Source organism: Camellia sinensis, chromosome 2 (genome assembly GCF_055761805.1).
Source record: "Camellia sinensis isolate YWXY chromosome 2, ASM5576180v1, whole genome shotgun sequence".
Lineage (NCBI taxonomy): Eukaryota > Viridiplantae > Streptophyta > Magnoliopsida > Ericales > Theaceae > Camellia > Camellia sinensis.
In genome coordinates, this window is record NC_138962.1 from 28,434,771 (window position 1) to 28,506,859 (window position 72,089).

Below are 72,089 nucleotides of genomic sequence, written 5' to 3' on the forward strand. Positions count from 1 at the left end.
TGAAATGCCAACTCTATTCATGTAGCAGAGAAACAAATATTGTGGAAGCAAAAACATTCCAAAACGTGACAAGTTTAAGAGGGGGATTATGTAATAGTTGATTACAGGACCTCCAACTAATAACACCTTTGGACGTATATTATTATTACCCAGTACAAGGCCCAGCCCAAGTTTGGTCCCCCTTTACAGCTGAATCTTGCAACATTTTTGGACTGGACTACAAGCCCACATAGAGACTCTTTCTATTCCCTTTTTCTTTCACTTTCTCTTTTCTGTTTTGTTTTGTTATGTTTTTGTTTTTTTTTTTTTTTTTTTTTTGTCAATTGGTGGAAGATTAAGAAAGAGCTATATAATGGTAAAGAAATTAACAACATAAAAAAAAATCCAACAACAAAAAAGAAATTATTATTATTTGCGTTTAGGAATAATTGATCTCCTAAATAAAAATGTATAAGAGTAGTCACTTGAACTAATCCAATTGATTTTATTGTTTAAGATCTATTGCCACTGTATTTGAGTTCTTATAATTTTATTTTCTCTATCATTTTTTATTATTATTTTAAAATTTAAGCTGTTTTTTATTTGAGTTTTTACTTTTATTAATTACCTGAACTCAAAATCACTTGATAAAAAATAAATGAAAGACAATGATATTTGTACAAGTATTATTTATAAGGGATTTTTATTGATAAGTTCAATTTAGAAGTATTTTAATTTAAGAATTTAGTCCCATGTATGTATAGTTTTATTCCATAAAGTTCATTTTCTAGATTTACACTATTTTCTTGGACACTTATACCCTTATATTTAATTTTGATACCCTTATAAATATTTTTTCAACGATTAGCAATTTAATGATGTGAACATTCATATTTTTAAATTCACATTTGTAGGAATGTAAATTGGCCCGTGGGCGGTCCGAAACCCGCTCGCGAACCAGGACGGGCCCGGCCAGTTGACAATGTGAATATTCACATTGACATGTTAAAATTCACATTAACAGGAGTGTAAAATTAGCCCCCGTCTCGTGGCGGCGCGAAACCCGCCCGCGGCCCATGAGCGGCTCGGAGCAAGCCCGGTCCGGCCCGTTGACAATGTGAATATTCACATTGACATGTTAACATTCACATTGATAAGAGTATAAAATTGGGCCGCGGCCCATGAGCGGCCAAAAGCCCGCCCGCAGCCCGGGGCGGGCCCGACCCGGCCCGTTGACAATTTGAATATTCACGTTGACATGTTAACATTCACATTGATAGGAGTGTAAAATTAGTCCGCGCCTCGTAGCTGCCCGAAACCCGCCCACAGCCCGTGGGCGGGCCCGGCCCGGCCTGTTGACAATGTGAATGTTCACATTGACATGTTAACATTCACATTGATAAGAGTATAAAACTAGACAGCAGCCTAGGGCGGGCCCGACTCGGCCCAGCCCGGCCCGTTGACAATGTGAATATTCACATTGACGTGTTAACATTCACATTAATAGGAGTGTAAAATTGGCCCCTGTCCCGTGGCTGCGCGAAACCCGCCCGCGGCCCATGGGCAGCTCGGGGCGAGCCCAGTCCAGCCCGTTGACAATGTGAATATTCACATTGATATGTTAACATGCACATTGATAAGAGTATAAAATTGGCCCGCGGCCCATGGACGGCCAAAAGCCAGCCCGCGGCCCAGGGCAGGCCCGGCCCGGTCCGTTGACAATGTGAATATTCACATTGACATGTTAACGTTCACATTGATAAGAGTGTAAAATTGGTCCGCAGCCCGTGGGCGGCCCGAAGCCCGACCGCAGCCCGAGGCAGGCTTGGTCCGATCCGTGACAATGTGAATATTCACATTGACATGTTAACATGCACATTGATAGGAGTGTAAAATTAGCCTGCGCCCCGTGGCTGTCCAAAACCCGTCCACGGCCAGTGGGCGGCCCGGGGCGGGCCCGGCCCGGCCTGTTGACAATGTGAATATTCATATTAACATGTTAACATTCACATTGATAAGAGTGTACAATTGGCCCGTGACCCGTGGGCAGCCCGAAGCCCGACCTCGGGCCAGGGCAGGTCCGGCCCGTTGGCAATGTGAATATTCACGTTGACATGTTAATATTCACATTGATAGGAGTGTAAAATTGGCCTGCAGCCCGTGGGCGGCCCGAAGCCCGATCGCAGCCCGATGCGAGCTTGGCCCAACATGTGACAATGTGAATATTCATATTGACATGTTAACATTGACATGTTAACATTAACATTGATAGGAGTGTAAAACTTGTCCGCTGCCCGAAGCTTGTCCGCGGCCCGGGGTAGGCCCAAACCCAAACCCGGGCCACCCCGGGCCGCCCATGGGACGCGAGTCAATTTTACACTCTTATCAATGTGAATGTTAACATGTCAATGTGAATATTCACATTGTCAACAGGCCAGGCCGGGCCCGCCTCAGGCCGCCCACGGGCCATAGACGTGTTTCGGGCAACCACGGGGCACGGGCTAATGTTACACTCTTATCAATGTGAATGTTAACATGTCAATGTAAATATTCACGTTGTCAACGGGCCGGGCTCGTGTCGGCCCGGAGCCGGGCTTCGGGCTGCCCACGGGTCACGGGCTAATTTTACACTCTTATCAATGTTAATGTTAATATGTCAATGTGAATATTCACATTGTCAACGAGCCGGGCCGGGCCTGCCCTGGGCAACGAGTGGGCTTCGGGCCGCCCACGGGCCACGGGCCAATTTTGCACTCCTATCAATGTAAATGTTAATATGTCAATGTGAATATTCACATTGTCAACGGGCCGGACCGGGCTCGCCCCGGGCTGCCCATGAGACGCGAGTTAATTTTACACTCTGATCAATGTGAATGTTAATATGTCAATGTGAATATTCACATTGTCAACAGGCCGGGCCGGGCCCGCCCACGGGCCGTGGGCTAGTTTCGGGCAGCCACGGGACGTGGGCTAATTTTATACTCTTATCAATGTGAATGTTAACATGTCAATGTGAATATTTGCATTATCAATGGGTCAGGCCGGGCCCGCCCAGGGCAGCCCACGAGCCGCAGGCGGGTTTCAGGCCGGCCACAGGCCGCAGGCTAATTTTACACTCCTATCAATGTGAATGTTAACATGTCAATGTGAATATTCACATTGTCAACGGGCCGGGCCGGGTCGGGCCCGCCCGACCCGGGCCCGGGCTTCAGGCTGCCCACGGGTCATAGGCCGATTTTACACTCTTGTCAATGTTAATGTTAATGTAATATGTCAATGTGAATATTCATATTGTGAACGGGCCAGCCCGGGCCCGCCTCGGGCGATAGGCTGATTTCGGGCCACCCACGGGCCGCAGGCCAATTTTACACTCCTATCAATGTGAATGTTAACTTGGCAATGTAAATATTCATATTATTAACGGGCCGGGTCGGGCCTATTTTTTTGGCTTGTGGGCCAACCCGGCTCGACTTGAATTTTTTCGGGCACCCACGAGGATCGACATGAGCCAGGCCCCTACACATTGACGATATAAACATTTATATTGACGGTGTGAACATTCACATTAAGGGTATTTTGGTAATTATGTCACCCATAGGACTTATTGAAACATAAGAAAATAATGTGAACTAAATGGAACATAAGTAGATGAAAAGGGTATTTTGGTCTTCTTATCTCAAATTGGACCTAATGGAATAGTCAAAAAGAATATGGGTTGGATGGAATAAAGCTCTTAGAAAATGAATTTATCAAAAAAGCTCCATATTTATAATGACAGACTTTTTATTTTCAATAAATGAATATAAATAATCCACAATATTCTATATAAACTTTTACGTATAGTATCACTTAGTGGCGGAGGGAGCATGTGACCAGAAGGTCACGTGCCCCCCTGAATTTTTTGTTATTAGAGTGAAATGTCAATGATATTTTAAAAATTATAAAAACAATAACGATTGTTTTGATTGAAAATGAAGAGACTATTATAAATAAACCATATTAGTTATGAAATTTTTTTAATATAACGACGATGTCATTATTAGTGATATGCGAGTATAAAGATATGAAATTTATTAGATTGTTAGTTACATTTGACATGTGAGGTTCACTCTTTATGCGTTTATTTACCATTAGTGGGTGATGTTACATACCAATGATGACGTGGTATTACCATTATATAGAATTTTTAATCAAATTTTGTATCAAAAAATAATTTATCATTATATAATTTATTTTAAGGCTTATATCCATATTTTTTTTTGTATTATCCATGATACACTAGTTACAAATAATTTTTTTTTTTTTTATGTTTCCTGAAATCAATCGTAAAAATTTACGTGAAATATTTTTGTAAAAATTATTATAATTAGTAAGTGCCCCCTCTAAATTAATTTTCTGACTCCGCCACTGGTATCACCCCTAATTAATTTGTCACTCCATAGCCTGAGGGAAAAGAATAATGTTTAGTCATATGATTTTTTTGGATTTACAAATTATTCATATCAATCAACCGGTTAATTTGATGGTCAGAATTTTTACATCTTATTAAAAAGTCAACAATTAATTTATTTTCATATTTGCATGATTCTCGCTAACTTTAAAAATTTATTCTTGTTAATCATGCTTTGTAATTATTCATGTTAATCATGCTTTGTAATTCTCCATTATAATTGTTTATAATATCATACATTGATAAACATATTTATGCTTGCTCCATCTATGCCAATGCCAGGTCAAAATCAAACGATTCAAACGGGTTCTTCCTCGACCAGGCGTGTCAACCACGAGACCCTCATTTTTTTGAATTATATGTATGTAAGTGTGAACATAAAAATGAGATAGCTAGATTCCAAACTTCCACAATACATTTCACACGCCATCAAATCAGATGTAGCGAAAAGCCATAATATATTTTGGTCCTATTTGGTGCAGCTTAAAAGTTACTTATTTCAACTTTTAGCTTAATTTAAGTTATTTTGATGTGTTTGGTTTAGCTTATAGCTTATAGTTTATAGCTTTTTGGAAGTCAGAAATCAGCTTATTCTTTGAGTGGGGCAGGAGATGCTTAATTTATAAGTCAGAAATCAGCTTATGTTCCTAATTATAAGCTATAATTCTTTGAGTGGGGCAGGAGATGCTTAATTTATAAGTCAGAAATCAACTTATGTTCCTAGTTATAAGCTATAAGCTGTTTAAGCATAAGCTATAAGCACTTTCCCACAGCTCTACCAAACTGGGCCTTTATAATAATTCTAAAAAATTATCCATAATCTTATTATGAAAATGATGGGTAGGATGTAAATTTAAAATTAGTATTCTATGGATTGTAAATAAAATGAATCTTGTGCATATGTTTGAATTTTGATTAAAATTTTAAATATTTAACCCAACTGTATTTTTAATGCAAATTATCCATAATTTTACTATGAAAAATGATGTGTAGGATATAAATTTGAAATTAATATTTTATAATTATAAATAGAATGAATCTTGTTCATATGTTTGAATTTTGAGTAAAAATTTAAATATTTTTTCTAAGTATACGATGCACTCCCCAATACAAACAACCATCTAGTTTTGAACTAACTAAATTTAAAATTTTAATAATTGTAAGAGTCTCTCTTATAAATTTTAAATGGATTTACACTAATCTTCACTTGTGTTTGAACAAAAATACAATAAATCTTGTAAGTTTAACACAATTACATTAGTTTTAGGGGTTGTTTGACAACAACCTAAAAAGGTATATTTTTTTGTCTTTTTATCTTATTTTGATCACACTACTTCTTATTTGGGAGACATTACCTCTCTATCACATTCCACACTTCTTATTTGGGAGACATTACCTCTCTATCACATTCCACACTTCTTATTTGGGAGACATTACCTTTCTATCACATTCCACACTTCTTATTTAGGAGACATTACCACTCTATCACATTCCACGTAGGGTCGGCCTTACCATAAGGCTTGGCAAGCCCAAGCTTTAAGCCTCCAAATTTGAGAAGGCCCAATTTTTTGATATAATGTGATAGGCTCATGTGATTCATTATTTATTTTTGAGTGCTGCTATTAGCACCTACCAAAATTCTTTGGACCTCCCATTTCTTTGGACCCTAACCCTAAACCCTAAATTTTAATAATATTTTTTTGGACACCCCACTTATTACCAAATCTACCCATATTCACAATGAAATGCACACCCACCTGAATCCATTCTAATTCCCTCTCTTCTCTCTCTCTCTCTCCCCTCATCAGTGATGTCTCTTCTCTCTCTTTTCTCTCACTCTCTCAAAACCCCTTTTTTTCATATGAGAAAGTGAAGATTTTTCTCTCTCTTTTTTCTCTCTCTCTCTCTCAAAATCCCTTCAAAATCCTAGTTTTTTCTCTCTCTTCTCTCTCCAACATTAACCACATCTAAAAAGTGGTTCCTGAAAACACAATGCATTTACTTATGGGGTTGGTGTTCTTTGTCGATTAGGATTTTGACGATGTGGGTCTCTTTGGAATTTGCCATTGATTGGGAAATTCAGATGAGAAAGTGAAAATTGATGCGAATTGTAGGAATAGAAAACAATGTATATATATAGAAAACTAATCTCCATAATATTTTTCAGAATAGAAAACTAATCTCCATATTTTCACAATGAAAAGCATACTCCCCCAATTTGTTCACCATTGTGTAGCCGAAAAAATGTATTTTGTTCAGAACTATTTTGCCGAACAATAATGATCCTGTCAGCATTGTATGTCCGAACAAAATTTGTTCATCACTGTGTAACTTAAATCCATTCTAATTCACAACTTAAAATAACATGAATTAAATCCATTCAAAATACATAACTTAAATCCATTCCAATTCACTCTTTTCCATTCTAAGTTAGTTTAACAAAGAAAATTACATAACTGACTATCTGCATTAATGTTCGGAACTTATGTATTGAACGAAAGGATTATGTTCAGTACTGTGTTACCGAACATAATTGTAACAGTCAGCAAACCAGTACCGAATAGCTCGAACGAAACAAGAACGACCGAAAACGACCGAGAATGTTAATACAAGACAGATAAACGATCGAGAATGTTGTCTTCGCCCTCCATTGCTCTACACAGTGAAATAAGTGATGAAGTATACGTTATACTTGAAGCAAAACTTTCAAGTTCAATAGCGTTGATGATGGTGATGAAGATGACACATTCAGGATTTAAGATGATTATGAAAAATAATAGATTTAGGGTTTATGTTAATTGGTTATGAAAAGTAATAGGTTTAGGGTTTACAAACATGGAATACGTATAGTTGGAGTTGGAGGTGGAGGTGGAGGTGGGGGTGGGGTTGTGGGTGGGTGTCCAATATTATAGAATATTAGTTATTATTGATAGGTGGGTGTTCCATTTCATAATGTCTTTTAATGTAATTTTACTTTAAGGTATAATTGTAATAAAAAAATATATTATAAAATGGGAGGTCCAAAGAATTTTGGCAGATGCTAATAGTAGCACTCTTATTTTTTGAATAAAATGGCCCAAACCAAAAAAAAAAAAGGTCCAAAAAAAACAAAAGAACCCAAAATTTTCATAAACAAGGCTTGATTCATCATCAGGTTATATTGTTCTACCCTTTCAATATTTTTTTTTTTTGTGTTTTATTATTTAGTTTATTTATTATTTTTAAAGAAAACAAATATGTCTAATAAAAAAATGGACAAAACACCAATAAATCCCAAATGTTAATTTGTTAAACCACTTGGTCCTGCCTTTTATTTTGTAGACTAATAAGTCCTATTTGAATGTTAATTACATATATACCCATTTATTTAACACGTAAATTTTTTTTGATGAAGGACAAATGTAAGTTTTTACTGATGTTGTAATGACAAAAATACCCAAAAAGCTTACTATAGGCTCTTTTTAGATTTCCCTCCTTTTCCGAACATCAGCAACATTAACTACATCAACAACATCAACAAACATCATCAACATTGTGAACATCATCAACATCAACATCAACTACATCTTCAACATCATCAAACATCATCAACATTGTGAACATCATCAACATCAACTACATCTTCAACATCATCAAATATCAACAAACATCAAACATCATCAAACATTGAGAACATCATCAATATCAACAATATCATCAAATATCATTAACATTGTGAAACATCATCAACATCAACTACATCATCAAACATCAGCGACATCAAATACATCTTCAACATCATCAAAAACATCATCAAACATGATCAAACATCAAAAACATCATTAAAACATCGTCAAATATCATCAAACATCAACAACATCAACGGTTATTAAAATCAAGGGATTAATATGAAATCAAGGGAACCCTAGGTTTCGCCTGTGTCATTGAACCATTTTGCTGACCATCACTCACAAGTAGCGTCTGTGGCTACAAATTAAGCTTCGGCCTCCCAATCCCACTTCCCTTCTCCCTCTTTTTACCCCAAGCTTCTGCATCTGCACCGCCATTTGTTGCAGAATCAAAGCCCCCTCGCCTCTCTCGGAGACTATCAAAAGGACCACCACCATCATTAGTACCGAACTTCCTCTCCTCCTCTTTCTTCTTCTTCACCCAGTTCTCCGAATCTGCGCCGCCATTTGACTCGAAACCCACTCTTCTCTCCCTCTAATTCTCAAATCTCCTTGTCGACGCGACTCATCCGAAACCCTAGAAGACCCCCACTTAGAATTCGAACCCTCATCGCCTCTATTCCTATCGCAACTGTACAATCTGAATCCACTATCGAGCTTGGACCGGTTGGCAACGACATGAGATCTTCAGTGGTGAGGCCTCTGGTTTGGGTGGTCTGAGTCGGTTTGGCAAACTCGGAGAGAGGTATGGCTTGGGGCTCCTTCTTCTTGGTCTTGGTGGCGGCCGCCGCAGCGAGTCAAGGGTTCGGATGTTGATGTTGATGATGTTGTTCAATGGTGGGTAAAAATGTAAACTCTATATACAATATATCAAAAACATATATCATACCAAAAATAAAAAAGACTAAATGATTTAAGAAAAAACACTTACGACTAACTAGAGCAACATTTATTAAAATGGAATTTATGCGTAATTTTTCCAAAAAAAAAATATGAATCTGGATATGAAAAAGTTAAGAAAAATAGAAAATCTTATTCAAGTTTTGTTTGGTTTTATTTTTGGCTAAAAAAGTACAAAAAGACAAAATTGATTACATAAGCCAATAAGACAAAATATCACATTCAAATCATAATCATTACACTTTTTCTCTTACAAAAGTTAAAAAAACTAAACCAAACAAGACTAAAAAAATCAAACTAAAAAAGTCTCAATACAAAAAAATTAACTAAAAAAGTCAATACCAAACGAAGACTCGCAATCTAAAAAATGAGCTCTTGATAAATTCATTACAATTAATAATAATATAACAAAAAAATTAGATGAAAATTCTATAAATCAACAAGTAATTGACCGAAAAGAAATAGACATATTGAAACCATACAAAAAAGAGATGATAATACAAAACATTTATATTTGTTAGCAAAACTTGAATATAAAGATTTAATTAATATTTTTGCATCTCAAAAAGTTAGAAAAATAAATTTTAAATAAATATTTTATTAAAAAAATTTATCACATAAAAGGTCTCATTTTTAATTGTTGCTTTAGTTCACAAATTACATAGAATTCGTCCTGATTGTACATTTTTTCGTAAAAAGTAAACAGTAAAAATATAAAAATTATTGTAATTACTAAAATTATCATGGGTGTCAGTTGAAATTAATCTTAAATAAATTAGGTTATTTACATAAAGACTCCTTAGATTATTAAGAAATATCACTTTAACTCCTCAAATTATAAAAACATTCGAATAAACTCCTAAACTATTAAAAAGTATTATCTTATCTCAAAAACTACAAAAACGAGTAAATGAATATCCTAAAACTATTAAAAAATATTATTTTGACTCTTTTTCCGTTTTTATAATTTAAAAAATATATTTATAAATTTTTATAATTTAAGAAGATAAAACGATACTTATCAATAATTAGAGAGCTTATTTAAACCTTTTGTAAATTAAAGAGTCAATAATTTATAAATTTTCGTGCGAATAACCCACAAAAATTTAAAACTGGATACAACATTTCCTGCGGTCGTTCTATTCGCAAAGAACTGGTTTTGAGGCAGTGAAGCTCTGTTTCCATTTTCTATCTCTTTCCCATCACTTTCCTGGAAAATTTTCCACCCAAAAACGCGTTGATCAAGAAAAACTTTGAATTCTAGCATAGTCTTTGCTGTCTTATGTCAAGTCTCAGTCTTCGCTAGTAAGTCAATAGACCAAGTAACTATTCTTATTAAATAATTGTAACTTTCATGACATTTTTATATCATTCACCAATCCATTTCCATTTCATTGCTCTTTTATATCATTCACCAATCCATTTCCATTTCCATTTAATTAGGTTTAGAATTTGGGTATGAATTATTTGATGAAACCTCTCTTTTTGCTTTGTTTTGAGATAAGAAATTGATTTCTTCCTCATAGGTTTGTGAAACTAGGGTTTGTTTGGGTTTTTGGATTGAATTACTAGCAAGATGACTAGCCTATTGCTGAAAATTTTGCCTAGTTTTCCTTCGAAAAATCGCGACGGTGGAGATGATTATAGTGTTGAGTACTCTTTTGCTATGGAGTACAGTGGTCCTCCAGTTGGCTATGATATTCCACAGGCAGTTCCAATCGATATTGATCGAATCCCGACTGCTTCGGTGGTTTCCAAAGCTTCTATGGTGAGTAATTTGTCACTTCCAGTTATTCAACCATTTGCAAAGACTAATCCTTCAAGCAAGAAATTGTCAATGGGTTTCAAATTGGACTATAAAGCGGTTTTGCCCCCAAATTCAGCGTCCAATTCGAGTGAATTTGTTGGTTCGGGCACGGAGGGGCGTTGTAGTATTGCATGTAAATCAATGAATTTGATAGATAGCTCAGGTGCATTAGGTTCAATGGGTGTTGATGAAAGTATACCCAAGGTATCCGATGGAATTGAAAGTTCCGGATCACTAGGGTTTTCTGATAGCCGTGATGATTCACAAGAATTATCAGGAAGCTCAGAAGTTGAGGATTTAAAGGATGATGGCAATTCAAACGAAGGGGGATTAAGATCACCGGCTATTTGCCCTGAAATTTCCTCTAGTGGCGGTGAGGCTTTCATTGATGAATCATCCCACCATGTCAATGAGATGTCAACCATGACTTCTTGTGATCAGGAATCAAGTGATATAGTTCATGTAAGAACTTATCATGATGATCCACAGATTTTCCAAGGAAGGCTAAAGACTAAATCTAATGTCAAGAAAGGTTTATGTCATCGATGCCTCAAGAGAAATCGTTTCACTGATAAGGTGGTCTGCATTGCTTGCGGTGCTAGATATTGTGGTAATTGCGTGCTCAGGGCAATGGGATCAATGCCTGAAGGAAGAAAATGTATTACTTGTATTGGTTCTCCTATCGACGAGTCAAGGCGGGGGACCCTGGGAAAATGTTCCCGGGTGCTTAGGCAATTGCTCACTGATTTGGAAGTTAAACAGATTATGTGGTCTGAGATATCATGTGAAGCAAATCAGCTACCATCTGAGGTTGTATATGTGAATGGTAAGCCTCTTAGTCAAGAAGAGTTGGTTAAGTTGCAAACCTGTCCATACCCACCAAAAAAGCTAAAACCAGGAAAGTATTGGTATGATAAGGTATCTGGATTTTGGGGAAAGGTGACTCCTCTCTCTCTCTCTCTCTCTGTGTATAGTTATGTTATGCCATGATAAAATTAACGTTTTTTGGATCAATCAAACAGGAAGGCCAGAAGCCCTGCCAGATTATTAGCGATCAACTGGAAGTTGGAGATTCCATTAAGCGAAATGCTAGCAATGGAAACACAAATATATTGATAAACAATCGGGAAATTACAAAAGCAGAGCTCTGGATGCTGCAGGTTTGAGTGCTGAATGTGATTTACTTCTGTTGAATTACGGGTTTTGGAAAGTATGTAATGATGTAATCAAACTCGTATCTACTGAATCTTGCAGTGGGCTGGAATCTTGTGTGAAGGAAACCTTCACTTATGGTTAAGTAAAGATGGTTCCTACCAGGAAGAGGGACAGAATAATGTGACGGGGAGAACAAAATTATGGGACAAGGTGTGTATGAGTGTGGTTGTCCGTTCGTGTGTTTTTTTTTTGTAATTTATCTTAATTGTCGGATATTCAATTATCTTCTTTCCAGACTGGAACCAAGCTAGTTTGTGCCCTCTTGTCTTTGCCAATTCCTCCTGAGCATGCGAATTCTTCTGGGAAAGAAGTTGTCAATCTTGGCAATGGAGTTGTACTGAATTACCTTGCACAGAAAACACTAAACAAATTTCTTCTAGTTGGTTATGATAAATCGGGGACAAGTACTATATTCAAACAGGTATTGGAAGAATTTAGCTTTCATCTTCTACTTGTTTTTCATTCATTCACAGTAACTATAGCTATAGTCAATATCATAGAGCTCAACGGCTTTGTTTTGCACAATACTATAGGTATTTTCTATGCTTCCTCTGGTCTTTGCATCTGCATCTGCATCTGCAGGCGCACAAGATCTTACCAGAAACTTAACTCTAGAAAAGTGTAAATGTATGATAATTAAGCACCCGTAGAACCACATAAATGATTCTCTGTCATTTGGTTATTTCAATTTTTTACCTAGGGGAAAATGTCGCTTCATAATGTTCAAAACTTTATATGTCGTACATTTGTAAGATTTATTGGTAGATTTCAATTTCCTAACTTCCTAGCATTTCTATGGTGTTGACATGATTCATTTTGGTTTTATGCATGGAATATCTACATTGAAAGCTATTTTTCTATGTGCTATGATGGAAAATGTAGAGAAAATAAAAGGATATCTTCATATGATGTTTATTGACTTAAAAAAGGAAGCAGCATGTGATGGGGTGTTCAGGGAAATAAAGTGGAGGAGTTCATGAAACAAAGGAGAAACAATTAGACATTTTAATGTAGTTGAAGGCATGTACAATAAAGCCATGACTAGTGATGCAGGACGGTGCTGTTAGGGTGAAAATAGAGGTTATTTAACGGCTTAAACAGCGAGTAATTTAGGGTTTTAAGGGTTAAATTGAAGGCTAATAGGTAGGGGAAGGAATTAGGGTTGATTGGATGGGGTTTTGAGGTGGAAAAGCGCACTTTTAGAGGGCTATGAATAGTAATCCGAGAATAGTAAATTGAAACATAAAATAAATGGGAAGAAAAGAAGAAGATAGGTCTAGGCATCGCACCTAGATTCCATAGGCATAACACCTAGGTTTAGGGTTGCATCACACAAACCCAAAAGATGCTTCAAAGCTTTGAAAATTCTATAAAATATCAACTCTTTTGAATTAAAAGCATCACATTACTTATATAGACTTGAGACTTTCTAAACTAACCGTAAACTAAAAAAGAAACTACTAAAATATCTTTGACCTCTAAAACCAATTTAAAACTAAATAAGGAACGTAAAAAAAACCCAATTAAATAACTTGACCCACAACAAGATGACTCATGGGCGACCCTTACAATCCATATCAGTAAATATAAAATTTACCAAAATACCGTTGACCTAAAAATCTTAGAAAATATAAATTAATCATAAAATAAAACTCTAATAATACTAGAAACGTTGAAGAAATTTAATGTATAACGAGAAATAGAGAATTGTATTATTGATTGATGTATGTTATGTTTACAATGAGTCCTATATATAGAAGATTAGAGGAGGTAGGTATGTAGTAGGTGGAGTAGTAGGTGGAGTAGGTGAAGTGGGTGGAGTAGGTGTAGTGGTAGGTTTTGGTAGGTTTTAACAGTCCCCCGCAAACTCAAGGGGGATAGGAACTAACCAACTTGAGTTTGGAGAGAGTAACAAAACAAGAAAAAACGAATACATAACATAAAAGAAAAGATGATAGGAGACACTGTATGGTCGTGTCAGACCGTTGGTGAAGACACTGGATGGTTGTGTCATAACGTTGTAGAGGACACTGGATGGTTGTGTCATAACGTTGTAGAGGACACTGGATGGTTGTGTCATAACGTTGTAGAGGACACTGGATGGTTGTGTCATAACGTGGTAGAGGACACTGGATGGTTGTGTCATAACGTTGTAGAGGACACTGGATAGTTGTGGCAGACCGTTGTAGCAGATAAAGTCTGGACAGTTGACGAGGTCACACCGGACCGATGGAGAAGCTAACCGGAATCAAATGTCGGGACAGTTTATGGGGTCATGTCGGACCGTTGGAAAATACACTGTATGATGGTGTATATAGGCTGCCCAAATATATATATACATGGATATATATATCGAGCCCTCAAAAGTTGCTCCCTCAAAAGGCGCGCCCACTTCATCAAAAGGCGTGCCCGACAGAAAGCGTCGAGCCATCAAAAGGTGAGCCGGAGACGCGGCGAGGCACGTGAGCGACAGAGCGCCGTGTCGGCCGCGTCGTCAGTGTCGATATAAACCAATGCGGAGGCTGTGGAAACCAAACCAGGCTGAAACCTCTGAAAATACTTTGGATCCAACCCTTCTCTGAAAAACTCTGCGTTGTCGGAGAGAGAAACTTTGTAACACTCTGTAGCCCAGAAAATGGCCTCGTCTTCCCGTGGTCTGCTCACTCTCTTTCCTGACCTCAACGAGTCAACAAGAGAGATAACTGGTGCGGTGGCCCGTGAACCTCAACCAAACACCTCTGGTTTTGCTCCGTTGAACTTTCCGATGCGGTCGGTGGAGCAAAAAATGACAGGGCAAACGGATATTGAGGCCAATCAGTATACATTGAAGTCATGTGTGGAGACCATGACTGCGGTCACAAACTTGTCGCACCGGCTTCAGAGTAGGACAAACGAGGTGCAGCAGTTAAACGCCCAACTGGCTCTGCTCCAGCGCATGTATAAGGATGCGCGAGCAGAGATAAGTGTGCTAAAGGCGGAAAATAAGGAGCTGAAGCGGAAGGCCACCGTGATGTTCCAATTTGGAGGACCGCCATATGCTGCAGTGGAGGAGCAGGGAGTAGTGATCGTGCCCAGTGGAGTGGGAAACACGGAGGCAACACCGTCAAGGGCCGCCCAGGACGGAGGCAAGAAGAAGAGACCGGCGGCAGAGTAGAGAAGAAAAAAAAGGCCTGCTTGTGGATGTGGTTATTTTGTTTTGGTTTTTTTTTTTTTGTGTGTAAAATTGTGATCGGGGTTGATCCCTGAAATGAATAAAGCAAGTGTGTTTGGCAAACTCGAATGGTAGGTGTGGTAATGCAGGAAAATCAACTGGAATGAATTTTTTTTTTTTTTTTTTTTTTTTTTTTTGTGAAAATAATAATAATAATAATAATAATAATAATATTGGTATCATGGAGTGGGCGGTGGTACAAAAATATTGTGTAGAAAAAGAGAGAGATGGTGGAAAAGGGAGGCCACGCATGTTATTAAAATAAATTAAGGAATTAAAAAAAAAATTTATTATTATTATACATCAATTTTAACAGGTAAAAAAAAAAAAAAAAAGTGAAGGTATGTGTACAAATTCCAGCGGGCAGCGAAGGCAAGGTTGCCGGCCGGCTGCCCGCCGGTGAGAAAACAAAATATGGGCCTAAATCTTATGACTCTGATACCATGAAGAAATTTAATGTATAAAGAGAAATAGAGAATTGTATTATTGATTGATGTATGTTATGTTTACAATGAGTCATATATATAGAAGATTAGAGGAGGTAGGTATGTAGTAGGTGGAGTAGTAGGTGGAGTAGGTGAAGTGGGTGGAGTAGGTGTAGTGGTAGGTTTTGGTAGGTTTTAACAAACGTGATTATGGATGGTTCCTATCAATTTTTCTTTGAAATCATGCCAATTTCAAAATATAGCTACTTCTTTGAATTTATTGTTCCTTGAGCTTCTTATATTCTGCATCAACTAGTTAGAGAAAATGGGAGAAGAAACAAGTGAATTTTTAATAACTATAGGCTTATATCAAGGAAAGCATTAACTCCTTACCTTTTTGCATTAGTTATTTTGTGTATTGTATGCACCATGATAGTTTTGTTGACAAAATGAGAGGGGTGAATTCTATGTGAGTTGTGGAAAGATATTTTAGAATTTAAAAGTTTTAGGTTAAGTACAACTAAGACAAAGTACATGGAGTTCATTTTTTTTTTAAAAAAAGTAGAACTAGAGATGAAGATAGAGTGAAACTTGATGGCTAAAATATATCCAGAAGTAAACATGTTATTTTTGATATCTTTGATCAAGTACCCATAAAGGAAAGATTGAGCAGTATGTGGCCTAGAGATTTGGGGCAGGGTATGACAAAGGGAAAAGAGCCTAATGTTTTTTTGTGAGATCATAGATTTGTTTCCATGGTAGTTAAAAGGAAAAATTTCATAGGACTGTTGTAAGACATGCCATGTTCATGTTGTTTTTTGTTGTATGTTGATCAGTTAAGGAACATGTCAAAAAGTGGGTGTAGCGAAAATGAGAATGGACTGCTTAGTAATTTTTTTTAACACAGTTCTACAGTATGATCCATTAAACAGGATGGTATTCAAATAGACTTGAAATTGCTGCTCATTTTACCAACCTTTATAGGCATATACACATGCAAAATGTGTATATATAGTAATTGTTTTGCCTATCTATTGCTCAAAGTTAATCTTTGTTTACCCACATTGAGTGATGTATTATTTTTCGGTTCAATTGGACAAATTTGGGGACTAACTAATTTGTGTGCTTAATTCAGGCTAGGATGGTGTATAATGTCCCTTTCTCTGAAGATGATCGTCAAAATATTAAACTCATGATCCAGAGCAGTTTGTATGGTTATCTTGGAATACTTCTTGAGGGGCGTGAACGATTTGAGGAAGAATGTTTAATTGAAATGAGGAAAAAGCGCAGTGATCAACCTGGTCCTTCAAGTATGCTGAGAGTTTATTTAACAGTTCTCTTTTCTATTCAGCTTATATACAATGACATTTCTGCATTAAATAATGGTAAATGTGGTAAAGAGTCAGCAGTTTCTCTGCGGCAAAGTATCTGTTTGGTAGTTAAATTCATTGTTGAATCCAATTATCATCATCAAAATAACAAAATATTGCATCCAACAAATATCTTGAAATTAGTATTTTTTTTAATAATTGAGTGGACTCTGAAAGTTTTGTTAACTGCAGGGAGTGGTGGCCAGATTGATGAAAAAAATATCTATTCCATCAGCCCAAGACTGAAAGCATTCTCTGATTGGCTTCTCCAAGTGATGATATCAGGCAATTTGGAAGTTATTTTTCCAGCTGCTTCTCGGGAATACGCCCCTTTTGTTGAGGAGTTGTGGAAGGATAGAGCTTTTCAAGCCACAGTCAATCGGAAGAATGAACTACGTATGCTACCCAGGGTCGCTACTTATTTCTTAGATCGGGTGAGATCATGCTCTTTAATGCTTCTTAACCGGTTTTGGTTACTAATTTGTTGGACAGCTTATGTTTCTTTTTTTTATTTTCCTCTATTCTAATTTGAAGTTTATCCTTTTCAATAAATAATCTAGCCTCCTGTGTCTGTAAGTGTGAAACAGTAGCTTCAAGTAAAATTTTTAGTGAACATTGTCTCTTTAGAGAGTTAAGATTTTGGCTCTCTAAAATTGTTGGTACATGTAAAAATGAAATGTGATGTAGGTGCTTGCTGGTTAGCATCTAAATTTATGAGTTATTTTTGTTCTATGAAGGCTGTTGAGATTTCAAGGACAGACTACGAGCCCTCTGATACAGATATCTTGTATGCGGAGGGTATCACTCCATCCAATGGCCTGGCTTCGATGGAGTTTTCATTTCCAAAGCCAACACAGAATAGCTTCATGGATCCTGCTGATCAGAATGATCCATTGCAGAGGTTAGTATTCAATTTTCGTGTATCGACCTTCTTGTATGCTTACTATATATTTAATACATATATATATAAACCATAAATTTCTAGATTCTGGACTAGGTATTAGTAAAATTTCATCATCGCTGTTCCTGAACAACTTCATTTGTGATCAGAAATGGAAAATTCTGGTTGTTAACTTATTTCTGGTAGTTAATGGCAAATTGGTGGAAATCTGAAATCCAAATTAATTTCAACCAAACCACATTACTGACGGCAGTTCGAGTCTTTGGGTGTACTAAGAAAGCGATTGATAGTTAATATACATATGGGGCATGTATGGTGCAATTTTTCTCAAGCTAAAAGTTGATAATTAAAAAGCACATGCTAAAGCATTCCTCCCCCAACTTTCAAATAATTGTGTTTTTTTTTTTCTTTTTCCTAAAGCTTATTTAAACTATTTTTGCCTCGTACACTATAAGCTGCACCAAACACTATAAGCTGCACCAAACAGGGCCATAATCCTCTCCAATTTGTTTTTATGATGAATGGTTTGACATGCATATCTTCCTAACCCTAGTTGTTGACAATCCATCCTCACTGTTTCCGACTATCTACAGCAGGTTCCAACTCATTAGGGTACATGCAAGCAGTCTTGGAGAAAACTGCAAGTGGCTGGAGATGTTTGAAGATATCGACCTTGTCCTGTACTGTGTTGCCTTGACTGACTACGATCAATTCTCGGATGATGATGTTAATGGAGTCTCAACCAACAAAATGTTAGTAAGCAAGAAACTCTTTGAAAACATTGTCACTCATCCGACATTTCATCAGAAGGACTTCCTTCTGATACTCAACAAGTTTGACCTGTTTGAGGAGAAGATCGAACAGGTTCCTCTCTCTGAATGTGAATGGTTTCAGGACTTCAACCCGGTGATTAGCATTCATCACAACAGAAGCACCAGTAATAATTATAATAACCCTTCATTGGCTCAACGTGCTTTCCACTATATCGCAGTGAAATATAAAAGACTTTTCGATTCCCTCACTGGAGGACGCAAGTTGTACGTTTCATTGGTTACTGGATTGGAGCCGGATAGTGTTGATGAAACTCTTAGATTTGCGAGGGAGATTCTGAAGTGGGATGAGGAGAAACCCACCGTTGCACAGGATTGGTCTTCTGGTAGCATCGAGGCAAGTACCACTTCGTAACTTCCCCCAAAAAAATGGCAACTAAGTTTTTAAAAAAAAATTTTTTTTGCCAAAGTCAGTGCAGATGTACATTAGAAACACAGAAGGAAATAAGAAGCGATGTTTTAGATTTTGTAAGAAACGAAATGTAGAGCTTTTTCAAGAGATGTAAGGATGGTTTATATAAGAGACTTAAAGAGAATTCTTTGATGCAACCCATATTATGGTGTCTGTCTCTGTTCTTGTGATTGATTTTGGAGTTGTGATAATCTCTGTTTTTTATTTATTATATATATATATATATATAATATCTGCTTACAATAACCATAGACTGGTTGAAATTTTTTTATTATTTTTTTTATTTTTTTTTATTTCTTGGTGATGTATTATGTAGAATTAGAAGGCAAAAAGGTAAATGGATGTTACCAAGAAAATAGAGATCAAACATAAGCTCGTTTGTTTAAGTGAAAGTTATTCTTTATTTTCTATATTTCCTATACTTTTTTATGAAGGAAAACAAAAGTTAACAAAAAAATATATTTTTTACAGTCAATGAAAAATAATTTGTTTGAGTGAAAATATTTTTCATGGTTAAAAAGTAAAAAAATATTGTTTGGATTAATGTTTACCACCGCTGTCACCATCCTACTACCACCACCACCGCTAACCACTAGTAATTAGTTTTAAGATTGCAGCCAAACATAGAAATTATTTCAATGAAAAGATTTTTTGAAAAAACAGTGTGTTAGGATGATGAAACAATGTTTTGGACTAAAGCAGAGAGCGTTAGATGATCAGAAGAACCCCTCATATACACGGGCATGAATACCTACAATCATTATATTATTGTAACTCTTGCAAACATTCATACAATTGAACCTCACACACATATATATACAATATGATGATGATTACATTGGCGCAAAACGGTCCATGATCAGAAAAATCGTAGTTTCTGACATTGTACTGTCTTTCTTCGCCTCTTTCGCAGACTTCATGAGGACCAAAGAATGGTCTTTCTCCTTAGGTAGTGATGCTTCATTCTCTTGATCAACATCTGTTCTTCTTTTAAGCAAGAATGGTTTCCGAGCTCTAACCTTCTCTCCAAGCTTTACCAGCTCGCTCACCCATGCATCAACCATAACCGACATCTTCTCAAAGTCTCTCTTGAATTTTACTTCTTCAAAAAACAATGTATAGAATGAAGAGAATGGTGGAGAAGTGTTCCTATGTTTATAGTGGGAGAGAGGTTGAGGGTCTTTGAAAATATCAGTGTGTCGATGAGGCCCATCGATTGTGAGCACACAGCATGACATGGAATTATAAGAAGCATATGTTGATAGGATATTCGAGAGCATTGGCTGAGATTGTCTTTGCCATTGGTTTAGATGGAGTATGCAAAATATGACTTTTGTTTTGTTTTGTTTTGTTTTGTTGGGTATGTGAATGAACCAGGGAACTTGCAATTTTTTTGTATTTTTATTCAAGTGGTGTGTCATGAGGGTGGACCACAGTTTTGTGTTGAATATTCTTACAAGTTACAACTATTCATTGCCCAAAAAATAAAAAATTAAAAGATAGAAGAAAATGTATGAGTGGTCCACAGGAAAATGAATTACAACAGGCTGTGTTGCTGGTAAATGTCCCTATCTTTCTCTCTTTTTCTTGGCTCATTGTGGAAAAATAAAAGGTGGGCTTATTTCCAGAGATTGGTGGATGAGAGATATGACATATTTTTTAATTTCTTCATACCCATCTTTCTTGTAATATATTAATTTATTTGCTTCAATTATTGTAATATATTATGTAATATATTAATTTATTTGCTTCAATTATTGTAATATATTATGTAAGATGCTTCTTTTCTCTTTACTTTGCTTTTCCCCCCTTTTTCTTTTCATTCACTTGCCTTTTTCTTTTTTCTTTTCTTTTTAATCTTTTATCTCTTGGCTGATAATAAGACATGAACAGGGTGAACATTCTTCAACTAGTTTTACATTTAAGGGATTTTTACACTAAAAACCTAAAAAGTAAGAAAAATATTTAAAAAATTGAATGTTCCATAAGAGAGAGAAAAAAACAACATATTTTTCTAATTAAATCAGTTTTGTTTTTAGTAGCATTTTTTAATGAACATACTTAGTAATTTTCATGCTTTTTTTAGTCTTAAAGTCCCTAAAATTTTTTAATAAAAGAAATGGTAATAGAAAAAATGCTGCTAAAACAAAAAGCTTTCCATTACCAAACTTATAAAAGACCAAAAAAAAATTAAGAACTCTCTTTGACTGGTCACAACAAAGAGGTTGTCGTACACATTCTTGTAATATCTAAAAATATCTTTTTTTTTTCGGCAGTGATAGAGGGCCCGAAAGGGGGTGGCCCGAATGCCCCGAAATTTTTTTTTTTTTTTTTTTTTTTCAGCAGACGAAGAAGAGAAGGAGGGGAGGGGAGGGGAGGGGGAGGAGGAGGAGGAGGGGGAGGAAGGACTGGAGGGGGCCTAAAAAATGGAGGAAGAAGACGGAGGAAGAAGAGGTGGCGATCGGCGACGAGCAGAGGCGGAGGCGGCGAGCAGAGGCGGCGAAGGCGACGAGCAGAGGCGGCGATCGGATCGGCGACGCGATCGGCGACCGGCGACGTCGACGATCAGAGCAGAGCAGCGAGGCGGCGAAGGCGGAGGCGCGGCGACCGGCGACGACGACGGCCTCTCCCTCTCTTTCTCTCCTTCTCTTTCTCTTTCTCTCAGACTGAGGAAGAAGAAGAAAAAAAAAAAAAAAAAAAAAAATCAAAACCCAAAACGACGTCGTTTTGGGTTTTGAGCCAAATTCGAGCCACTAATTTCGGGCCCTCAAGCATTATTCTTTTTTTTTTTAAAGACATCTAAAAATATCTTGATATTTTAGCCCAACAGGGTCCTACTTTTGTATCAATACTGGGAGAAGTACAGTTATAGGACATATTTGATTCGTTAAAGTATGAGATTGAAATTATTAATACGTAGATTCAATTATTTTATATTTGTTTTAATATTTTGATTTAAAATTATTAATTTAATGAATAATTAATTCAATAAATTTGTAACATTATTAGTAATGAAATAGAGGTAAGATTATTAATCTAATAGATAATTTATCTTATTAATTCAATTAGATAGTGAATACCATACTAATTTGATAAGATTATTAATACTTCACTATTAGTCTTGTAAATCAAACATAACCATAGAGTATTATTTCACACTGTTTATTAAGGGATAAGTGTTTTATTGTCTCCTAAAAAGAGACGGAAAAGTTAGAGTCTCACTAACTCAATCAATAAGAACCAAGTTAGAACACCACATCAACTTGTCCTAAGAACAAATAACAATTTTCCCAATACTAGATGATATCAAATATCTTGAATTTCTTAGGTGGAATTAATGGTTAGAAAAGAAGAAAAAAAAAACTTGGAAATGGGGTTAAGCAATTTTTTTATAATAAAAATGGAGTTCTAGTGTCCAATTTATATTATTGTTTTTTTTTAAGATTTTGTCATGACACTTTAAAATGAGACTCGTAGATCTATAATAGAATCGAGGGGTAAAATTATCGACCATTCCCCTCATCTTAACATTAAAAAAAAATAATCAATGAGGTATTATATGAACTTTACTTTTGCCTTGATTATCATTTAAGATGTTGAGAATAATTTATATATTTCATTATTACTTTAAATCTTTATTATCACATAATGGGTTCTTTGAATAAAATTAAAAGAATAGGCTATCTGAAGATATAAGTATACATATACATTTTATTTTTGTAACTCAAAAGTTTAATTCACGCTAGTTTATTTTCTACCCAAAAACCCAAAAAATCAAATATCAAACTCATTACATAGAAATTTCACACATATTACACATTTTTTTACATGCATAGTATTAGATCACAGAAATGGTGACAACAAATTATCACCAAGTCAATGAGGAAGATTCACAAAGGAAAGAAAACATGACAAACTAGTTTTTTTTCAAGGGCTGAAGCATTCAACAAGCATAGAAACTGAAGCCTCAGAGTAAGTCAACAAGGGCAAATTGAGTTTGGGCATGACACTAGCCAAATTAATTGAGCTCTTTTCATGTGCTTGAGCCATTTGGCTCGACTCAGGAGTGGTTGGGCTCGAACCAGCTTCAAAAATCGTTCGATCCTTCTTGTTGCGTAGCTTGGCAAGCTCACTAGTCCACTTATCCACCAGCCCAGGCATGGCCACTTTCAATATCAAATGACAAAAGACAGATAGATCTAAAAGGAGAAAGGGGAGAGAAAAAAAGATCTTGAGGTGCTTTTCTTAGTATTTGATATTTTGAGATATGGTCATTGCATTCCTATACTTATATATGTGTGCATATGAAGATTGAGGTCGGTTCACTCAAGAAGTTGTAAAACAGCTGCTACTTTAGGTAGTATTGTGGATATACAAAACAAACCATGTGCTGTAAATTGTATGACTCTGTCATTTGATAAGGTTGTCAATATCTTGTCTTAAAAAATTAAATAAATAAACTATTTCTTATTATAATTTTATTTTGTTAAAAAGTACCTATCATAATTACATATCCTATGTTCTACACCTAGTCACTATTTTGTGAATCAGCTCTCATAACTACTGGAGAAAACCATCCACCCACATAGAACCTTCTTTCCCCTTTTTTCAATTCCCAAATTTCATGGCCAATTCTTGCTTGCACCAGATTTAACATATGGTCAATTATGAAAAGCACATCAAACACATCATGCGAGTCGAACAATTCAAAGACCAAAAAATAAAATAAAATAAAAGTTCGTTTGATTTCATGTTCACGAAGCCTTATCCAAATTAACATTACAAAAGAAGACAGCATGACAACAAAAACCCACTTATCCAAATTAGACCTATGACCAAGAACAGAGCATAAAATCCACGACCCACCTCATAAAACAAAATAAAATCTCTGCTTTTTGCAACATATAAAGGAAATGGAAGGCTATACCATCATGAGAAGGCTGGCAAGAGATCCCTGTGCAACCAAAAGGGTCTCCACCACCACTGCCTCCACAATTCTCCACCAAATTGTACCCAAGCACACTGTAAAAATATAGTTAGAGAGAGAGAGAGAGAGAGAGAGACAATATAATAATCTGCAATAATCCGAGCCTCAGACAAAGTTCATCTAAGAAAAAGCATCAAAAATAATATCAGCTAAATGTCTCAAAGTGGTACGTTTCTTGTAGCACGTCATATTGCATATAGTTCACAACTTTGCCTCTAATATCATGCTCCTCTCAGGTACAAATGACATAAACAAAATTGTTCAAGAAGAAACGATATGAAACAGCAGTAGGAAAAGATCAATGATTCACATCCATGAAATATCTCCACCCAAACCCTACAGTTAAATAATCTGTTTTAGCATTATATATATCAAATTTCAGCATTAATATCATATTTTCATAGTTTTGGAATAAAAACTCCAACTACTAGATAGGATTGTGCAAAATACTGTCCAATCTGTACCGATACATCCGCTAACTGCAGATTAAACTTTGAACTTTATAATCCGTCTTTGAAACCGCTCCACTTCATTAAAGTTAATACATATTTTGTTAACCTCTAATGAAATATCAAAATAAAAATGAGTGTGAGAGAGATTTAAAATGTTAAATTTGTTACAAATTAATAGTCATATATATGAAAAATTAGTTTGTGTTATACCAAACCAAATCTTAAGTCCCATCAAATGGGGTCGGCTATATGAATGCTTCTTCTCCACGCGGCCCTATCAAAGACTATTTCATTAGTCAAATTAAGTAGATCCAAAATTAGTTTGTATTATATATATGAGAAATATTATACAAATTAATATATTATGCAAACGTATGATAGTTGTTTAAGAAGATTCTTCAATCAACTAGCAAATTGAAACCGCCTAAAACCGCGATTTAGTTATTTGCCAATCCGCCATTCACGGTTTGGTTTATAGTTTTACTTTCAAACCGCCCGAACCGCATCGCGCATACCCCTGCTACTAGGCATAAATTAATTTTTAACATCCACTTTCACGTTTCAGCAGCCCATATTCATTGAATCATGCAAGAACAACTTTTGAATTCAAATAGATAAGCAACAACCAATAGATGAATCTGCTATAACAAACCTGAGAAAATCTGGACCCAAGAGTTTGTCCCATCTACTACTTTTTCTTCTGCTTCCTCCTCTTTGATAATTGAATCTGCATTTAACAAGAACAAGTAACATGAATGAAATTTCATATTGCAAATTGCATAATTAACTGTTTACGCACTTCTTGAGATGAAAGATGGCGACTAAACGATGAAGTGGACGCATGGGATTGTTGTTGTGAATGTGGTACTGGCTCACTCCATGTTGCAGTACGATGAGTGCTAGATGCACGAGGAACCTATCATTTCAATATAATATGTATGAACATTAAAATAAAAATAAAAAGAGAAAGAAAGAAAGATACAATGTATGAAAGCACTAATAAAAAAAATTATTACATGCCGATTATGTAGTGAATCTAAGGGTGTAGCAGCTGGTGCAACAGGCCCACTCATAGCTTGCAGCTGATACTCCAAATGCTCCACCCGTGTTTGCTGAGCTTGAATTACTGTTTGCTGAGATTGAATTGTGTCCTGCATCTCTGTACGCATAGCACCCATCATCTCCTTCATTTGCATCTCTAATTGTACTCTATATTGGTTAAATTGCTCTTGGAGTTGCATCTGGATTATTTGAGTCTGTTCCTGTGACTGCCTATATCCACCTCCAATGACGTCTGTCAGAGAAGAACTCAACCCATATGTTCGGACATGACCAGGTCTCTTAGGGCCCGGAACTTGTGTCTCCTCGTCTGTGACATTGGATTGCATTGAGAGCTCCTTCATTTGTGTCAGCAATTTTTAATCAGTTAATTAGCCATCAATAAAATTTATATTAACAAAACTCTACTACAGAAAGAATGTCTACAAAACTTAAAACTACATACCATAACTTCAGCAACTCTATCATTACTTGGCATTGTCTATACAAAAAACACAAATGTAAAAGTGAATATGACATGAAATGTTGCAATTACAAATGTTTGCTATGGTTTGTCTGATTTTTTAACTACTATGGTCTAGTAGTCTACAAATTTTTCTAAGAGAATTAGATACAAAATGTACTTAGCACGAAGTAATTATTTAATTGTATATGTGATGCACATATATAACTATATAATATAATATAATATATTCCGTGTCTAGATAATATAAAAAATCAAAAAATGATTATTTGCAGTGTGACCAAATAGTGTCTGTGTCCCATTTTTTTTAGAATTTGTCGCGTTGACGGGTCCGTGTCTATGCTTCATAAGGAATGACTACCAAGTAGCCCGGTCTAATGGTCCGTCCAACTTGGTTACCCCAATGGAGCCCTGGACTGACCTGCTGGGCGTGGGCCAAGCTGGGCATGTAGATTGGGCCCCAAGGACTATCTTGGGGGGTCGGGCATATGTTAATTGTGTATATAGCAAGCACAAAGGAAAAAACAAATTCTCAACCAATCTATGGTTACTGTGAGGAAATATAAGCAAAAAAACATAGAAACATTCTCACAGCTCCAAAATCAATCAGAAGAACATTGGCAGACACCTTAATATGGGTTGCATCAAAGAATTCTCTATGAAGGTAATAGAAGTAATGAACTTGAACATTGTGTATATGTAGCTCTTATACAAAACTCAAATATGTTATGGCAGATAAACCATCCTTACATCTCTTAAAAGAGCTCTACATTTCTTCTTTCTTTCAAAATCTAAAACACAGTTTCAACCCCAAAGGGTTGGCCTGGTGGCAAAACCTTAGGCTTTGGAGGTGTACCCCCTCCAAGATTCAAGGATCGAAACTTCTTAGGTGCTAACAATTCTTTGGGTCATCGGATTCGGGAAAAACTCTAGAATTAACCATGGTGCACTTATGGGAAACTGTGCACCCCTAGGAATTAGTCAGACTTTGATCCGGACACCCCGTACCAATCAAAAAAGAAAAAATCTAAAACATAGCTTCTAATTTTCTTTTCCCTTTGTTTTTGTAATGTACATAAAAGAATGGAAACAATTATTTAGCTTATCAATCAATGAGGTAAAGGCCATGTATATATAATATATTCATGACCCAATTTAGGAAACAATATACACAAGGTAAGATTCCTACAATCAAAATAATTCCTATTCTAATTTCCATATTCAAACATAATATTTTGATTTCTATATTCAATACTCCCCCTCAAGTTAGTGTGAAGATATTCAACAAACACAGCTTGTCAATGGAAGACTAGAGCAAAGTTGGTCCCATAGATATTGTGAATATATCTGCCTACTGCTGAGAAGAAGAGACAAAAGACGAACGTACAATGTCAGTCCGAACCTTTTCTCGAATGAAATGTATGTCAACCTTGATATGCTCGGTACACTCATGAAGCACAGAATCAGAGGATAACAAAATGGCAGATTTGTTATCACAAAATAAAGAGAAAGGAACAGTCTCCTCAAAATCCAACTCTGCCAGAATAGAACGAATCCAAAGAATCTCACATGTCCTATGTGCCATAGCCTGATACTTAGCCTCTGCAAAAAACTTAGAAACCACCGCCTACTTCTTACTTTTCCATGAGATAAGATGATCACCGTAGAAAGTACGAAAGCCAGAAGTGGAACGCCGATCAATCTTAGATCCTGCATCGTCTACATTGGTGAAACAAGAGAGCCCAGATTGGAGACGAGCGGTAAAGAACAATCCCAAGCCAGGAGAAGGTGCTCTTTACGAGGTGCATGCATGAACTGACTCACAACACTAACTGCAAATGTCAAGTCAAGTATAGTATTGGTCAACTAAATGAGGCGTCTAATAAGACGCTAATCTATGAAGCACCGGTACTCCTAAAATGTTGCCGTACACGTACCGGGTACGTACCTGGTACGGGTACGCGTACCGGTACGGCTGCACGCGTACCGGGTACGGCCAAAAGGGGTCTGGTACGTCTGGTACATTTGGGTACGGCATGGGTGCGGAGGGGGTACGCCATGGGTACGTTCCGGGGCAAAAAATACTCAAAAACTACATGTATACATACATAGAGAGAGAGAGAGAGATAACCTCGTGCTTTAAATATACCATAAACACATCTATAGAAGGAATCGAGAGAGAGACAGAGGAGATGGAAGAGATCGAACCTGATAGTGTAGAGAGGCGTCGCCTTTGTGTGCTAGGGCAATGAAGGATTCTAGGGTTTTCTCTTCGATCGATCGATCGATCGATCGATCAATCGTCTCTCTCTTTGACCGATCTTCTGCTCACTGTTGATCGATCGTCTTCGTCTCTCTCCTTTCTCTCTCTCTCCGTCTCTCGATCGCCTCTGTTCTCTTGTTCTCTCTCTTCGTCTCTCGATCGCCTTTGCTCTCTCGCCTCTGCGTCTGCTCCTCTTCGTCTTTGACCCCTCAGATATATAATATAATATATATAATATAAGATATATTATAATATAATTGGTTATACATATAATATATAAATAATATAATATATATAATATAAGATATATAATATAATTGGTGATACATACAATATATAATAATATAATAAATTTTTATATATAATGTAATTGATCATGTATAATATATAATATAATTGATCATATATAATATATATAATAAATTTTATAAATTATAATTTTTATCATATATAATAAAAATATATATATTTATTGGCGTACCGCAGCCGTACCCGTATCATACTTTTTTGAATTTTGACGTATCGACGTACCCGCACTCGTACCCGTACCGTACTCGTACCCGTACCCGTACCTGTGCTTCATAGACGCTAATACAGGCCTGGGTCATCTAGCAACTCACTATACTCTGATGTGAGTTTGACATTAGGATCCATAAGAGTGGAAGTAGGTTTACACCCTAGCATACCAGTATCCTGAAGCAAGTCAAGGGTGCACTTTCTTTGAGACAAGGAGATCCCCTCCCTTGAGCGAACCACCTCAATTCCCAGAATATATTTGAGACATCCCAAATCCTTAATATCAAAAGTTTCGCCCAAGTCCTCCTTTACTTGACTAATACCGACAAAGTCATCACCTATGAGAATAATATCATCCACATAAACTAACAAGACTATAAATTGACCTGCAAAATTCTAGCGAATAAAACAAGTGTAATCAGAGTGGCATTGAACAAAGCCTATAGATATAATAACAAAACTGAAGCAACCAAACCATGCTCGTGGAGACTGTTTCAGACCATACAAGGATTTGCGTAACCAGCACACTTTTCCCAAATACTCCCCCTCAGCCCGAAAACCCAATGGAGGAGCCATGTAAATCGTCTCAAGAAGATCTCCATGGAGGAATGCATTCGTGACATCAAGCTTATGAAGAGGCCAAGAATGAGATGTTGTAAGGGAGATAAGGAGACGTACAGAAGTAAGCTTAGCGACAAGGACAAAAGTGGCACCAAAATCCTTGCTAGGAATCTGTGTGAAACCTTTAGTCACCTAGCGGGCTTTGTAACGGTCAACTAAGCCATTAGTGAGATACTTTATAATGAACACCCATTTGCAACCAACTGTGCTTTCCCCAGGAGGTAAAGGTACAAGATCCCAAGTGTAATTCTGTTCTAAAGCCGCCATCTCAGTTTGCATAGCCACTACTCATTTGGGATTCTAAAAGACACAGAATGAGAAATAGACTCCAACTTAAGCTTGCCAAGAAAGGAACGGTAAGAAGGGGAAATCTTGTCATAGAAAAGATACTGGGAAATATGATGATTAGTACTACTCAAATAACTCAAACAATTCAGAGGATGTCGATCCCGATGTGGGTTACGACGAGGAGGTGGAGGAAGAGCCAAAGGAGAAGAGTTGCCTGATCCAGAGATCGGAGAGGTGGCAAAGGGGGCTGAGTGCGTAGGCGATGGGAGTATGCAATAGGGGAGGAGGCAAAGGTTGAGAAAGAGGAAGGGGGCAACCTCATTCTCAACCTCGTCCAAAATGGTCACCGGGCGAACAGTGGAACTAACAAGAGGAGAAACCTGCAAAGAAGGGTAGTACCAAAGAAAATAAGATCATCACAAAACGTAACATTCAAAGTGTGGTGAAAGTGACGAGACACAGGGTCTTAACACCTATACACTTTGGAGATGGAAGAGTACCCTAAGAAGATACAACTAATAGATTTGTCATCTAACTTTGTGCGAGTGGGACTCCGATTTTGAACAAAATAGGTACACCCAAAGACACGAGGTAAAAGTAGAAACAGAGTGGTGATGGGCATAAGGGTATGAAATGGAAGGAGTCCATGCAACACGACCAGAGGTCCTATTAATGAGATAAACAACAATAAGGATAGCCATATGCCAATAAGACTTGGGAACACCTATATCGCAAGAAGACACTGGACAATAGACATAATATGGCGATTTTTGTGTTCAGCAACACCATTTTATTCAGGGGTCCAAGGACAAGTAAGTTGTTGAAGAATACCAGTTTGATTAAGATGGGAATGAAATGCATTAGAAATATATTCCCCACCATTATTAGAACGGATAGTCCTAACAACTGAACTCCGAAAGTGTCAACTAAACTCCGAAAAATAAAAACAAACCATTTTTTTTTTTTGTGCAAAATCAGTTTCCATGAAATTTTTTGGTGTAAAATATTTTACGTCGAAACAAACAAAGTCTTAGTTGCCATTTTTTTGGAGGGGAATCTACAAAGAGATACTTGCCTCAATGCTACTAGAAGACCGATCATATGTAGTAAGGCTGGGTTTCTCCTCATTCCACTTCAGAATCTCCCTCGCATATCTAAGAGTTTCATCAACACTATCTGGCTCCAATCCAGTAACCAATGAAACGTACAACTTGCGTCCTCCAGTGAGGGAATTGAAAAGTCTTTTATATTTCACCGCGATATAGTGGAAAGCACATTGAGCCAATGAAGAGTTATTATAGTTATTACTGGTGTTGCTGTTGTGATGAATGCTGATCACCGGGTTGAAGTCATGAAACCATTCGCATTGAGAGAGAGGAACCTGTTCGATCTTCTCCTCAAACACGTCGAACTCGCTGAGTATCAGAATGAAATCCTTCTGATGAAAGTTTGGATGAGTGACTATGTTTTCAAAGAGCTTCTTGCTTACTAGCATTTTGTTTGTGGAAACTCCGTTATCATCATCCGAGAATTGATTGTAATCAGGCAAGGCAACACAGTACAGGATGAGGTCAATGTCTTCAAACATCTCCAACCATTTGCAATTTTCTTCAAGATTGCTTGCATGAAACCTAATGAGTTGGTACCTGCAGTAGAAAGTCACAAACAGTTGAGCTTTAAGAAGCATGGACACTTTCATGGAGAAGGCATGTTGTGTCGGATACCCACGTGACCATGTCGGTATGTCCATGTTGTGTTGCATGTTTGTGCTACTTAACTGAGGATACATTGTCGACAACTAGGGTTAGGAAGACATACATTTTAAACCATTTGTCATGGATACAAATGGGAGGAGAGGATTATATCAATTGCCTACTAAGTTCAGCCAAGGACTGAACTGAACTCAGTAACGTGGATTTGGTAGAAGTTAACATCCCAAATTTTCTATTTCAGAAAATCATAAATGAAGTTGTTCAAGGTCAGTGATGATAAAATTTTGCTAAACTCAGCCCCAATCCTGAAGCTAGAGAATTTGTTGTCTACATTTTTTTTTTTAATAGAAAAATTACAAAAAATAAATAAATAAATACTTTATCCCCAGTTTCAAATCAAACCCTAACTTTTTAATTATTTCAAGTTAACCCTAAACTTTAAAAATTATATCAATTCTAACCATCAGTTTGTATCCATTAGTTATAACTAATGAAGAAGGGGTAATTCAGTTTTAGACAAGTTAACCACTTTTTTTTACCTTTCATTACTATCGACAGCCATTTTCCACTCTTACCATCGTCCGTCACACCCCCCCCCCCTCTCCCCAATCCACCTTCATTTTCCCCCTCCATAGCTACTCCTCCCCTTCCTTAGCTCACTACCACCCTTCTCCTTCCTTCCCAGTCCATAGCCATTATTGCTGTCCAACACCACCGACAAAAAGCAGTTAAATTGTCTAAATTGCCCTTGTTTCGTTAGTTATAAATAACAAATGGTTAGAACTGACTGACACCATTTTAAAAATTGAGGGTTTAAATTGAAACAATTAAAAAGTTGGGGTTTGATTTGTTAATGGAGTCGAAGTCCTTTTTCTTTTCTTTTTTTAACTTTTCCATTTTTTTTTAGATAGGATCCCTTTTTTTTTTCTTCTAATAAATAACAAATCTATAGTTAGCTGATACATGAATTGATTAATAATAACCTCTGCAACAGATCATTCTGATCAGCAGGGTCCATGAAGCTATCTTGTGTTGACTTGGGAAATGAAAACTCCATGCAAACCAGGCCATTGGATGAAGTGCTACCCTCAGCATACAAGATATCCATATCAGAGGGCTCATAGTCTGTCCTCGAAATCTCAACAGCCTTCATAGAACAGAATTAACTCATAAATTTAGATGCTAACCAGCAAGAATGTATATCAAACTTCAAATCACATTTCATTTTACATGTACTAACAATTTTGGAGAGCCAAAATCCTTAAGGTTAAAAGTACAATTTAAATTTAATACATACCTTAAATTTAAATTTTAAGTACAATTTAATATATCGCTGACCAAAATATATGTATATATAGTTCGATTATCCACTTTTCTTCATTCTAAGCTCCAAAGACTTAATAGAACAGAGCAAAAATGCTAAATTTTTAGCTCTCATTGGTATCAATGCTTCCTCGATTAGGGATCACGAGATCAACTGTTTAAATCCTGGTTTGCAGGTGGGAAACCAGCCCACAGATAACGTTAAAAGCTTTTATATCCCCTACTACTCCAACCCCAAAAAGTCACCCTCCATTTTTTTTCTAACCTTATTTGGAAGTTGGAACTGTGAATTATGTAGTTTATATTATTCATTAAGGATAGTTTAGTACTTTAGATTATTAGGGATTATTAGGGTTTCATTTCATTCTATTGCTTATATATTTTGTAATTCTTTTGATTAATCAAAAAAACACAAGTTTTGTCATCTGTTATCATGGTATCAGAGCAAGGTTACAAACAGTAGCATACCTCACAGGTCATCATTGACCATCGCAACTCTGTCTCTCATCGCACATCGCAGAGCTCTCTCCTTCAATCGCAAGGCCATCGCAGCTCTGTCTCTCTCTTCGCAAGGTCATCGAAGCAGCTCTTCTCGCAGCTCTGCCTCTCTCTTCGCAAGGTCGTCATCGAAACAGCTCGTCTCACTTGCTGGTTTTGGTTCTGGTTCAATCGAAACCCTAGGAAGCTTCCATCGCTGGTCCCTGGTTCATTCGGAGACCTAGGTTGGGTATCTCGCTAATCTTCTCTCTATTTTGACCTAGCTCTCGTAAACGGTGAACCTCCATCACTGCTCTCTGGTTTATAGGTTGCCGTGGTTATGAGAAGAGTGCATTGCTACTCTTGACAGGTCATTCATCTCTCTCTCTCTCTCTTCTCTGCTGCCTTTCACTCTGTTTTGAATGCACTGTAGTTTGGATATACAATATGGCTGATGATAAATTGCAAGCTATTACTACTAAATTAGATGGTACCAATTATTCTTATTGGTCTCATGTGATGAAAAATTTTATAATGGGTAAAGGTATGTGGAATTATGTTATTGGTATGACTATTAGACCTGTGGAATCTCAAGAAACTGAGGCCGATGTTGCTAAATGGGATAAGGAAAATGCACAAATTCTTACTTGGTTTCATAATTCAGTTCAAACTACCATTGATATGAATTTTTCCAAGTATTCTACTTCTAAGCAAGTTTGGGACTATTTGAAGACTATGTACCTTGAGTCTAACTTTGCAAAGCAGTATGAACTTGAGATGTCTATTCGCAGTGCTAGTCAGAAAGATAAGTCCATTCAGGAGTTCTACAATGAGATGACTACTTATTGGGATCAGTTTGCTTTGATGGAACCGTCCGATTTGCAGTTACTTGACAGTTATATCAAGTATCGGGAGAAACAACATCTTGTTCAATTTCTCATGGCCCTTCGTGATCAATTTGAGCCACTTCGGGGAGCTATTCTTCATCGGTCTCCCTTGCCTTCTGTGGATGGTGCTGTCCGTGAGCTTATTGCAGAAGAAACTCGGTTTAAGGTGGCTCATGGTACTCTTGCTTCCCAGTCAGTTTTTGCCACTCCTCCGCTTTTGCCCACCCCATCTTCTCATTTATTTCAAGTTACTGGTAAGCCCAAGCCTCGGGTTTCCATGGATGAGTGCAGCTTCTGTCATCAGAAAGGCCATTGGAAACATGCATGTCCTAAACTTTTGCAGCCCAAGGGTCGTTCATCTGGTTCACCATTCGCTAAGCCAACATTTTCAGGATCTCGCTCATCTGCCGCCTTTTCTGCACCAGTTTCTGAGAATGATCCATCTTCTAATATGCAGTCTATGTTTAAGCAGTTCAAGTCTTTCATGGTGGCCAATCCAAATCTTTCGTCCCAAGCCTCCGCTATGACTACCACTCGGTTCGGTTTGTATGGTTCATCCTCTTCAGGTAATATCCATACTTCGTGGATCTTTGATTCTGGTTGTTCACATCATATGACCCCTGTTGCATCTCTCCTTCTTCTTCTATCACTATTGCTACTGCTAATGGTTCTTCTATGCCTGTACACTCTGTTGGTTCTATTTCCTGTTCCCATTTGTCTCTTTCTCCTGTATTTTATGTGCCTCACCTCTCACTCAGTCTTATTTCTATTAGTCAATTATCTGATTCCGGTTTTGATGTTGTTTTCTCTTCTTCTCATTGTGTTGTACAGGACCGGGTATCCAAGTGGCAGATTGGGATCGGGCGTAGAATTGGAGAACTATATATCTTGGAGAGCTTGCATGTTCCTCTAGAAGTGTCTTCTACTGCATTGTCTTCTTTTTGTTTAAACAATAAGTCATCTCTGTTTTATATTTGGCATTCTAGGTTAGGTCATCTGTCGAGAGATCGGCTGAGGATGTTAGTTAGGTCTGGACATTTAGGCAATTTTCCCATTAGTGATATTTCTGAGTGTCATGGTTGTAAACTGGCTAAAATGTCTGCTCTTCCTTTTAATAAAAGTAGTTCTATTTCATCTTCTCCTTTTCAATTGGTCCATACTGATGTTTGGGGTCCTTCCCCTATAGTTACCAAAGGTGGTTCGCAATATTATATAGCTTTTGTGGATGATTACAGTCGGTTTACTTGGGTTTATTTGATGACTCGAAAATCTGATTTTTACAAAATATATTCTAATTTTCACTCCATGATTCACACTCAATTTTTTACCACCATTAAAATTCTTCGTTCTGATTTGGGGGGTGAGTATTACTTGTCTGAGTTTGAGGAGTATTTAGCTACTCATGGAACTATTCATCAGTCTTCGTGTTCTGACACTCCTGCACAAAATGGTCGAGCTGAGCGCAAACATCGCCATCTCCTTGATACAGCTCGCTCTTTGTTGCTCTCATCTTTTGTCCCTTCTGTTTTCTGGAGAGAAGCTATGCTCACTGCTGCATATCTTCTCAATCGGATGCCTACTCCTCTTCTCTAAGGCTCATCTCCGTATGAGCGTCTTTTTGGTGTTACTCCCAATTATTCTCTTTTTCGTATTTTTGGTTCTGCATGCTTTGTGCTCCTTCCTAAACGGGCGCGCTCCAAGCTTAGTTCTCGTTGTGTCCTATGCGTCTTTTTAGGGTATGACATTAATCAGAAAGGTTATCGGTGCTATGATCCTGCCACCAAAAAGCTATATGTGTCTAGGCATGTCACTTTTTTAGAAAAACTACCCCACTATACTATACCTTCCACCCCTGTTCCTATTACTAAGGATGAATTGGTTCGTGTTGATCCATTTCCTCCTAATGTTTCTCCTGATGAGTTTGTTTCTGACCTTGAGGTCTCTACTTTGCCTCTTACTAGCACTTCTAATACCTCTCCAGCTACCTCATCTCCAGCTCCCGCTTCTCCTGCTCCTCTTATTGTTTATCAACGCCGCAAAGCACTTCCGAGCTCACCTGTCTCTAGCTCTACTGTCCCTCCAGCTGTTTCTTTGGATCCCGCTCCTTCTGCACATCGCTTCCCAAAGCGAGATCGTCATCCTCCGAACTGGTATGGTTTTGGTAATACATGTTTTTCCATTTCCTATCAGTCTTTTCTTTTTTGTCTTCATACATATTTTGAGCCCAGGTCTTACAAGGAAGCTTGTCATGATCCCAATTGGATTGCTGCCATGAATGATGAGTTAACTGCTTTGGCTAACACTCAGACTTGGGATTTGGTTCCATTACCTGCTGACAAGAATGTGTAGGCTGTAAATGGGTCTATAAGGTCAAAACCCTTTCTGATGGGTCTTTGGAACGGTACAAAGCTCGTCTCGTTGCCCAAGGCTTTTCTCAGGAGTATGGAATTGATTACAATGAGACTTTTGCCCCCGTTGCCAAGATGACTACTGTTCGTACTCTTATCTCTGTTGCTGCTGCCCATCATTGGCCCCTGTTTCAACTAGATGTCAAAAATGCTTTTCTGAATGGGCATCTTGCTGAAGAAGTGTATATGCGCCCTCCACCGGGTCTCTCTCACCCTCCTGGTGTTGTTTGTCGTCTTCGCCGTACTCTATATGGTCTCAAGCAATCTCCTCGTGCTTGGTATGAGCGATTTCACTCTGTTTCCCTTCAGCTTGGTTTTCGCCCTAGTCATCATGATTGCGCTCTCTTTGTTCGACGCATTTCTGTTGTGCTTGTTCTCCTTCTCTTATATGTGGATGATATGATCATCACTGGCTCTGATTATAGTACTATTGAGGAGGTTAAGCATCAGTTGTTTCAGGAGTTCGAGATGAAGGATTTGGGGTTTCTTCGGTATTTTCTTGGTATTGAGGTTGCTACTTCTCCTACTGGTTATCTTCTCTCTCAGACTAAATATGCCCGTGATATTCTTTCTCGTGCCAATCTCACTGATGAGAAAATTGTTGACACTCCTCTTGAGTTGCATGCTAAGTTTTCTGCTTCTGATGGCGTTCCTCTTCAGGATCCCACTTTGTATCGCGAGTTGGTTGGGTGCCTTGTTTATCTCACCGTTACTCGTCCGGATATCTCCTATGCTATGCACATTCTCAGTCAGTTTGTTTCTGCTCCTCGTTCCACACACTGGGCTGCCTTACTTCGTACTTTGCGCTACCTTCGTGGCACTTTGTTGCAATGTTTGTTGTTATCTGCCTTTTCGGACTTGACTCTTCGTGCCTATGCTGACGCTGATTGGGCAGGTGACATCTCTGATCGCAAATCCACTTATGGTCTTTGTGTTTTCCTTGGCGATTCCCTCATATCCTGGAAGAGTAAGAAACAATCTGTTGTTGCTCGTTCCACCGCTGAGGCTGAGTATCGTGCCATGGCTTATGCTACTTCCGAGATCGTTTGGCTTCGCTGGCTTCTTTTTGATATGGGTGTCTCTCTTTCTGATCCGACTCAGTTGTATTGTGATAATCAGAGTGCTGTCCAGATTGCCCATAATTCAGTCTTTCATGAGCGGACAAAGCATGTTGAAATAGATTGTCACTTTGTCAGACAGCATCTTCAGGCTGGCACTATTACTCTCCCTTTTGTTCCCTCATCTCTTCAGTTGGCCGATTTTTTTACGAAGACTCATACTGTTGCTCGTTTTCGTTTTCTTCTTGGCAAACTTTCGATACTTTCTACGCTCGCATCCTCAGTTTGAGGGGAGGTGTGAATTATGTAGTTTATATTATTCATTAAGGATAGTTTAGTACTTTAGATTATTAGGGATTATTAGGGTTTCGTTTCATTCTATTGCTTATATATTTTGTAATTCTTTTGATTAATCAAAAAAACACAAGTTTTGTCATCTGTTATCAGGAACCATTAAATTGATCTGGCGTGCTATCATAGTATATCATGTTGGGAAGGGTGGGCGTTGACCAAGTACAGCCCCCTATCCGAAGGTCTATAATTGCACAAAGTGGCTGCCCTCGGACTTGAAGCTACTGTTTCACACTTAAAATGGACAAAAAGCTAAATTATTTATTGAAAGAGAAACTTCTAATTAGAAAACAAAACAAAACAAAAAAAATAAATAAAAGAAACATAACCTGTCCAAGAAATTAAAGTAGCCAAAACCAGTTAAGAACCATTAGAGAGCATGATCTCACCCGATCTAAGAAATAATGGGCGACCTTGGGCAGCACACATATTTCATTCCTCCGATTGTATGTGGCTTGTAAAGCTCCGTCCTTCCACAACTCCTCAACAACCGGTGCATATGCATGTGAAGCAGCTGGAAAAATGACTTCCAAATTGCCTGATATCATCTCTTGGAGAAGCCAATCAGAGAATGCTTTCAATCTTGGATTGATGGAATAGATATTTTTTTCGTCAATCTGACCACCACTCCCTGTTGTTAATAACTAAACTTTCAGAGTCTACTCAATTATTTAAAAACATATAAATAAAAAGAAAAGAAAAGAATCCTAATTTCAAGATATTTGAGTTGGATGCAACATTTTGTTAGCTTGATGATAATTTGAAATTTAACAATGAACTTAATTACCAAACAGATGTGTCTAACCTTGAATAAAAGGAAATTGTGGAAACCAAGTATCAAAAGGTTTTATGACAATATGTAATTATAACAAAGGAGGCCAAAGCTATTTATGTAACTAGTTGTTTGCAAGCGTTTTTGTAAAATGTCTGTCGACAGGTGCACAAATCAGACTGTGACATGTGGCAACAAAGTCATAGTCAGGGTGCATATTAATCAGAGGATTATGTGGCAAGGACATGGTAGTGACATGTGCAATACAGCAAGAGCATGTCATGGGCTAAGATTGTGGAGCAATTGCAAGCTTTATTGGAGATCATGAGCTAATTTCTAGGAGATGCTGATGTTACTAGGAATTTTCTCTGTCAGTCATGCTCAATAGTCGAAGGAAAATTGGGTGATGATGTGGCTGGAGATTTAAAAGTAAAGCTGGGACAAAGATAAAGAGTTTAAAGAAGCAAAGGAGTTTGCAAGTAGTTATGGATTTTAGTAAATTGGTCTCCTCTGTCGAAGGTAGTGCTAGAGATCATGGGAAACATGTGGCAAGTCTGTGTGAAGTGCTGGAGAAAGATGAAGAAGCAGTTGCAGCAATTAGGGAAAGATTGGCCGGCAAATTTCAAGGAAGGTGGGATCATGTGCCAGAGTTTCAAGGGAAAGTATAAAAGCTGAAAGTTTGCAGGGAGAAAGGACATCAACAACACTTAGCTTTTATACTTAGAAGTAGTTTTTGCAAATTAGGAGTAGTTTCTTCTGTAATTCATAGTTTGTAACTTGGTGAACTTTAGTAGTTTCATCTTAAATTACTTTTTGTTTATTTCTTTTCCCTTGTCAATTGTAATTTGTTCCAAAGAAGTCCTTATACTTTCAAGGCAATTTCAATCAAATACACAGTCGCTTGATTTGTTTGTTCAATTGTTTGTGTGAATTATTGTTTAATTCCTGTCGATTGAGAATAAACATAATTTTTACTAACACGTATATTCTTCCAAAATCTAATTCACCAGCACAGTAAGCATCACAAAATAATAATAATAATAATAATGGTCAACGGCAGGGGTGTAAATTTGGCCCGGCGCCCACTCAGGCCGGGGCATGGGCCTCGTAGGCTCCCGCCAAAATTCGGGCCGGACCGAGCCACAGGCCGGGAAATTAGGCCCAAACCCAGGGCTATTAGGGCCTTGGGAGGGCCGGCGGGCTTGGGCCGGGCCTGAACAATTTTTTTTTATTTTTTTCTCCAAAATTTTATTTTTTTTCCACCAAAAATGACACTGGGCCTCTGGCCAGACTTTGAGTGGCCCTTGAGCGGGCCGATGAGCCGGACCCACAGGCCATGGTCCCAGGCTTACCCCGGGCTGCAGGCCATTTTTACACTCCTAGTCAACAGATTCTATAACATATTTATTAGTAGTAAAAACATATATAGAAGCAATGCACCCACGGAGAATCTGTTGACTCTATGATAGGCTAGTCAAAAGTAAAATGAACATGAAGTTCAAGCTTTTGTTATTCACAAGAGTTAATAATATTCATCACAGATATTTTGCTGCCCTATCTTTTGTTGGATGGATATTTGGATCACCAGACATGCCACTATGAGAATCTTAATATATCCACTCGAATGAGCTTTAAGCACAAGAATACCAAAAGAACTCAACTCTGCCAGTGAATAAACTGTTTTACGCCCTTTAAGGTTGGGCATGATTATTGAAAGAACTTTTGCAATGAATGATCTTTATAAGGTCTCTGGATTATTACCCTTTCAAAAAGAAAGGGAAAAAAGATACAATCTTGAAAACCTTTTTCACGCATCTACAAACTCTTTACCAAATTTATCAACTATTAGATGGAGAAATGGTAATATTGTATATAAGCTGAATAGAAAAGAGAACTGTAAAATAAACTCTCCTCATACCTGAAGGACCAGGTTTATCAATGCTTTTTTTCCTCATTTCAGTTAAACATTCTTCCTCAAATCGTTCACGTGCCTCAAGAAGTATTACAAGATAACCATACAAACTGCTCTGGATCATGGGTTTAATATTTTGACGCTCATCTTCAGAGAAACAGACATTATATACCATCCTGGCCTGAAAAGCACACAAATTAGTCAGTCACCAAATTTATCCAATTGAACCAAAAAATACTACCTCACTTGATAGTGGGTAAAGAAACTTTGAGCAATAAATAGGCAAAATAATTACTATATATACAAATTTTGCATGTGTATATATGTATGCCTATAAAGGTTGGTATCATGAAATGCTATTTCAAGTCCACTTCAATACCATCATGTTTAATGGATCATAATGTAGAACAGTGTCAAAAACTTAAAATGAATACACTAACAATTACAGTCATTTCTCTTTGGAATGTCTACTAATTTTAGCAATCAATTTCTGAAATTGTTGTCTGTCTCATATCATAATCTCCCTTCAATTAGACGCCATAGAAGTGCCATGCAAGAAGTTAGGAAATTGGGATCTATCAATAAATTGTATGGATATATGACATATAAAGTTTTGAACACTATGAAACAAACATTATTACTTTTTTCCCTTGGAAGAAAATTGAAATAACCAAATGATATCATTTATGTTGTTCTATAGGTGCTTAATTATCGTTCATTTGTTCTTTTCTAGAGTTAAGTTTCTTGTAAGATCTTATGCTCCTGCAAATGCAAAGGTCAGATGAAGCATAGAAAATACATAACCAAATTGAAAATTGAAATAACCAAATGACAGAGAATCATTTATGTGGTTCTACGGGTGCTTAATTATCATACATTTACACTTTTCTAGAGTTAAGTTTCTGGTAAGATCTTGTGCCCCTGCAGATGCAGATGCAGATGCAAAGACCAGAGGAAGCATAGAAAATACCTATAGTATTGTGCAAAACAAAGCCGTTGAGCTCTATGATATTGACTATAGCTATAGTTACTGTGAATGAATGAAAAACAAGTAGAAGATGAAAGCTAAATTCTTCCAATACCTGTTTGAATATAGTACTTGTCCCCGATTTATCATAACCAACTAGAAGAAATTTGTTTAGTGTTTTCTGTGCAAGGTAATTCGGTACAACTCCATTGCCAAGATTGACAACTTCTTTCCCAGAAGAATTCGCATGCTCAGGAGGAATTGGCAAAGACAAGAGGGCACAAACTAGCTTGGTTCCAGTCTGGAAAGAAGGTAATTGAATATCCGACAATTAAGATAAATTACAAAAAAAAAACACACGAACGGACAACCACACTCATACACACCTTGTCCCATAATTTTGTTCTCCCCGTCACATTATTCTGTCCCTCTTCCTGGTAGGAACCATCTTTACTTAACCATAAGTGAAGGTTTCCTTCACACAAGATTCCAGAAAACTGCAAGATTCAGTAGATACGAGTTTGATTACATCATTACATACTTTCCAAAACCCGTAATTCAACAGAAGTAAATCATATTCAGCACTCAAACCTTCAGCATCCGGAGCTCTGCTTTTGTAATTTCCCGATTGTTTATCAATATATTTGTGTTTCCATTGCTAGCATTTCGCTTAATAGAATCTCCAACTTCCAGTTGAGCGCTAATAATCTGGCAGGGCTTCTGTCCTTCCTATTTGATTGAGCTAAAAACATTAATTTTATCATGGCATAACATAATTATACATATACATTATATATATATATATATATATATATTTAGAGAGAGAGAGAGAGAGGAGTCTCACCTTTCCCCAAAATCCAGATATCTTATCATACCAATACATTCCTGGTTTGAGCTTTTTTGGTGGGTTCGGACAGGTTTGCAACCGAACCAACTCTTCATGACAAAGAGGCTTACCATTCACATATACAACCTCAGATGGTAGCTGATTTGCTTCACATGATATCTCAGCTCGCATAATCTGTTTCACATTCAAATCAGTGAGCAATTGCTTAAGCCCCCAGGAACATTTTCCCAGGGTACCCCGCCTTGACTCATGAACGGGAGAACTAACACAAGTAATACATTTTCTTCCCTCAGGCATTGATCCCATTGCCCTGAGCACACAATTACTGCAATATCTAGCACCGCAAACAATGCAGACTACCTTCTCAGTGAAACAACTTCCCTTGAGGCATCGATGACATAAACCTTTCTTGACATAAACAATTTGTGGCTCATCCTGATAAGTCCCCTCGTGAACTATTATATCACTTGATTCAGGATCAAAGGAAGTCATGGCTGACATCATATTGACATTGCAGGGAGATTCATCACTGCAATCCTCCCCTTTGCCACAAGAAATCTCAGAGACCAAATTTATTGATTTACATGAAATTACCATGATCCCCCAAGAACCAAACTGTGCCTGAACCAACAAATTCACCCAAATCGGATGCCGAATTCGGGGGCACAGCAGCTTTAGAGCCCAATTTCAACTCCTATGACAATTTATTGCTTGAAGAATACTCATCATTGAAGCTGTGGAGACAACCAAAGCAGCTGGGATTTGATCAAAATTGACAGGAACTGCCTAGTCATGTTGCTAGTCATTCAATTCAAAGACCCTAACAACCCTAGTTTCACAAACCCATGAAGCACAACACTCAAAATGAGCAACAACACTCTTTCTTAGCTCAAAACAAAGCAAATGAGAGGCTTCATCAACTGTTTCGTCCCCAAAGCCTAGACCTAATCGTTGAGAAACCCAAGAGAGCAGTGAAATGGAAATGGAATTTGGTGAATGATATAAAAATGCCATGAAAGTTGCAATTATTAATAAGAAGAATTGCATGGTCCTTGACTTACCAACAAAGACTGAGACTTGAGAGAAGACAGTAACGACCACGCCAGACATCAAAGTTCTTTTTTCTTTTTCCCTTTTTTGGTGGAAAATTTCCAGGAGAGTGATGGGAGACAGAGAGAAAATGCAAAGAAAACTCGGCTAAAGTGGAAGTACTTTCCGTAAGAGGAATGACAGCAGGAATTGCACACTGACATCCTAAGGTTTTCTCTTGATCAATGCGTTTTCTTGGTGGAAATTTTCTAGGAAAGTGATGGGAAATAGAAAATGCAGTGAAAATAAGACTCCCTTTGTAATCGCTAGTTCCTATCTCATCTTTTAACAAAATCAAAGATCGTTATTTTAACGATACATTAACGCTGTGTTTGGATTGCGTGATTCGGAGAGAAAAGAAAAAAAATAGAGTGACATGTATTCTTTTTATTTGTTTGAATAATTTAAATAGAAAAAATAGAAAAAAGAGAGAGAAATAAATTTCTCTTATAAGTCTCATTTTCAATCTTTTCAAAAGTTGAGAGATTATAAGAGAAAAGAAATCACTATTTTCATAATACTAATTTTGTCCCTATAAAAAAAAGAAATAAAATGATTGAAAATATAAAAAGGTTATTTTGGTGATATAACATAAAATAATTTGCTTTCTTTTTTCTCAATGAAATCTAACCAAACAAGAATGAGAGAAATCACAATCATTTCTTTTCTTTTATTTCTTCCTTATTCAAACAAAAAGGAAAGAAATCACAATCATTTCTTTTCTTTTCTTTTCTCTTATTACTTAAGTAATCCTTTCTCTTTTTTTTCTCTCCTAGGTTCCCAAATATAGTGTAAGTTCCTATCTCATCTTTTAACAAAATCAAAGATCGTTATTTTAACGATAAATTATAGATTTGTTTAAAATGTAAAAAAAATAAAATAATTATTAATGATTAATGTCTCGTTTGGAAATATATTATTTTAATAATTTTTAACTTTTTAAAAAATATATATATAGAAAAATAGAGAGTAATGTAACAATTTATAGTGATTTTTTGATATTTTAGTTAAAATATATAGTTGACAAACGAGGTCTAAGAATATTATTTATTATAAGATTATAAATTTGAAGGAATGAGATGTAAATTTTAAAATTATATCATGGGAAATTTTATTTACATACCAAAATACATATCATTTGTTTTGTTATAATTTTCGAGTAAAAGGTAAATGTTTAGACATATATTGATGAACAAAAATAAATTGTTTAAATGTTTAACTATTTATGTCTGAATAATTACTTTTTATTATAAATTTACTAACACAATTACCCGTGCTATTCACGGAGTATAAATAAATAATTAAAAATTAATTTTTAAGATTGAATAATAATCTAAAAAAGTTATTTACAATATTTAGTAAAAATGATTTAGAATCAATTAAATTTTATTTATTTTTATCACAGTTACATATAAAACTTTTTATTTTTATTTTTTATTCTTATGTCATTAATTGTGTGCTATAAGTTCTTAATTACAAATACATGTCATAGTTTAATTGTTAAAAATTTAAAATAAATCACAAAAATTATATTTATGATAAAATATAAATACATTTCATCTTATGAGTTCCGTAAATTTAATTTTTCATATGATAGTGGTAAATTATAGGGTAAATTAGTCTAAAGTCTCTCTCTCATTTTTAGTAATGGAAGAGATCCACAATATTATTTTTTAATGTCTAAGGTCTCTCCCATCTATCATAGAGAAATTTGATATATATTTCACACTCTCTGTGTCTCTCTTCCGCTGCTCTCTTCCACTCTTCCAAATCCCCAAACTCAACCTTCTTCTTCGATATCACTTTCTCCTCCAATTCAACCTCATTGACGTGTAATACGCCCAGCGAGCTCAATTTCATCAATGGAAGCTTCGGAAGGTTCTTAAGCTTATCAAACCATCTTATATTATCGACTGGTTAAAAACCCTTAGGTTTAGGCCGTTCATTGTTGGTTCTCTTCTTGTTGAGCTCTGGTTTTGCTTCGCCTTTGGAATTGGGTTGCTTTAAAGGCTTGTTTCGCTACGATTTTTTGTTGGGTTTGAGATGGCCGGTTTTGCAAAAATCGGAATCGTCAAAGCCGCCGGAGAAGCTTGAAAGAGAAGCAGAGAGGTCGATTGAGGAGGCGAAGGAAACGATGTCGGATTTCAAGAGCTCTAAGTCTTGATTGCGTTTTGGTTTCTTGGAATTTGAAATTGCCGTTTTTGCCAGAGCAGAGCTGTGATGTGAGGTTTTAGGAGTGACAAGTCTATGGAGACTCTCTTTGCAAACTATGGTTTAATTGAATCAATTCGCAGCAAATATTGTTAAGATAAATAGGTCAAATTTCTCTGGTAAAGGATTTGGATTTTCTCTGGCTTCACATAGAAAGGATTCTATAGAAGCAAACAATTTTGTTCAGAGAAATTTCAATTTTCTCTGGAGAGAAAAGAATTTTCTCTAGTGAGCACTTTACTTTGGTTGGGTACTATTAGTATATATATTACACTTCTCATTCTTCATGTTCTATTCAACTGATAAAGGATTTGATTGGTAAAGGATTTGGAATATTCTCTGGTTTCAATTTTCTCTGGTACAACATTTTGAATTTTCTCTGGTAAAGGATTTGAATTTTCTCTGGTTTCACGGAGAAAGGATTTTCTTTGGGGTTGAGTAAATTTCTCTGGAGTGGACTAAATTTCTCTGGTTTGTATTTGTGATTATTGTGTAAATAGAAAGGGAAATTTCTCTAGAGATAGGGAAGGCCAGAGAAATTTCCAAAATTTCTCTGAAGAGTGGGAAGGTTAGGGGAAGGTCAAAGAAATTTTCAAAATTTCTCTAAAAAATCCAGAGAAATTCTTCTCTGTTGAGATTTTCTCTATGACAAAATAGGTAGAGTTGAATCTGCTGTTTTATTGATATGATAAACTGCCCCAAAGAAATTCTCTCAGTCCAGAGAAATTACCTTCCAATTCAGAGAAATTCACAAAAAGTTAGAGAAAATTCCCTTCCAGTCGAGAGAAATTCACAAAAACTCAAAGAAATTTGAAATTTTCTCTGTGATGTGTCCAAAGAAAATTCGATGAAATTCTCTAGATCGAATTTTCTCTGAATTGATGTTGAGGGACCTTAGACATTATGAAAATATTGAGTGTCTTTTATATTATAAAATCTTAATACTAGGGACCTTTAAAAAAAAATCCCCTAAAGTATATTTGTCAATATATTAATTTTTTCATATTTTGTAAAGTCTAAAAATTTGTCTTATATTATAAGATTTACAAAAAAATGGATTAGGATTCACTTGTGATATTAAATTTAGGCTTAATATTAGATTTACGATAACTTGTCCTTCACCTAATCATTAAAAATTGTCTTAGTCTATTCCTAACCTATATGAATCATTTGGCCTATCTATTTATTAAATTAGTAAATAGATATTTGTAAGTATTTTATATAATAAAAATAAGAAATATGGACATATTTTATGCTTACTTACACTACAAAAAAATTTGTTTTTTGCGACGGTAAACGGCCGTCGCAAATGCCCCGAAAGCCGTCGCTAATGTCTTTTGCGACGGTAATGTGGCTTTTTGCGACGGTAAGGGGGGGTCGCGACAGACGGGGTTGCAAAAGACCTTTCGCGATGGTAAGCCAAGTTTTTTGCGACGGCATTTTTCCCATCGCAAATAATAGGGGAAAAATCACTTTTCGCGACGGCACGTAATTCCCGTCGCTAAAAGTGAGTTTTTGAGACGGGAACATTACCGTCGTTAAAGGCTCTGGCATCTTATAAGTATTGGCGACGGCACGGTTTACCGTCACTAAAGGTGTCCTGTACATTCAATAAGACAGCTTTTGCGACTGTGTTGGTACCGTCGCAAAAGCCTATTAATGGTTTTTGCGACGGGTTCTTCTCCCGTCTCAAAAAATAAAAAAATAAAAAAAACCCTGCTGATAAATTATTAAAAAAATTAAAATAACCTGTAGTAGATAAAAAATAAGTATAAAAAATTAAAAAATTACAGAATAATATAAATACGTACATAAACAAAAATTGACAAATAATGAAAATTAATAATATTGTTCAATTCATAGCAATACATAAATAAAAATTCAGAACAATAAAAATTATGCCACTACATAACGTCGCATAATACATACATAATGTTGCTCCCAAATTTAAATAACATAAATCAAAATCAAAATCAAAATCAAAAGTTTTCGTCTTCATTCGTTCGTGGGTTACAAAAACAAAAATTAGTCATAATCTTGATACGCCCGCATTCCAGAAAAAGCCAACTGCTACTCAGGAAATATCTGAAAAAAACAAGATAAAAATAATTAAAAACCATATAATGTGTTAATATTTTAATTATAGAAAAATATAAAAAAAAAATTGACTACTATATAATTAGAAATAGTTTGCCTAAAGTGAAATCCGACTCTAACTCCCAAACCGGGAACCCGATTCGAGCCCCGTCTTCTCCCACAAGTCTCTCGTGCCTAGGCGGTCGTATGTGCCAAGTTTCGTGCTAAACCGACGCCGTTTGGTGATTTTGGGGCGTTAACGCCTCGAATTCAAGTTTCTTAAAGAAGTAGTTTGCCTAAAGTGAAATCCGACTCTAACTCCCAAACCGGGAACCCGATTCGAGCCCCGTCTTCTCCTACAAGTCTCTCGTGCCTAGGCGGTCGTGTGTGCCAAGTTTCGTGCTAAACCGACGCCGTTTGCTGATTTTGGGCCGTTAACGCCTCAAATTCAAGTTTCTTAAGGAAGTAGTTTGCCTAAAGTGAAATCCGACTCTAACTCCCAAACCGGGAACCCGATTCGAGCCCCGTCTTCTCCCACAAGTCTCTCGTGCCTAGGCAGTCGTGTGTGCCAAGTTTCGTGCTAAACCGACGCCGTTTGGTGATTTTGGGGCGTTAACGCCTCGAATTCAAGTTTCTTAAAGAAGTAGTTTGCCTAAAGTGAAATCCGGCTCTAACTCCCAAACCGGGAACCCGATTCGAGCCCCGTCTTCTCCCACAAGTCTCTCGTGCCTAGGCGGTCGTGTGTGCCAAGTTTCGTGCTAAACCGACGCTGTTTGGTGATTTTGGGGCGTTAACGCCTCGAATTCAAGTTTCTTAAAGAAGTAGTTTGCCTAAAGTGAAATCCGACTCTAACTCCCAAACCGGGAACCCGATTCGAGCCCCGTCTTCTCCCACAAGTCTCTCGTGCCTAGGCGGTCGTGTGTGCCAAGTTTCGTGCTAAACCGACGCCGTTTGGTGATTTTGGGGCGTTAACGCCTCGAATTCAAGTTTCTTAAGGAAGTAGTTTGCCTAAAGTGAAATCCGACTCTAACTCCCAAACCGGAAACCTGATTCGAGCCCCGTCTTCTCCCACAAGTCTCTCGTGCCTAGGCGGTCGTGTGTGCCAAGTTTCGTGCTAAACCGACGCCGTTTGGTGATTTTGGGGCGTTAACGCCTCGAATTCAAGTTTCTTAAAGAAGTAGTTTGCCTAAAGTGAAATCCGACTCTAACTCCCAAACCGGGAACCCGATTCGAGCCCCGTCTTCTCCCACAAGTCTCTCGTGCCTAGGCGGTCGTGTGTGCCAAGTTTTGTCCTAAACCGACGCCGTTTGCTGATTTTGGGGCGTTAACGCCTCGAATTCAAGTAAAGAACGCAAAGATGTATTTTAGCTTAGAATGCAAAGATAAATTTTATACCTGATCTTCTGGTGGTGGTGTATATGGATTCTCGTCTTCTGTAGATTCCCTAAATGCCCGGTGGCCACTCGATGCATCAGGAACCTATGTTAGTCAGTGCATAATGTGTTAATCATATTCGAATTTCATACATAATCTTGAGTGAAAATTGAACTATCAAACAATTGTGATGTTTATATGGAACCTGTCTGTTGGGATCCACACTCACCCCCTGTGACACAAGGGCCATCATCTCAGCTCTTATCTGCTGCAAATGTGTAGAGAACTCTGCTCGCAGCTCCTCCCTCAACTCATCCCTTAGCTCAGCACGAACCTGCTGCGTGATCTGATCAATAGTCGATGGATGGGGTGTTGACTGTGATGGCCCAGCACCATCCTTATACACCACTCTCCGAGGCACGATTCTTCCGTATGTGCGACAATATCCATGTCTGTCATGACCTATCAACTCATGGAAAATGGCATTCCTAGCCTCCAAAGTCCGACCATCCTCAGGTAGCATAGAGAGTTGACGATTAAACTCATCCTGTATTGAATAAGACACACAAGTATACGCGAAATTAAGATGGTTGACACACAAAAAATAAACTTTAAATACAATCAAAGGTGTTTGGAAACTACCAAGGTCTAGATAACCTCTGGGTCATCTACTCTACGTGTCATAAGCCAAACATTCATCTTATCAGTAGACTCCCCCTTACTGGTCATCTAAATTTTTTTTTAGAAATATGAAAATTAGAATCCAAATAATTTGCAAATATACAATGTTTATTTATATAGAAAAATAAAACAATAAAATGTAAACCTCATGCCGTATCTGAGAGAAAGTAGTACGCCCTGTGGTATGAGCTATGCCGTGAGCTCGCCGATTTTTAGCGTTCCTACTTGCAATTTTCTATAACAAGTTCAACAAATGTAAGTATGTAAATATGATTTGTATGTTTACATATCATAAATATAACGTAATTGTATACCTCAGCATCGGAAGTACGCCAATACTCTACAAGTTGTTCCCATTGGCTTGGCACAACGTTCATAGGAACATCATCCTTCAGATTAGGATCAGAGCTTCTAGGCTTGAAATACTTAGCCTTAAGCTTGTTCTTGTGATCCTTCCATATGCTGTTGCAGTTTTTCATGCAGATTGGCTTGTACTCCTCTGGACATATATTCAAATTGTCCTATAAAACACAAAGTTTAAGGCTAAGTATAACACAAATTTGGAATTCGAATTTGTGGACAAAAATATACTTTTACCTTCACATCCTTCCAGATAGCATCAACAATATCATCAGGCACACTGTTCCAGTCAACAAAAGTAAGAGGAACAATGTTACCATTCCGGACAATAATGCCAAGTTGAGTAGTTAACTTGGCCACGTTATCTCCTATTGGGCAGTAATTTCCATCAAATTGTATGTGCAGCTTTTTACCAGTACCCCACTCTTTAATGCCCTTGGCACATCCTCTACCACGCCTAGTCGAGGTCGATGAAGAACTAACATGACCTGCGATATACAATAATAATAAACAATATGCAATGGTAACAACCAAATGCAAATTTAAATAATGTGAATACAAATCATATCAAATAAACCTGATGTGGGCTGTGAAGAAGTCGAAGGGTCTGCAAAATACAATGAGAATAAACAAGTTATATATAATGAGCATAAATAAATGTATGTGTAAATAATTTTCATGCAACTCAAAGCAAATTTAAATACCTGCGGATGGCTCATAAGCTGATGATGATAGCTGCTGTGGTGCCATTGATGGTGGACGCACCGATGGTAGGCGTGGAGGCCGAGTACATGGTAGCTGCTGTGGTGCCACTGATGGTGGTCGATACGGTGGTAATGGCCCCTCAGATGCTGGTGGCACTAATGGCCCCTCCGATGCTGGCCGATGTGATGTCTCCTCTAATGGTGGTGCTACTGATGTCCTGTTATGTAGCACATCAGACATCATGCGCCGGGGATGATCAGGCTTCCTCTTCCTTCCCATAATAATCTTCAAGCAATATAACATTAATTGACATTAGAAACATAGACAATGGTTTGTCATCAACTATAATATGACATGATTTGAACTAATACAATTACAAAGACAAAGTAAATTAAGAAATTGATGATTAACTACAACCTTGGCCTTAATTGAATTACTAATGTTGATTACATATACCCGCCTATTTGAACATCAACTGTTTCCCCTTCTGCGGCTTCCCTCACCCAACCAACTTCTTCATCACGAAGCATTATATTTTCTTCCAATTGTTGGCTCATGTATGGCTCGATTTGTGGATCAGTTGAACTCATATCAAATAAACCTCTTTGAGACATCTTCACCACGACTTGCCAGTCTGGTTGTAACGGGTCTGCAACATACCAAACTTGCTCTGCTTGGGACGCCAAGATGAAAGGTTCATTGGTAATTCGATCATCTCGGTACAACAAATGATTGAAGTTCACTAACGTGAAATTGAAGACATCTTCTTTCTTTCCGTGAATGTTGTCAATCCAATCACACTTAAACAACACATGTTTCTTCTCATTGGAATATCGAATCTCAACAATATCTGTCAATTGTCCATAATAGTACACAGACCCCAGACGAGGATTCTTGTCTTTTCGACTAGCATAACTTATGGTATCTGCCTTCAAAGCTACACCACAATTTTGTGTGGCTCGACGATCATCCATGGCCTTTACTCGATACCGAAACCCATTCAGTATATACCCGTTGAACCTCCTTGCCAGGTTATGAGGACCATTTGCCAATAGAATAAGCTCTTCAGAAAGTATGACATCAGTAGTCCTTCGCAAAGTTTGGACCTATTTAACACGAAATGTAAAATTTAAAATGTAGATTGACTTAAGTAAGTAGAATCTATAGAGTTAAATACATACATGTTCCTTGAACCAAATGTGAAAAGTTTCAAAATGTTCACGCCGAAGTTGATGATCGTCGACACGAGGCATTTTGAGCTTAAATACTTCAAGGTGTTTGCTGTGTAGATTGAAATTTTAGCCATACAAAAATTTTAGTTGAAAATTCAATAAACATAATAAAATATTGAGTGAGTGACTTAACCTACTTTATGAATGGTTGAACCGCGCTTGTATTGCATAAGATGTACCGATGAGCTTGTACCCAAGAAGTATTATCAAGATAAAAGCTTGTGTTTTCACCAGTAGCATGACCCAAATTATCAGCACCACTATAGTTCCTCACGGGTCGACTAGATTTGGTTTCCACATCACTGAGATATTGTGCACAAAAATTCATGCATTCTTCCATAAGATATCCTTTAGCAATTGATCCTTCAGGACGAGCTCTATTACGCACGTATTGCTTCAAAGTAAGAAGATACCTCTCAATTGGATACATCCATCGAAACTGAATCGCTCCACCCAATAACGCTTCATCAGCTAGATGTATAGGCAAGTGCTCCATTATATCAAAAAAACTCGGAGGAAATATTTTCTCTAGATGACAAAGTGTTACAGCGATACGATCTTTAATATATTGCAAATCCGTCGCACGATTCACTTTCGAACACAATTGTCTAAAGAAATTGCTCAATTCAATCAAGGGTTCAATTACATTCTTCGGTAACGATCTGCGAATAGCCAATGGAATAAGTTGTTGCATCAGAATATGACTATCGTGGCTCTTAAGACCCCCAATGCTTCTATCATGTAAGCGCACACGACGTGATATATTGGATGAATACCCGTTGGGAACTCTTACTTCCTTCAACACTTTCAAGAACAAATCTTTCTCATCCTTGGTCATCGTGAATTGTGCTGGTGGTAAATAGTCTTTATTCGACCCTCTTAACTGCAAATGTAGGGGTTTTCTAATATTCATATCTTGTAAATCACGCCGAGCATTAACACCATCCTTCGATTTTCCTGCAACCCCTAATATTGTCCACAACACATTGTCACAAACATTCTTCTCTATATGCATCACATCGAGGTTGTGTCTTATTAGATTGTGCTCCCAATATGGCAATTCATAAAAGATACTCTTTTTCTTCCAACTATGGGTGCGATGTCCAGCTTTCTCCTTCTCTACCTGTCTCCTATGCCTCTCCTTAAGGTCATCCCTATTGTATTGGGTTAAAATACCCTCAGATTCTAATTGTAGCAACATCTCAGTTCCAGACAACAATTTTGGTTTGAGTCTGACTTCCCGACTACCATCAAATGATACTTTATCCTTCCGGAATTTATGGCCAGTAGGTAAAAATCTGCGATGACCCAAGTATGATTGTTTCCTACTATGCTTCAACCAACACGATGTAGTTTCCTTATTGCAACAAGGACATGCATATTCTCCTTTAGTGCTCCATCCTGACAAGTTTGCGTATGCAGGAAAATCACTAATTGTCCACAGTAAAGCTGCATGCATTTGAAACATTTGATTTGTTGATGCATCAAATGTTGACACACCCTCATTCCATAGTTCTTTCAACTCCTCAATCAACGGTTGCATATAAACATCAATCTTGTCACCAGGTCCTTTCGGGCCGTCAATAAGCACAGATAAAATTAGAAATGGTTGCTTCATGCACATCCATGGCGGCAAGTTGTATGGAATGAGCACAACAGGCCAAGTGCTATGAACTATGTTCATCGTCCTGAATGGGTTAAAACCATCAGATGCTAAGCCAAGCCTTACACTTCGGCAATCATTACTAAAGTCAATATTCCGACGGTCAAAACCTTTCCATGCAAGGGAGTCAGCAGGATGCCTGAAGACACCATCATCAGTTCGTTCCTCTGCATGCCATCTCATTAACTTGGCCGTCTTGGATGACATAAACAACCTCTGCAACCTTGACTTTAAAGGAAAATACCTCATCTGTTTTGCAGCTACTTGTTTGCCACCTGTGTTAGGACCATTTGAACCACCATCACCATTTGATTTCCATCTAGAACTGTTGCATATGACACATTTATCAAGATTGGCGTCCTCGTTTCGAAACAACATGCAACTGTTGGGATATGCATCCCACGTCTCATACGTGAAGCCCAAATCTGTTGTGACCTTTTGAGCTTTATAATATGAGTCCGGGAGTTTCACACCCAACGGAAACGCCTCATTCAATAACTCAAGCAACATGTCAACAGACTTGTCCGTCCACTGATTAAGCACCTTTAAATGTAGAAGTCGAACAATGAATGACAAAGATGTGAACTTCTGACAACCCGGATACAATTCACTTTGTGCATCTTGAAGAAGTTTGAAATACTTTGCAGTCTCTGCATTTGGACCGAGCTGGGGTTCAGATGCACGGGGATCAGGCCCCTGTGGTTCATCACCCTCAACACTTGTACCGGCATGTGGATTTCCCATAGCCCCTTGTATCATTCCAATCATATCATCTCCAATGTCTAAATTAGCTAATGTTTCATTCTCTCGATTACTATGCAGAGATATGTAAGATTCCCCATGATTAATCCAATGTTTGTATTTTTTAAAAAAACCATTCAAAATCAGATGCTCCCGTACACCATCTCGTACAAAATAGTATCGATTCTCACACTTCCTACACGGACAACTGATCATCGAACCTTCAATCCTATTGGTGTAGGCAAACACAAGGAATTCATCAATCCCATTAATGTATTCACTCGACATCCTATTTGGCAAATCAATCCAACTCTTATCCATCATCTGTACACATCCACAAGAATATCTCACCAAAGTAACTCTAAATATAATACCTACACATAAATATTCACTCGACATCCTATTTGGCAAATTAACGAAATGTCTAAAATTCCTATTTAAGGTTTAAATTAATTAAATTAAAAATTTAAGATTTATTTTGTAATTGAATCTTATTTGTAATTGAATCTTCTTAAACACCAATATAATTTGAGACGATTTAAACAATTAAAGTAGTAGTTTAATTTATTTCGTTCTTAAGTTCGTAAACTCAACACAAGTAACTAAAAAATACCAAAAATAATATATTTTTAATGTTTGACTAGCTGAAACTACTAACTGCATTTACTGAGCCAAAACTACGAAAACTAAAATAGCTAACTTGATAGTTATTAGTTCAATGGAGTTGAAATTTAGTGATTTAATCACTGTTTTAATTAAAAAAATAAAAATAACTATTTTGATAGAGATGCTCTAATATAATATGAATAAGAAAATAGTTGTTTGGCCGGATGATGTGGTTGTCTAAATTATAAGATTAAAAATTTTCACATTATGTTAGGTTGCTACTGTTACTGATTTTGACAAAATATTTCTAATTAGAGCATATGATTTGGAAAAAATAAAAAAATAAAAAACTTGAAGGATTGAATGGTAAAATTGATAATTTATGGATGAAATAGAAAAAAAAAATGATAATAGTTGAAGAGATATAAATGAAAACAACCATAAAAATAATTAAAAAAATTAAAAACACTAATTGATAATAATTGATAATAATTGATAAATGTTGATAATAATTAAAAAATAAACAGATTTATATATATATATATATACATATATATAGACAGATTTATTAATAACCATGAGACAAATCTGTTATATATAGAAATTTTCAGATTTATATACATATATATAGACAGATTTATTAATTAAAGTATGTTCTTAATTAAAGTATGTTATTAATAAACAGATTTATATATATATAGACAGATTTATATATATAGATTTCGGATAAACAGATTTATATATATATATAGACAGATTTCAGATATATATATATATATAGATTTATATACATTGCATATATATATATACACAGACCGAGAGAGAGAGAGAGAGAGAGCATACGCAGAGGGAGAGAGCGTCGTCGCCGGAGCACCACTCTTGTCGCCGGAGCCGTCGCCGCTGCACCACCGATGTCTTCCTCGTAGGCCGTTTGGGGAATTTGGGGAGGAGGATCGAGCGGCAGCCAAGAGGAAAAAGAAGGGGTTTTTTTTTTTGGACTTTTTGCGACGGTATGATGTAGACCGTCGCAAATAGAAGGCAAAACGGCGCCGTTTGAATTAATCCTTTTTTGCGACGGTAAATTTTCGTCGCAAATGATATATGCCGTCTCCAAAAAAAGATTTTTTGCGACGGTTTTATTTACCGTCGCTAATACTTCCGCATTTCCGACCCCTCCGTTTGGTTTCATTACCGACGGGTCAGTACCATCGCTAAAGGGTATTATTTGCGACAGGTGCAGTTACCGTCGCAAAAAACCGTTTTTTGCGACGGGGGGCGCGGCGTCGCTAAAAATCCGTGTTTTTTGCTATGTTTTCTTGTAGTGTTATTAAAAAATTTAAACTAGTTTTTTAAAAAAAACACTATATATTTATGTTTAAAACAATTAAATGAATAGTTATTTATATTTATGTATGAAAAAATTATCTAATAGGGCCACCTTAAATTGTAGGTCATATTCTAATCCTAATAAATTTAAATTTTATATTTAAATTATATCATAGTTTATTAGTTCGTGACTAATATGAGCTAATTTAGGGATTCTAATATTGGATTAAACACTAAAAAGTAGTAAAGAAAATTTAGTTTGAATCGATTTTTTGGCCAATAATTCTTGATTTAAGCTTAGTTCTTGAAGAATCGTCTAGTTCATGTTCAATCTATGAGTTAGTAGACCCACCTATTTATTTAATTTTTAATTAGTAAATATATATATATTTTTAAAATTATATCAAAAATAGAAAATATGTACATATTTGTTTGGTATATTTATTAACAATTTTAAAATTAATTAAGAAATTATGTACTTATTCTTAAAATGATAAATTACATTGGTAGTCCCTATATTTTAACTCTTGTGTTATTTTTGTCCTTGCAATTTTAATTTGCTTGATTTTGACTCTGAATTTATAATTTTTTCTCAATTTGGTCAAAATAACTATTTTCTTTAAAAAAAACCTTAACTTGCATTATCAATTAGACCAAATTAATACAAAATATAAAATTATGGGTCAAAATTAAGCTAATTGAAATTACAGAGACCAAATTGACTCACACTACAAGAAATGAGTCTTTTAGAGACTAATATTTAGGGACTAATTAAATTTGGTCTCTAAAAATAATCTTTTAGGGACAAATTTAAACATATGATAATTTACTTATAAGATTGTAAAAATGACTATTAATATTCTCACCTAATATTTACATAATTTTTTTAGACCAATAAATTTGGTTGCTAATATATTATTAACATTTAGGGACTAAATATTTTCGTCATTATCAATTAAAAACAATTTGAGACCAATTATTTTCTTCATTTTAATAATTGAAAAGTCGGGACCTCACTTCACTTCAGCCCTAACTTACTCATTCTCTCTTTCAATGGGTTTGCTCAATCTTCAGCCCTAAAGTTAGAAGCTCCAAGGCAGATTGGGAGCTCAATCTTCTTCAAATTTTGGTGCGTCTCTCTCTCTCTCTCTCTCTCTCTCTCCCCGTTATCGACCTGTAAGAGCTCCAATTCAAACTTTCAATTTCTTATCGTAATCGATCTCTATAATCAACCTGTAAGAGCTCCAATTCTTTACATATGTGTTTCAATCTATGTTTTGCATCCACAAAGCAAACTAATGCGTTACATAGATTGAACTTGTTTGTGTTTGAATCTGTGTTTTGCATCCAAAAAGCAAACAAAAAAACAAATCAAACTAATACGTGTTTCAATATGTGTTTTACATAGATTGAACTTGTTTCTTATCTTAATGCGTGTTGGAATTGAAGAATTCTTTACATAGATTGAACTTTTGTGTGTGTATATATGTATGTCTAATCTAATGCGTGTTGGAGATGAAGAATTGGGGATGCTGTGCACATTCCTAGGGGTGCATTTCTAATTCACCCTATTATTAGGCAATACTAATTGGTTCATAGTTGGAAGAATATTAGACATGCATATAATGAATAGTAAATATGACATTTATTTTATTTACTTACTCTTCTAGTCTCTACTGCAAAACTGTCATAGCATAAATATTGTCAAAACTGTTTAGCAACAAAATGGAAGATGATTTTATTGAAATGTCAAAGCAGAAAAGACGTATAGGTCCTGTGTATCATAAGTTATGCATTATCGTTCACCAGTTCTCATTTTGTGAATCATGTCTTGAATTTTGAACTTAGGTTCAACTTGGTATACGTATATGGTCCTATGTACAAGAAAAGGCTTCCCATGGAAGGGTACGTCTCTCAACTTTATTCTTCTTCAACTCATTTTAATTTTTCCCTATAGCTACTTTTTAGTATTCAATAATGACCCTAACAACTAGTTTCCTATGTTGAAAATTAATTGGACTTTGATTCCGAACACCCCAGTGCCAATAAAAAAATAATTGGACTTTGACGCAGTTTTTGTTGGATCTTTTCTTTAGATTTGATTGCTACTCGCTTAATATGTGCAGACAAAACCAATAAATCCTTTCAATCAAGAGAGTTGTAAGCCATCAGCATTCCAAGGTGTCCTACTTGGAGGAATGGGGTAAGCACTGGTTCAGTTGTCAAGCACGTCATCTTTGCTAATATATAAAAGTAGAACACTAATTTTGTGTATATTTTTCATTTCCCTAAACTATCCAAAGAAAATTAAATTATGCATTATTAAAATCCTTTTACTTCTATATTCAGTTAAGGGTAAATGTTTCAGTAAACACATTACTTTAAAGAACTCTCCATAACTGCCTAAAACTCCCAGTTAGTTTTAAAAATTCCCCTTCCTAATTAAGAGGCTATTTAGTACACCTCTCTCTCTCTCTCTCTCTCTCTCTCTCTCTCTCCTTTATAATTTAGAGGCTACTTAGTACACCTCTCTCTTTATGCATTACGCACTACTGTTCAAAAAGTGGCTAATTTTGTGGTTTTTTGTGGCACTTGCACTCAGGTGGTGAGTGCCACCCCACTAGTTTCTGTAATATTTCTATGCATTTGATGGGGGTCAAATCCTTTGGATGTTACAGGGTTGTCACGACCCAAACCCGGCCCTATGGGTTTAGCACCGTAACCGGCCAGTAATCCGGGATTACCAAAGACCTGCAGAACAGTAATACAGTAAAACAGAGTACAGGGCCTGGCGGAAGCCAATACAGTAAATAAATAATGTCCATTGAGCTGTGACAGTCTATATGCAAAAGACTTTTCATACATTATACGCAAACAGTACAGAAGAGTATGCACAATATCTACAATCATTCAGACTAGGGACTCAACCCTAGGTAGCAGTACAGTAAACATTCAGTCTATACAGAACAATACAGTCTATACAATAATCCCAACAGTATGGAGACAGATGGGGGAAAACAAAACACCCCAAAGCCATAGCATGGCAACTCGGAACCTCTCAGTGAGGCACGGTAGTTGGCTTGACAAAACTGGAATTACCTTGACGCTCCTAGCCGCGGTCTGGTGCATGTACACCTACATATATATATGAGCAGTGAGCTAAAGCCCAGTGAATAACATAATGCGTAAAGAGGTTAAGAATGAATGTCCTTACAGTATGAAAACAGTTCATTTAAACAGTATTCAATCATTCAGTCAGTACAGTCATATGTGGTACACCCATTAGCATAACAGTACAGTAAACAGTAGGTCTTAAAAGACCGAACAGTAATGATGGCCATCAGTCAGTAAACAGTAGTGGTTCCAACAAGGGAACCGACAGAGAATTCTGTCGCAATCACAGTAAACAGTAGGTGCTAAGGATGCCACAATACAGTTCAGAATATAGGACATATATTCATTCAGTTAACAGTAATCAGTTTAGAAAACAGTACAGTTCAGTTGTTCAGAAGATAATCATTTGTGAACATATCTTTACACAATCGTTACTCACAGAGTTCGGGGTACAGTACGCTAGAGCGTGCCTCCCCAGTTGCCAACCCTACACAGTTAACAGATTGAACACACTAAGCTACACAGTTGGAAAAGATAATAACTTAATCCCTAATGCCTCGGTGTGTTCTACATCTATATCCTCAACAAGATGTCTTAAACTAGGCCTAAGAATGCCTAGAATGGGATGAGGATGCAAAGATACACATTTAAAAGCATTTTCAGAAAAACAGAGTCCCGCTCGAGCGCATATTTCCCCCGCTCGAGCGGTCATGCAACAAAGGTACACGCTCGAGCGTAAACTTTCCCGCTCGAGCATACTGTAAAAGTACTGGATAGGTGAAATCTCCGCTCGACGCTCGCTCAAGCTTGAGACATGACTCCGCTCGAGCGCCCAATACTCCGCTCCAGCGGACTGTAAAACAGTGCAGAGAGATGCTGAATGCTCGGATTCCACGCTCGAGCTCCACTTTCCCCGCTCGAGCGTAAGTGCAAAATCTGGGAATTCCAGATTGCACCTCCAAGCTCAAACTCACAATCAAATGCATCAAAACCAATCCTCTTGGGCCCATTTTCTGGAAAACATTTATAAACACATAGAATAACATAGTTCAAAGCTCAATTTGAGAAATCAAGCCCAAGGGTGTTTAATTCAAACTCAATTTCAAACCATTTTTCAAGAATATGAAGAACATGCAAACATGCATGAATTCAAATCAATTTGAGGTTCCAGTTTGATGCTCTAAGGAGCTAATTGATCCAAAAACAAGTTGAAAACATGGACCATTACAAATTTATGGACATGCATGCACCATTTTGCCATGAACTCAACTCCAAATTCAACCAAGAACACATGCAAGCATGAATTAAGCTCTATATCAACATGTGTGAACTAAAACATGACTTAGCTCTACAATTTAACATGGACCATGCAAGAATTAGTTCAAACACAAGAATGAGAATGTGAAATTCATACCTAAGTTCCTTGAATGCAAGTCTAGAGGTTCAATTTAGCAATCCACACTTCAATTAGCAAGCAATTCACCAAGCAATTCAAGCCAATTCAACAAAATGAACTCAATTCTCTCCTCTAGTCTCTCTCTAGTCGGCAAGGCAAGGAAGAAGGCTGAGGAAAACGTTTTTGGCTCAAGTATAATGAACTCCAAAGTGTATAGGTAGTGGCCCACTCAAGGGCAAGGTTGCAATTAAGGCCAACTCTGTATTTTATCAATATTTAATCTAATTTAATCATACCTAATCAGTTTTCAAATAATTATACCATAAAATCACATTAATTATGACGATCATAAAACACCAATCGGTTCCTAATTCGGCCGCCGATAAGGCCTTCAATTAGCGGTTTAAACACAAAGACATGAACAGATAATTAATCAATCAAACAGATAGAATATGCAACACAATAAATATACTTGGCTAATTCAGTTTCAATTTCAGTCAGTCAGTTCAGTATTTCATTCAGTTCGATTCTCAGTCATAATCAGTTCAGTTTAACAGTAATCGGTGGTTATCGGTAGGCAGTGGTGAGGGTTATTACAGTGGCAGCATATCAAGAGGTTTTAGAGGAGAGTTCAGGCATTGGCAAATTATTCCTGGTACATGTGACACTTCTATCATGGCTAATCAGTTCTCTGTAATGCTCTGCTCTCCAACTCATCATCTGTTATATGTTTTTTATTCAGCTCTAGGAAATATAATATGTTAATAATCTGTTGGGCAGATGGCATGTAAATTGTAATAACAAAATTTCCAGCGACTTTGTACTTCATGTCTTTTTCTTAGCTCTGTTCAAAATTTTCGTTTAAGTAGCAATTTTCTTCAATTTCGCCCTCACCTTTATCCATTAACGGAGTTCTATTACCTACATATAATGATTTAAGACATGACTATCTCTGTTCACAATAGACAAGATACATCTCCTGTTATATATGCCTTTAATTTATGTCAATGCTCAATAGTCCCTTTGGTAATCATGATAGAATAACATTTAGGTTGTTTTTCTTTGGAATTTGAAGTTATCTACTAGCTATTAAAGCTTTAACAGTTAATCGAGCATGATATTTAAAATACCATGTCTAGCCTAGGCAAGGACATATTGGTTACCCAAGGCCCTGCTTTTACTATGTGTCGATGTTTATTTTGATCACTTATGCTAACCTTTTTTCTTTTTTTTCTCTTTTTCTTTTTTCTTGACCTCAATAGGTGAATCACAGACTTACCCTTTATGGAAATAAAGGGAGCACAGATTAGCATGCGTGAGCTTTTGTTCTCATGTAGTACCTCATATCATATATCTGTAGATGTAGACCATATTTAAACCTTTCATTTCTTTTCTATAGCTACATCCAACAACTGAGGGAGGGCGTGCACAACTTCTTTGTGACTTTCATTGAAGCCCTGCGTAATAGACCCCCTGGCCATGATTGGGAGCTTGAACCAGGGGTTACATGTGGTGACTACCTGTTTGGTATGTTACAGGTCAGTTTTCTGTTCCATCTATTAGTTTGATATGTCAAGATTGGTTATGTGCTGATCTGTTTTGTTTTTGTATAGATTTGATCGTTGAATTGACGACTACTGCTTTGAAGATTTCAAGGATGACTTGTTTTGCTGGTTCTTGTTGACCTACATATATGCTTGACGTACGGTTTGGATTTACTGAAATCAATGCAAATCTGCTCAGCTTTTGGAGGTTATGGAGAAGATCCAGAGGTATTTTTAAAGTGTAGTATAGATCTTGAATGTTAATGTTTTAGAATTGGCTTAACTGGATCGAGTAATCATAGTTGAACTCGTTGCTAATAAATTTCATATGGAGACTCTTGTTGTTGTTGTTGTTGTTCAGCATCAGAATCAATACTACAGTAGAAGCAGCAAGGCTCGTAATGGCCCTGCAAGATTTGGATCATTTGGATCCCCTTATTCTATAGGTTTCAAAGAATCACCCTCGCCACCCTCCAATATTTATTGTCTCTCCCCTTGTAAACAAGAGAGAGATAGACATGTATACAAATCTCCCTTGGTGGAGGTCCATGTATGATTGTTAATTTGTTATGTCACAAAACAATTGATCCCATAAATTAGAGATAGCTTGTTCTAAGATAATGTGCTTTTCCGTTATTTGTAACTTATTTGATTATGAATGACTATTGATTATTTAATGAGGTTATTTTTAGTTGATTCTTATTATTTGATTCTTCTTTTTGAATTTTGGGTTGCAATGATGTCCAAAGGGTGTCACACCTTCTGCCATTTTTGTCGATTTATTTGGTATACAATGTTGTACTCCTTAGAAGAGTATCTCGAGAATTACGGGCAGTTCACTCAAATGTGTGTAGATCGCTTAACCACGATCTTGTCTGATTGACGGTCAGATCTCTTATTACCCAACTCAATACCATTAAGTAATCTCGCCACGCCTTTATTATCAAACTTAACGTCCCTTAATTGTTCATCGTATAGCTGTAATTTCCTTACTCCCCTCTTAGTCCTCTTAATAAATCGGGGAATATTCTGAACGTATCGTCGTAGTCCTTGAAGCTTATTCTGCCGGAGAAGTAATTGTGTCGTCCGAGGCTTCTGGCCCAGGCGGTTTTGCCTGTTCTTGAGGGTCCTTCGAGGTAGAGGGAGATTGGGCGTATGGGCCTCTGCTCTGGTTCCTGTTATCAGAGGAGGAGGAGAGTTCTTCGTCAGTATATAAATTGTTTAAGCGTGGCCATCTCCAGTCCGACCGTTTTCGGATGCTAAAGAAAATGAGATTCAAGCTCGTTGGTGGCAAGGACAAAGAGTACGTTCCTCACGGGATAGAAGTTGTAGACTGGTTCTTCCCAGTTGATGTTTGGACGGACTACAAAGACCAGATGTATCAACACGGAGCAGAGGCCCAGAGCAGAGGTATAAACATTCTTTTACAGAGATTTCAACAAGGTGATGTTTGATCTGAATATAATATTACCTCTGCTAAAATTGAGATACAAATTAAAAGGGCTACTTTTTTGTTTGTATCTCAATTGAGGTTAAGATACAAACAAAAAAGTATTAAGGTTGATAAAATACTTCACCATCCATGGCACCTGTTTGTCGTTAATTGAACAATAACCATTCCCATAATAAACTAATTCGCATTGACAATCTACTGGGAAAATAAACTATGCCTGCAAACTGTCATTACCGTCTAACCTCCGATCATAAACATTTACTCTGACCAACCCACTAGCATTGGGTGCGCAAAAGGGGGAATATTTTATCAACCTTAATACTTTTTTATTTGTATCTTAACCTCAATTGAGAAAATAAATTAGGCAACGCAAGTTCAATACAACTGAAATCACTTGCCGAAACACCTTCAACAACCCCAGTTTTTATATCGTCCACCTCCATTAACCTGAACATTAAAAGTAAAAATACATCAAATTACAATTCTAAGCAGTTTTAAAGTACATTTGACTCCTTAAAGTAATTTTGCATTTCTTTCCACTAACAATAGCAGCCACTAAATATATGGCACCCTTTTGAATGCTTCCAACATTTCCCAACAGCGTATCTTTGTAGTCCGTCCAAACATCAACTGGGAAGAACCGGTCTACAACTTCTATCCCGTGACGAACGTATTCTTTGTCCTTGCCACCAACGAGCTTGAATCTCATTTTCTTTAGCATCCGAAAACGGTCGGACTGGAGATGGCCACGTCTACTCACACCAAGGCGATTTTGCCTATTATCAGAGGATGAGGAGAGTTCTTCGTCAGTATATAAATTGTTTGTCCTTGCCACCAACGAGCTTGAATCTCATTTTCTTTGTAGAGATTTAAAATTGAATGTTTATATTACAATTCTAAACACCTTCAACATTCTTTTACGGATGAAATTGTCTAACGGGTACAATTTCAACAGAGGGGGTGTTAGTAACATTATATATAGCGCCCCCCCAGCTGGTGTGACCTCCCCCCTATATAAAGCCTCGACAAACAACATTCACACTTGTGTAAGTTAAGTGTTAATCACTAAATAAGCTAAATAATGCCTCGCCAAGCCTCTTTCGGTTTTTATGCCAAGAATGTCTTCCTCACCTACCCACAATGCCCATGCCCAAAAGAACAACTCTTAGAACTCCTCCAATCTCTCCTCCAACTAGCCTGTCAGCCATACTACATACTTGTCGCAAGGGAGCTCCATGAAGATGGAAACCCTCACCTTCATGCCATGGTTCAATGCACGAAGAAGATCCAAACCTCAAACCCGAGATTTTTCGATCTCACCGGAACCAATGGGAGGATCTACCATCCAATTATAGAAAAACTCCACTCGCCAACAGCAAGTCGACAGTATATACAAAAAGGGGGCGAGTTCGTCGAATGGGGAGAATTTTCATCTAAGGGGAGAAGTCCTTCGAAAAACAGAGACGAACTCTGGAAGGGAATACTTGGCGAAATAGAAACGGAGGAACAATTCTTTGCTCTCTGTAAAGAAAGATGTCCCACCGATTACGTCACAAAATACCCCCAATTAAAAACATTTTTCAGGGATCATTACAAAAGAGAGAGGCCCCCATATACTAACCCTTTTAATTCATTTCCTTTCTTAAATGAAGAAGTAAAAAAATGGGCAGAAAATAATATTTTGTTTGTAAGTCGAAATTGCGTTCAGTACGAGTTATGTCAAAATTGCTGTCTCTCCGTTTGGAGGGAAGACGATTTCCTTAGATTAGGGATACACAAAAATAATATAAACAATTTATATACCGACGAAGAACTCTCCTCCTCCTTTGATAACAGGAACCAGAGCAGAGGCCCATCCGCCCAATCTCCCTCTACCTCGAAGGACCCTCAAGAACAGGCAAAACCGCCTGGGCCAGAAGCCTCAGACGACATAATTACTTCTCCAGCAGAATAAGCTTCAAGGACTACGACCAAGACGCCGTCTACAACGTGATAGACGACATCAAATACTCGACAGTCCCTACCGAATTAATGAAGAATTTAGTAGGCTGCCAGAGAGATTTCCATATATTTGTTAAGTTCCAACCAGATCTCACTATTAGAGGAGGAATTCCTTGTATTTTATTATCAAATGGGGACAGTAGTTGGTTAGGTGCAATGTCCCCAAAAATGAGAGCATGGTTGATGTTAATGTAACCACTGTCATGATTAATGAAAAATTTTATTAATTTTATTTATGAAACCACTCAAAGTTTTATTTACTTACTACATTTCTCTTATCATCCACTATATATATAAAAATAATATATGATCCATATTCAAATTTTATATAGTAAAATTCACACTTAATCTCAACCACACATTAGTTTTCTAAATTAATTTATCACCCAAACTATCTATTATTCGTTCAAGTAATATTCACATTTTTAAAACTCACCTAAACAATACTCTGGCCGATCGAGCTCATCACTGTAGCAACCCTAATTTTCTTAAATCATTATTTTATTATTATTATGGTTATTGTTATCTTATTTTTTTTGGTTTTATTAATTGGGTGGTTACATGAAATTTAATGTGATTGAATGTTGTAATTATTAATTGGGTGGTTACATGAAACTTAATGTGATATTTAATGAATTGAATGTTGTACTTATTAATTGGGTGGTTACATGAGATTTAGTGGGATATTTAATGTTGTAATTAATAAATTTAATGTATCTATATTTAATCTTATATATATAGTAATATAGAAGTATTCAACTAGGTTGGAGAGATCAAAAGAAAAGAGAAGAAAGAAAACAAAAAAAAAACGAGAGAGAGAGAGTAAGAGGAGAGGGAAGAAAAGGAAATATTAGGGTTTTGTTTTGGTGGCTCTATTAGTTTGCCAGATATTCTTTGATCTTATATAAAATATTGTGAGTACAAAACCCACTTCCTTTGATTTATGTTTAATTCGTGTTTTTAATCTATTTATTTATTTATTTATTTATTGTTTTTTTTTTTTGATGTTGGATTGATTTTGTATTTGCATGTAGATGATGGATTGATTTTTCTTATTTTGATTAGTTATGTATGTCTTGTTTCGGGTTTTTATATGGATTTATTTTATGGTTGTAATCGCACTCATGATTATATGAAAATAAAATAAATTAGAAACATAGATAAATTCCTTATACTCCACCATGACTCCATGGATTGTTGTTTTATTTGAGTGATGGTGAGAAAGAGTGTATAAAAAAGTGAGGATTATGAGAGTTGATTAATGCCTTATGCCCGGCATTGTTATATTTGTCTCATGTTGTTGATGAGATGCTCGTTCTCATGAGTAGACGAGTGCTTTGATTTACGCGCGTACGTATATGCTAACCATCCGGGGAGTGTGAGTCAAACTCGGGACGATATCCCCGTGCAAGTTTGGCTTCAGAGCGGTGTTAGGTATACGGGAGGCACATGGGATATATGTGTAGGCCAGAAGGGGAGAGCCGAAGTGGTGGAGTTAAGGTACAAAGAATTTAATAACGAGGTTATTGGTATAGTGTGAATTGTGTTGTTTTGTAGATCCTGAAAAATAGTCAGTGACTTCGGTACATTATGAAATTTGAGCAGAGGCATGTATACGAGATTCTAGACAATGTTTTTTTTTTAAATTGTTTAGAATTTATAATCGGAAGATCTTGATTATTGTAGTTTTGATTTATTTTGGCAATGCAGAGTTTCGATGTTGTTTTTTTTAGGAAATTTAATTCTGTACAACTTTCGTCCTTTGAGTTTTGGTCAATTCGAATTACTTAAACATGAATCGGTGCATTTTTATACTTCTTTAACAAATTGTTTATGGTTAAATTATACTAACTTTATTTTGCAGGATGGTGGGTCTTACTAACTTTTCATGCAGGGCTGACCCACCATATTTTTATTTCTATTTTGTCTATTTTATAATTAATTTATATTTTGTTGTGTACGGGAAAGAAACTAAATGCCACTGTATCTTGAGAAACTACCCATTTGTCTCGGTGCGGTTGGAACTACTTGTCTTGTCCCGTAACAAGAATTAAATGTATTTTTGTTTGTCTGGTGGGCACATGGGTATCAATTCTTGTACTCATACCAGTATACCTGTATACTGACCCGTTTTGTCTCTTGGCAACTCGGGTGCGTTCTGTTTGAGCGCAGCCGAGCTTCCTTTGCAGGATTAGTTGAGGCTACGGTGGTGACGTGGAATTACTTTAGTTGTTGGACTTGTTATTGGGATTTCTCATGTTTTCTTGAGCTTAGGGTGGATAATCGTTTATGTATTTATTATTTGTTTTTATGACTTTAGTATTGGAATAATTTGGCATGGTTTGTAACCGTATTTTATTTAAGTTGTTTGGACTATTTATTGTTACCTTGATGTGGAGGTATGGGTTAGTTATGAAGTTATGGTGGATGGTTTGGTTTGCATTTAGTTTTTGATTCATCCCTAAGATTTGGATGATGAAATGTTATTGGGGTTTAGTCCTAATTTAATATTTAATTTTTCAAATTTTGGGGCGTGACAGTTTGGTATCAGAGCCCTAGGTTACCCTAGACTTGTGAGAGTTTAGGTGATCCTCGGATTGTGGAAGCATGGGTTAGCTGGTTTAGGTTGGTGATTGAGGTTATTCTAAGCCGTTATGAACGAATTTTTTTTCTTGTGTGGTTAACTTGAAGGTGATGGCTAGAAGGTACCTTTAATCTTTTTCGAGAACCCATCAGAGTACTTTTTGATCATATCTAGGCAGTTTGTAGAAAAAGAACGTATTGTAACTACCCCCTTGTCTAGACCTATTCGTGTTGAGACCCCTTTAGGAGGGGCAGTTACTCTTTATGAGTTGTGTAAAGATTTTGAGATTGATTTTGCGGGTAGAGTCTTGCATGCAGACCTAATTGTGTTAGGGTTTGAAGGGTTCACAATTATTTTGGGTATGGATTGGCTGCGAAAATACTTTGTGACTCTAGATTGTGCTGGAAGGACTATAAATATAGATATTCCCGGAATGCCACAGCTTACCCACACCTCTAGTGATGGAGAAGAGTCGGTGATGACGAGTTTTCTGTGCTCGGTAGAAATCCCTAAGCAGAATATTAGCGAGGTAGATGTGGTGCGTGAGTTTGAAGATGTATTTCAGGAGATACCTGGACCTCCTCCTCGACGGGTAGTAGAATTCCGCATTGACCTAGTGCCAGGAACTGCACCAATTTCTAAGGCGGCATACAGAATGGCGCCTAAGGAGCTTGTGGAGATGAAGAAGCAGCTGGAAGAGATGCTTCAGAAAGGGTTCATTCGTTCAAGTAACTCCCCGTGGGGAGCACCTGCGATCTTTGTCTCCAAGAAAGATGGCACTCTCCGCATGTGCATAGATTACAGAGAGCTGAACAAGGTGACTATCAAGAACAAGTATCCGCTACCTAGAATTGATGACTTGTTTGATCAGTTGAAGGGGGCAGCCATTTTCTCTCAGTTTGATCTCAGAACGGGTTATCATCAGATGGGTGTGTCAGAGGAAAGTATACCGCTTACTGTTTTTCGGACCCGATATGGGTTGTACGAATTTCCTGTAATGCCTTTTGGTTTGACCAATGCTCCTGCCTATTTCATGGACTTGATGAACAGAAATTTTCAACCGTATCTAGATAAGTTTGTGATTATCTTTATAGATGATATCCTGGTGTATTCTAAGAATGAGGAGGAACACAGAGAACACTTGAAGGTCGTGTTGCAAACTTTGAGGGAGCAACAGTTATACGCTAAGTTCAGTAAGTGTCACTTTTGGGAAAAAGAAGTTCGATTTTTGGGGCATGTTGTATCCAATCAGGGGATAGCGGTAGATCCTGAAAAAGTTGTTGCGGTCAAAGAATGGAAGCAGCCCACGAACCCTACAGAGGTGAGAAGTTTTTTAGGACTAGCCGGTTATTACAGAAGATTTATAGAGAAGTTTTCCACTATTGCAGTACCCATGACCAGGTTGACCCGCAAGAATGTGAAGTTCATATGGACAGATGATTGTGAGAAAGCTTTCCAGGAGTTAAAGCAGCAGTTGACTACAGCACCAGTGTTAACTATACCGGTACAAGGGGAAAAGTTAGTAGTGTTTACTGATGCGAGTGGAACTGGGTTGGGATGTGTATTGATGCAGCACCAGAAGGTTGTATCTTATGCTTCTCGACAGCTAAAACCTCATGAGAGACGGTACCCTACTCATGACTTAGAGTTGGCAGCAGTTGTTTTCGCGTTAAAAGTGTGGCGACACTACTTGTTTGGGGAGTACTTTGAATTGTACACAGATCACAAGAGTCTCAAATACCTCTTTTCTCAAAAAGAGTTGAACATGAGGCAACAGAGATGGGTTGAATTTATCAGTAGTTATGATTTCGAGATCCTTTACCACCCAGGGAAAGGAAATGTAGTCGCTGATGCACTTAGTCGACGACATGAGATTATGGCTTCTTTGATGATTCAAGAATGGAAGTCCTTGGAGTTAATTTCGACTTATGATGTTCAACCAATAGAGAGTGCTGAGAAGGCATACATGGGTTGTTTGATCGTGCAGCCGACGTTACTAGGTAAAGTTCGTCAAATGCAGAATTTAGATGGGATCCTCGTCAGTAAGGTCGATGACCTGGTAGTGGATTTGATCGATGATTGTCCCACTGATTGGTCTGTGGACTCCGATGGGGGATTGCGATTCAAGGGCAAGTTATGTGTCCCTAATATTGTTGAATTGAGGAAAGAGATTATGGATGATGCCCATAGGTCCCGACATACCATTCACCCTGGGGGAACTAAGATGTACCATGACCTAAAGAGGACATTTTGGTGGGAAGGAATGAAGAAAGACGTAGGAGAGTATGTTTCTCGATGTATTGTGTGCCAACAGGTTAAGGCAGAACACCAACGACCGTTTGGACTTTTGCAGCCTCTTGAGATTCCTACATGGAAATGGGAGTACATCTCTATGGACTTCGTGGATGGATTGCCGCGGTCTAAGCGAGGAAATGAATCTATTTGGGTGATAGTGGATCGACTCACCAAGTCTGCTCATTTTATTCCTATCAGCGTTCACCGAACTGCGGATAAACTGGCTAGGTTGTATATTCGGGAGGTGGTGCGACTTCATGGCGCACCCGTTTCTATAGTTTCAGATCGTGATCCATTGTTTGTGGCAGAGTTTTGGGAGAGTTTTCAGCATGCTTTGGGAGCTAGGTTAGACTTGAGCACGGCTTATCATCCCCAGACAGATGGGCAAACTGAGCGGGTAAATCAGATCCTGGAGGATATGTTGAGAGCTTGTGTCCTCGATCTTGGTGGTAGTTGGGAAGAACACTTGCCATTGGTGGAGTTTGCTTATAATAATAGCTATCACTCCAGCATCAGGATGGCACCTTTTGAGGCTTTGTATGGGAGGCCATATCGATCACCTGCTTGTCGGATAAAGGTAGGAGATGCGCCGTTGTTAGGGCCAGAGTTGGTGAGGGAGACTACGGAGAAGGTAAATATTATTCGGGAACGTATTAAGACTGCACAAAGCCGACAGAAGAGTTACGCTGATAGAAAACGTAAGGGGATTGAGTTGGATGTTGGAGATTTCGTGTTTTTGAAGGTCTCGCCGATGAAGGGTATCATGCGATTTGGAAAGAAGGGAAAATTGGCACCTAGATTTGTGGGACCATATGAGATCACTAAGAAGATTGGTAATGTGGCCTACAAATTAGCCCTACCACCTGCTTTATATATGATTCACAATGTGTTTCATGTATCTTTATTGCGGAAGTGTGTACAAGACCCCTCCCAAGTAGTATCACCCGAAGTGTTGGAGATTAGTGATGATCTAACGTATGTGGTGCGACCGGTTACTATTCTAGATCGGGATGTAAAGCAGTTGCGGCGCAAGAAAGTGAACTTGGTGAAAGTGCAATGGAGCGAGGATGAGAATGATATTACCTGGGAGTTAGAAGAGAAAGTTCG

At 37.1% G+C, this 72,089-nt stretch overlaps 4 protein-coding genes across 16 annotated transcripts; 1 reads left to right on the plus strand and 3 right to left on the minus strand.

Moving 5' to 3' along the window:
* Nucleotides 1-10,027: 10,027 nt before the first annotated feature.
* Nucleotides 10,028-19,309, plus strand: LOC114301311 (extra-large guanine nucleotide-binding protein 1). Of its 6 annotated transcripts, none has more exons than XM_028246268.2 (9): nucleotides 10,028-10,302; nucleotides 10,524-11,743; nucleotides 11,827-11,964; nucleotides 12,059-12,169; nucleotides 12,255-12,440; nucleotides 16,791-16,965; nucleotides 17,218-17,459; nucleotides 17,763-17,926; nucleotides 18,520-19,309. In XM_028246268.2, exons 2-9 carry the CDS (start codon nucleotides 10,574-10,576, stop codon nucleotides 19,109-19,111), a joined length of 2,778 nt encoding a protein of 925 aa, XP_028102069.2. In that variant the 5' UTR covers nucleotides 10,028-10,302; nucleotides 10,524-10,573; the 3' UTR covers nucleotides 19,112-19,309. The 6 variants fall into 6 exon arrangements, with proteins under 6 accessions (XP_028102069.2, XP_082760964.1, XP_082760966.1 ...); XM_082904838.1 differs by having other exon boundaries at nucleotides 18,523-19,309; XM_082904840.1 differs by having other exon boundaries at nucleotides 10,068-10,302; nucleotides 10,538-11,743; nucleotides 18,523-19,309.
* Nucleotides 19,310-22,940: 3,631 nt separating this feature from the next.
* LOC114301312 (extra-large guanine nucleotide-binding protein 1) lies at nucleotides 22,941-43,903 on the minus strand. Of its 8 annotated transcripts, none has more exons than XM_028246273.2 (13): nucleotides 42,529-43,903; nucleotides 42,276-42,413; nucleotides 42,071-42,181; nucleotides 41,800-41,985; nucleotides 40,724-40,898; nucleotides 38,423-38,664; nucleotides 32,513-32,676; nucleotides 30,893-31,463; nucleotides 26,112-26,147; nucleotides 25,624-26,004; nucleotides 25,407-25,523; nucleotides 25,260-25,334; nucleotides 22,941-24,190 (listed from the first exon to the last, which is right to left on the minus strand). In XM_028246273.2, the coding sequence occupies exons 1-12, from the start codon at nucleotides 43,126-43,128 to the stop codon at nucleotides 25,296-25,298; spliced, it is 2,760 nt and encodes a 919-aa protein (XP_028102074.2). In that variant the 5' UTR covers nucleotides 43,129-43,903; the 3' UTR covers nucleotides 22,941-24,190; nucleotides 25,260-25,295. The 8 variants fall into 8 exon arrangements, with proteins under 8 accessions (XP_028102074.2, XP_028102077.2, XP_082760974.1 ...); XM_082904848.1 differs by having other exon boundaries at nucleotides 23,874-25,334; nucleotides 42,529-43,475; nucleotides 43,593-43,900; XM_028246274.2 differs by lacking the exon at nucleotides 22,941-24,190 and adding an exon at nucleotides 24,237-24,491.
* A 5,790-nt stretch (nucleotides 43,904-49,693) lies between these two features.
* Nucleotides 49,694-51,426, minus strand: LOC145807106 (uncharacterized). The gene is made up of 7 exons (XM_082905036.1): nucleotides 51,027-51,426; nucleotides 50,900-50,929; nucleotides 50,560-50,810; nucleotides 50,277-50,483; nucleotides 50,108-50,197; nucleotides 49,924-50,010; nucleotides 49,694-49,828 (listed from the first exon to the last, which is right to left on the minus strand). The coding sequence occupies exons 1-6, from the start codon at nucleotides 51,328-51,330 to the stop codon at nucleotides 49,930-49,932; spliced, it is 963 nt and encodes a 320-aa protein (XP_082761162.1). The 5' UTR covers nucleotides 51,331-51,426; the 3' UTR covers nucleotides 49,694-49,828; nucleotides 49,924-49,929.
* A 47-nt stretch (nucleotides 51,427-51,473) lies between these two features.
* On the minus strand, nucleotides 51,474-52,285 carry LOC145812679 (uncharacterized). The gene is made up of 2 exons (XM_082907664.1): nucleotides 52,209-52,285; nucleotides 51,474-52,133 (listed from the first exon to the last, which is right to left on the minus strand). Exons 1-2 carry the CDS (start codon nucleotides 52,278-52,280, stop codon nucleotides 51,474-51,476), a joined length of 732 nt encoding a protein of 243 aa, XP_082763790.1. The 5' UTR covers nucleotides 52,281-52,285.
* Nucleotides 52,286-72,089: the final 19,804 nt, after the last annotated feature.

Excerpts from the sequence above, each read along its gene's own strand:
- LOC114301311 (XM_028246268.2), top strand. The coding sequence starts at position 10,574 with ATGACTAGCCTATTGCTGAAAATTTTGCCTAGTTTTCCTTCGAAAAAT. Across the intron at positions 16,966-17,217 it reads TGATCAACCTGGTCCTTCAA|GGAGTGGTGGCCAGATTGAT; the intron begins GTATGCTGAGAG and ends TGTTAACTGCAG. Across the intron at positions 17,460-17,762 it reads CTACTTATTTCTTAGATCGG|GCTGTTGAGATTTCAAGGAC; the intron begins GTGAGATCATGC and ends TGTTCTATGAAG.
- LOC114301312 (XM_028246273.2), bottom strand. The coding sequence starts at position 43,128 with ATGGTAATTTCATGTAAATCAATAAATTTGGTCTCTGAGATTTCTTGT. Across the intron at positions 42,414-42,528 it reads TATCTGGATTTTGGGGAAAG|GAAGGACAGAAGCCCTGCCA; the intron begins GTGAGACTCCTC and ends TCAATCAAATAG. Across the intron at positions 40,899-41,799 it reads CAAGTACTATATTCAAACAG|GCCAGGATGGTATATAATGT; the intron begins GTATTGGAAGAA and ends TGTGCTTTTCAG.
- LOC145807106 (XM_082905036.1), bottom strand. The coding sequence starts at position 51,330 with ATGTTATATTGCTTGAAGATTATTATGGGAAGGAAGAGGAAGCCTGAT. Across the intron at positions 50,930-51,026 it reads AGCTTATGAGCCATCCGCAG|ACCCTTCGACTTCTTCACAG; the intron begins GTATTTAAATTT and ends TGTATTTTGCAG. Across the intron at positions 50,011-50,107 it reads TCTCTCAGATACGGCATGAG|ATGACCAGTAAGGGGGAGTC; the intron begins GTTTACATTTTA and ends AAAAAAATTTAG.
- LOC145812679 (XM_082907664.1), bottom strand. The coding sequence starts at position 52,280 with ATGCCTCGTGTCGACGATCATCAACTTCGGCGTGAACATTTTGAAACT. Across the intron at positions 52,134-52,208 it reads ACATTTGGTTCAAGGAACAT|GTCCAAACTTTGCGAAGGAC; the intron begins GTATGTATTTAA and ends CGTGTTAAATAG.